The sequence below is a fragment of the Sceloporus occidentalis genome, unplaced genomic scaffold, assembly GCF_023333645.1.
Source record: "Sceloporus occidentalis isolate IW3139 unplaced genomic scaffold, rSceOcc1.0.p SCAF_358, whole genome shotgun sequence".
NCBI lineage: Eukaryota > Metazoa > Chordata > Lepidosauria > Squamata > Phrynosomatidae > Sceloporus > Sceloporus occidentalis.
The window spans coordinates 31,149-103,237 of NW_028317338.1; the positions used below are offsets into that span (position 1 = coordinate 31,149).

The 72,089-nt window shown below is 39.5% G+C and overlaps 2 protein-coding genes across 3 annotated transcripts; both read left to right on the plus strand.

Moving 5' to 3' along the window:
- Nucleotides 1–1,336: 1,336 nt before the first annotated feature.
- Nucleotides 1,337–26,022, plus strand: LOC149273811 (exocyst complex component 1-like). 2 transcript variants are annotated; one of them, XM_089505985.1, is made up of 20 exons: nucleotides 1,337–1,460; nucleotides 2,382–2,512; nucleotides 3,681–3,840; nucleotides 6,223–6,243; nucleotides 7,535–7,722; nucleotides 8,123–8,350; nucleotides 8,954–9,086; nucleotides 9,421–9,530; nucleotides 9,770–9,823; nucleotides 11,490–11,630; nucleotides 11,818–11,923; nucleotides 13,330–13,374; nucleotides 13,870–14,033; nucleotides 16,146–16,256; nucleotides 18,812–18,888; nucleotides 23,546–23,774; nucleotides 24,028–24,211; nucleotides 24,662–24,861; nucleotides 25,003–25,197; nucleotides 25,870–26,022. In XM_089505985.1, the coding sequence occupies exons 1-20, from the start codon at nucleotides 1,337–1,339 to the stop codon at nucleotides 26,020–26,022; spliced, it is 2,754 nt and encodes a 917-aa protein (XP_089362111.1). The 2 variants fall into 2 exon arrangements, with proteins under 2 accessions (XP_089362111.1, XP_089362113.1); XM_089505987.1 differs by lacking the exons at nucleotides 6,223–6,243; nucleotides 9,770–9,823.
- Nucleotides 26,023–32,257: 6,235 nt separating this feature from the next.
- On the plus strand, nucleotides 32,258–60,345 carry LOC149273812 (centrosomal protein of 135 kDa-like). Its single transcript, XM_089505988.1, has 25 exons — nucleotides 32,258–32,370; nucleotides 33,614–33,804; nucleotides 34,136–34,303; nucleotides 35,015–35,156; nucleotides 37,407–37,491; nucleotides 37,919–38,047; nucleotides 39,210–39,425; nucleotides 40,038–40,103; nucleotides 40,387–40,537; nucleotides 41,486–41,709; nucleotides 42,237–42,392; nucleotides 44,013–44,171; nucleotides 44,771–44,848; nucleotides 45,458–45,609; nucleotides 46,638–46,753; nucleotides 47,713–47,867; nucleotides 49,924–49,979; nucleotides 51,172–51,340; nucleotides 51,960–52,070; nucleotides 52,651–52,836; nucleotides 53,274–53,483; nucleotides 54,215–54,417; nucleotides 55,514–55,618; nucleotides 55,972–56,127; nucleotides 60,324–60,345. The coding sequence occupies exons 1-25, from the start codon at nucleotides 32,258–32,260 to the stop codon at nucleotides 60,343–60,345; spliced, it is 3,519 nt and encodes a 1,172-aa protein (XP_089362114.1).
- Nucleotides 60,346–72,089: the final 11,744 nt, after the last annotated feature.

Genomic DNA, 72,089 nt, shown 5'->3' on the forward strand with positions numbered 1-72,089 from the left:
TTGTGGGAAAGGGGCCGAAGTGGCAATGTTTGGGTGGATCGAATGAGATTCTAATGTTGTAATAAAAATGCTCTGGCTTCTTCAAAGGAAGTTATTTCTTTAATTGCCCTCACAGTTTCAGAAGACACTTTCGAAGTTACAAGCTGTTTTGTAAGGGCGACCGGCACTGCCGGCTTGGTGCCTACAGCGAGGGGCGATCTTTTTACCGTGATCGGTAGAGGTGGATCTTAACTAGATCCCAACTGCTTGTTTTCGCTCCCCAGTGGCAAGAGCGGTGAGAGAAGATCACTTTGTCAGCCCTGGTCTCGGCTGATTGGCTGAGCTACTCTAGTGTTCAAAAGTTTTGGATCAATAAGAAATGTCCTTGTTTTTTGAAAGACAAGCAAATTTTGTCCATTAAAAACAACATGGAGTGGATCAGAAACACAGTGCAGACGTTGTTGCAGATGACTATTGTAGCTGGAAACAGCTGTTTTTTAATAGGCATACAGAGGCCCTTTATCACTCCCATCACTCTTGTAATCCAATGGCGCGGCGCATTTGCTAATCCAATTTTAAAAGGCTGATTGATCGGTAGAAAACCCTTTTGCAATTATTTTACAGCTAGAAATGTCCTCAAAGTTTAGAACGGCAATAAATACATTCATCCATCCCTCCTTTGGCATAGCTAAGTATTTACTTCCAGCTGGGTGACCCTAAACTTTTGAACAGTGGTGTATGCGCTGGTACCATCCACATGCAGTTGCAGCCTATCATTTCAAATATACTTATTTCCCTGATTCCAACGGGAGTGAAACAAAATGTTAAATGTTTACTAGCTTTTTAATATTACGGTAAATTTATTAAAGTCTGCAAATACAGCACGCTAACACGTGATATAAATGCAACCCTTTATACAATTCCAGTGGAGTTATTAAACCACCTATAAACTCTGTTAGACTGTCACTATGCAGCTGTGTTACGATTTGTTTTTTGTTAATAAGTCCTATTTGTCCACGCATAAAATATACAGTATATGTATATATATATATATGTGTGCAATAAGGGGTTTGCAGGCTCTTTATGCTCTTGAGCATCTATATTGCATGATGGACCTTTTGGCGTTCTTTAGCAGTTAAACAATAAAAAGCAGTTCTTTATAAATGTGATTATAACAAAAAGTTTTATTACCAACGTGAAATAATTTATACAATTGTATATAAGCGTAAAACCCAGAAACTAGCGGAGGGATCACTTTTACTACTTGGAACTTCGTAGCATATAAAAGTGAACTGTGTGGCTTTGCTGTTTTCTAGACTGAAACGGATGTCTGTACAAGTATATAAGATCTAAGAAGATGACTGCCATAAAGCATGCCCTTCAGAGGGATATCTTCACCCCTAACGATGAACGTCTGCTGAGCATCGTCAATGTGTGCAAGGCTGGCAAGAAGAAGAAGAACTGTTTCTTATGTGCCACAGGTATGTAATTACATGCATCGTGGTGCGTTCACATCCAGGCTGGTTAGTGATCATCGGGCGCAGCTCCCAAGTGTCAATCTTAAGAAAAATAATCCTTTTTGTCCTTCTTTCTTCCCCTAATGCCACTCTTTGGCCAGTTTAAATGTTAGTGCAAGTGCCGTAGGGATCACCCATGTGGCCTGTGTATGCTTTTAGAATCCAGCTAGCAGATAAGTCGTACGATTATGTTGTACGCTGTCGGTTTTGTTATTTGCTGACCTGGACATTTAAATTGTAGGGACTGCTTGTTTTACATAATCACAGATGGTTGATTGGAGTCTGTACCATCAGGAGACATGGCAGTAATCTTTCACAGGGCCTTCACTTGATGTCAGGAACTTGATTCATGTGTTTTACAGCAAGAGCCGAGCATCAAACCCCCCCCCCCGTATAACACCAGAATTAACGGCTATTACAGTAGCAATCGCTGCTAATGCAGTGGCCTTCCTGCTTGAGCTGCACTTTCCATATGCTTTTTGGTTCTGTAGCACTGAAAGCACTTAGCACTATATGGTGTTCAGAGTCCATTTATTATGTGTAACCCTTTAAGTGCTGTGTATGTGGATTATAAAAATGGTAGTTCTTTATAATGTAGTTGATGCAACAAAAATGAAAAAAAATAAATGGTCCCGTTGGACATGTTATAAACCTCTCTTGTAGCGATCAAAAACCTAGTGTGTGGCCTTTTTACAGCGATAGGTAGACATGTTTCTGCAATATAAATAATCCTTTCAATTGTAACAGCCTTGTTAAAGTAGTACCACTTAGTACACTTTGGGCTCCCTTATGACCGCCATGTTTTTCACTCTACTTATTCATGTTTCAAATTCTCCTTCACTGTGTTTTTGTGAGATTGCGAGACTAAACGTATTCACTTTACAGCAACAACGGAGCGTCCTGTGAATGTGAAAGTGGTGAAAGTGAAGAAATCTGACAAGGGGGATTTCTATAAAACGCAGACCGTCTGGTTGCTTCAAGACCTCGCTGTGGTGGATGCCAAAGATGCTATCAAAGTAAGATCCGGGTTCAACGCTGTTGTCCGTTTGAAGAGAGACATATAACAATACATTACTATAAAGACTGAATAGATTAAAGATGCTGTTCTACTTAAAACATTTTTGCACATCATAAAAACACAGATACACTGTATTAAACATTGTAAGGTTTCGGGGTCTTTGGTGCCAAAAAGTTTCACCTGCTACAGTTTTCTTGGTGTGACATTGGTATTAAATCAAAACTAAAACGTAGGCTGTATGTAAAGGTGCTCTTCAAATGTTCTTCGTCTTTCAACCCCAGCGTTCCCCTGTTACATCCCTGACAGCAGATCTCCTAGAATTCATCTGACCCGCTTAAAGCGCGAGAAGATTAACCAGTAGAGATCCATGATGCTGTGTAGTTCTGATCTTTCCATTGTGCACTTTAACTAAAAGATAGAGAAAACAGGAAAGTACTTGTAAAGCTCTTTAATTATGTAAAATGTCTTTATTCACATAGAACACAGCTTCATTATCACAACAACATCTCTAATTACCTTGTGGTGTATTCCCTTTTAATTGAATGTTTTCAAACCCGTGTCCCACGTTTCAATAGCATTGCTTCTTCTATTCGGTGGTAATGAGAGGGTACATAAAAAAACAAAAACAAAAAAAAAAACAAAACCGAAAGCTCTGAAAACATGTATGGGTGCTATATTCCCTAAAGGCTGTGCTGTACAATATCTCTATATGTATGAATTTGAAAATGTGATAGTACACCAACATGTTCAAAATAGATTACTTTTTTAGTACCGTTTCCCCAAAAATGTAAATATACACGAATGCATAAAAAGAGCAATTGCATACAAAATCTAGACGTAAAGTGAAAAGGGCAAATGTATAGAGGCATCGCTCAACGTGTCAGCATATCGCCTTTGTCTTCTCAGATGTCAGAAATGGGGGAAAATTCTGGAGAAATGGGAATCGAGTGAAAGGAATGCTAACTTTTGTCTACGTAGAACAGCACTATAAAATTATAATAATATTGTGTAAAGGAAAGCCCCCGTTGGCACCTTGCCACGCTCTATTTTTAGATACTCTGAAGACCCTTTGTCAGAGATGAGACATTAAGATACCTGATTCTGTGTTAGTGATACTATAATATGTATATTATTTCTATACTTATTCTTACATGCCTTCTTTCCAGGAAACCCCAGAGTTTGATTTACATTTTGACAAAGTTTACAAGTGGGTGGCCAGCAGCACAGCCGAGAAAAATGCTTTCATCTCCTGTATCTGGAAGCTGAACCAGAGGTACCTGAGGAAGAAAATTGACTTTGCCAATGTCAGCGCCCAGCTTTTGGAAGGTATGTTTTAGGATTACGAGGTGTCGAGCGGCACGGGTTATTCAGTTACTGTATTACCACAGAGATGTACAGGACCGTATTTATGAAAGCTGTATAGTAACCGATAAGGTCATTAATAAAACTTTGCTTCAGAACCATTTTTATACACAGGCCCCAGTGACTTGTTATTGAGGAAAACTACCTTCAGAGAACTTTTGCAAACGTCTTGTCAACATCCACCATAGTATGATTGTGCCGTAAATGTATTTATTAGAAAAAAAAGCTCAGTGTTGGCATCCATCGTGTTTCCTGGTATTTCATGTCTTCCGTTGGATCTGATTATCTTGAATGGAAAAGAACATGCTGTATTCCTTTGTCTCTGCTGCTGTCTAAGGAGAGTTGTGTTTCTTCTATGTGTATTTTAGACATTGAGAAGAATTCCATATCTAGACTCATGTTACAAATTGTTACAAAGTATATTACTTTTAGTGAAATTTCTGAATATTTAAGTTGCAATGTTTTATTTCATGTTGGAGTCTATATACAAACTGGGTTGATGTATTTATATTACTAATAATGTCGTTGAAATGAAGTGTTATATTTTACTTTTCCCCCCACCCCATACATGTACATGCAGATGTACTGTTTTGTTTGTATTCTCTTAGCTCTTCTTCTACTCTTTTCATCTCTCACCTGCCCCCTGTCCCTTCTTCCTTTTTTCTGTGCACAATCCAGGAGTTCCTCATTTCCCCCTACCCAAGCACACAATACTATCTGGCACCACCAGCTACCACCACCCACACACACCGAACTGTCTGCCAGACCTTTGTCAGTGTAAGGCATACAGCAGACGTTCAAGTCATAACGCACTTCACTTTAAGCCCTGCTCAGTGTGCCTGACAATTGCCACGTTTTTTGTGCACAATACATTTTTTATGCTTTTACATATTGTGTATCTCCCATAATCTGTTATGTTGATTACTGCTTGAGTAACTTCATATGGGAGCTGGCAAATTTAGCGGTGTTTTTAAATCACATTGGGCATACGGTTGTGCATTTTGGGCCCGCAAATGAACAGTGAAATATGTAAATCAGTTCTTTAGCAGCCAATATGGTTTGTCGGCTACATTATTTTAGCACTTTGTTTTTAAAGTTACACTCCAGCCATCATATGCACTCTAGTGCATGTGATAGCTGCACGGAACCTTCACGTGGTCTGTTTTGCAAACGCATAGGACATTCTGCAGAATCATGCTGTTCATGCATTTTTTAGCGGTTTATTTTTTTTATGTAATTTATTTTTAAGTTTGTATATTTATTTGTTATAGTATTATGTATATTTATTACATTTAATAGAAATATATTTTTGACATCTTGACATCTGCTTGCATGTCCCATTTGGGACATCTGCCAAATGTCTGTGAAGCTGCCCAGTTCAATTTAGCCTCATCAAACCATAGATTTTTGCATAACACTTTCTACCACCACCCTTAGTCATCAAAGTTTGTGGTAGTATTTCTTTTTTTTTTATCCATTGGTGGTCACTCTAATAATATTTCTGATCATTATGGAATGGGATGTCCAACAAGCTCATATAGGTGTGATGGTCAGGTGTCCACATACTTTCGGTCATTTGGTATAATTGTTGATCCAAGTGTAACAGCAAAATACCCTTGGACACATGGAAGCATTTGAGGATGAGTAGGCTGCTAATAGCCTTCACACCAGCAGGGCTCTCCAACCTTTCCGTGGCATAGAGCACATGCATGAAGACAATTCTGCACTGCAAAAATCTACATTATATTGGAAACTTTGGATTATATTGATAGTGGACAATTCTCAACTTCAGATGCGTTGCTGTGGCAATTGCTTAATACTTATATCCCCATTATTATTCGGCTGTTCTCTTTCTTTGTTTCACATTAGTGTTTAGAGTCGTCCGGTTGAGAATAACCTTACAATACAAATTATGGGCAGTGGTTACTGCAGTCCAGTGGTGTTCCAGCATAACTGGAAATAGATATTTAAGAAAGAATACTCAACGATCAATGAAGAAAATTCTTGATTCTAGAGCAGCCTTTCGCAGATGATTAGCTAGTTTCTTATGTTTCATTTTGTATGACATTGATTTTCATTTAAAATGCATCCCTGTTTCTTCACTGTTGTAGGACATTAATGATAAAAAGAAATCTAAAACATCTAAGAGACTTCTAAGTCTAAGTGCTTCCAACTAATTCTATATGGATGCTATGTTAATTTAATTTTTCGTTCTTAAAGTAGGAGGTTGTGATGGATAATTGCCATGCAGTACAGCTTGTATGTATGCTATCTGTGTCTATCTTGCTCTAATACTCTCATGCTTACTGTCCTCTGCTCTTTTTTTCCATACTTGCTTCTTTCCAGAACTACCTAAAGTTGCAGAAGGTGGGTGGCATGTGTTTATTCCTTAATATTTCCATAAAATGTGCAATGACTATGTTAAATAATAACATTAAAATTAAGCTTTTTTGGATGTTGTGAGCAAATCTTAATGCATATATATATATATATATATAATATATATTATTGTATATGCGGAACATATAGTAATGAAGTATATGTGTGGCTACGGAAACATCGCTTTAATTGTCCATATTCACTTCAGTGAAGTTTGTATACCTAGCAATATTCTTATAGGTGCAAAAATAAAAATGCTTAAAAAAAGAAATCAGAGTATCCAAATACCCAACTTAATGCCTACGGACAGGGAATGACAAAGCTTTGTGACGGTCCATAGAACTGGAAAGTGACCCCAGTAAATTTTGAACAATGTTGGTGCCTACTACTGCCTATGGAGAATCTAAGAAAGATAAACCAAATGAAACGGCCTGTGAATAAACGTTGTTGCGCGTGATCCCCAGCTTTTGGATCACCTAAACAGACACATTTTTCCTGGGCCATGATTTGAATCATTGTTTATTTGGAAAGCCGTGCAGCATCACTTAGCCGTCATTAGACAAAAATTAAAGGGCGCCTATACATTTTAGTATATTCAGTTCCCACACCATGTATGGACAGGGTCTTTATTTAAGCATATTTTACTTTTAAGGAATCCTTAAAGAAATGATTTGTCTAGGATAAGAGTTTGGAAGTATGTTTTCGTTTTGGAGGGATATGAAATATTTTTTTTCTTTTTATCAGCTATTCGGGTATTCTAGGAGCATAATAACCCTGGAAAAGGGTTTCTAAAGGGTCCTGGAAAAACCTAAGGAATATTTTCCATAGGAATTCTTACGAAAATATTGTCTACCCAAGATTTTATAGTAATTCTAATACAAATGGAGTCTATTACACATCACCTTTGCACTCTAAGATCCATTAATGTCCGTCACGGGCATTAACAAAAGGAATACAGCTACTTTTTAGTGTTTTAGCTTAAAAGCTCAAGAATTGCTTTGAGGAAATTGTAATGCGATAGACGTACATATGTCAGGAATGTAAGTAATTAGGTTAGCGGCACATTGTTGGTTTCTTTCTATCTTCCCCAAAATGCTTCTGCTTAGCGTTTTGTCAGGTTCGGGTCTTTCCCTTTTTCCCCCACTTTTTATATTTTCATCTTTTTCCCTTTTGATAAAACCAGCTGGTTGATCACTTCACAGTTAAAAGAAGTAGTTTGAGTCTGATCATGCTAAAGCGTCTTACTTAATTTGATTATTTTTGTTTGCGGCTCTTGAAGAATCTGTCCCTAGTGGGGAGAATCAAAGTGTCGCCGGAGGGGATGAAGAAGCCGCGGCTGTATACCAGGAACTGAACACCAGAGAGAAGCAAGACATTGAGATTATGATGGAGGGATGTGAATACGCTATCTCCAACGCAGAAGCCTTTGCAGAAAAACTTTCACGGGAACTTCAGGTTCTGGATGGGGTAGGAAGAAATTTCTTGCTGTTTGCCAAAATGGTAACGTGAATACCTTTCACGTTAAAATGCATGGAAGAAAAAAAAACCCAACAATTTTTACGCTATACTTTGCCTTGATGAGTAACTATGTTCTCAAATCTTACTCTCTGTGGTGGTAATTGGGCTTAGGTTCCAAGAAACCGTGGAGCACTATCCATTTTTACTTCATAAGACCAATGAACCGTAGTAGCCAACTCATACACCTTGTGTACTCAACATTTTGGACATATGTATTCCATTTAAACCCACCATTACTAACACTAAGGCAGCTACTAGATGAGTTTTCCATTGTACGGTGATATAGATGAACTGGAACAATGGAAGAATGAAGGAAACTTTTCTAAATAAATAAATAAATTTTTTTTAGGCAAATATCCACTCAATCATGGCTTCAGAGAAGCAAGTCAATATCCTTATGCAGCTCCTAGATGAGGCGTTGAAGGAGGTGGATCAAATTGAAGGCAAACTGAGCAGCTATGAAGAGATGCTACAGAGTGTGAAAGAGCAAATGGATCACATTTCGGAGAGCAACCATCTTATTGAGCTCAGCAAGACAAATAGTGAGACGCTTCTTGGCGAGATTGAGTTTCTTGTTGTAAGTACAAAGGGTACATTTGCCGAGTGCCTTTATGTCATATTTAACACATAATACGTTTTACATTTCCATACACTGGATTTAGCATATGTAAGTAAGCAATGTATATGTATTAGGAACTCACATTGTGCGTATACCATGCCAGCGGCTATCTTACATTCCTCTTCGATTGGTTTGTCAAGGGTGTGGAGTAAGAGGCGAGGTAGCTTCTGGATGAAAACGTAATTAGTTTTGTCACTCTGTGCCACAGGTCTCAGGTTCCGTAAGGTACATTATGAAATTTATATCTGCATTGTTAAAAAATTAGTTATAGAGTAAGCAGGTCCAGGGTGCACGGCGGTACCAGTGGGATGCAGTGCAGTGGGTCCATTGGTGATATCTTCCTTTCGACTGAACTGTTTACTGCATAGCAGACCTCTATGGTGTTTGGCCAAGTCCAGAACCCCTTCTCTTTCATGTTCTGAATTTTTCCGTTTTACCATGGTCGTACAACTGAAGCACTCTTTTTTTTTATTTTTTTTTTTTTTTTTTTTTTTTTAAAGGTTTAATTTGTTAAATGACTGTGTGCGCAAAATTGACAAATGTACCTTGTGCTTTCCGTAGAACCATATGGACTTATCAAAGGGTCATATTAAAGCTCTCCAGGAGGCAGATCTTGCATCCTCTCGGGGGATTGAGGCCTGTACTAACGCATCCGAGGCACTTCTGCAGTGTATGAATGTTGCTTTACAACCAGGTAATTGCATTGTGGTAAACATAACAGAATTTTCGGTAGTTTCAGACACTGGCCTTTTCCTAGAAAGAGGAAAGCACTTATTTGCTTGTTTCTGTGATTTTGAAACCACATTGAGTGTCTAACTTGAGGCAAGAAGTCGTCTCTATAATCATATGGATTATTTTTGCGGGCAGCTCACAGGCAGGGGGTACTCTCTGATATTTAGATACATAACCTTGTCTTTCACTACTGATTTATTTTGGGATGTCAGAGAGAACCTTAGAAAAGCAGAGGGGACAAGGCAGGGTTTAAAAGTGTATTAGATGACCAATAAAATTCTTGATTTATTTTTTAGGACACAAAATGCTCCAGTCTGTCCAGCAGCAGCAGCAGCTGTTCATTGACCTCCGAGAGCAGTTTGCACGCAGACTTGCCAGCCACCTGAACAACGTCTTCGTCCAGCAGGTATTTCTACCCCTCGCTTATCTGATGCTAAGTTTATTTTAGTGGTCAAATTCCACTTTAAGAATGCCATTATTGGGCAAATAACAGCTAAGTTTGGTATTACTATGTTTTTTTTTCTTCTTGTACTTCAGTAGGCAAGAGCGTAGATATTTTTGGTTAATGTATCCATGGAGAGTGGGGAGGGCCCTATAAATGTAATATATTCTGTTTAAATGTTTGTGTATTTTATTTCCCGTTAGTTTACTCAGATGTTCCCCCAGTTGTATAGCAGGTCCTACTATCTGTCAATGGCTGTGAGTACCTTGGGTTCGTGTTTATGGTACTACTGATGATGGTTAAAGCCTGCTACCGCTAACACTTTGCACTGTTTCCCGATGTTATCTGCCCTCGGTTTCAACAATAAATGAACCAGTTTCTTTTCTACAGCCTGTGTATGCTTCCAATGGAGATGCGGAAATGGGTGTTTAGAAGTGCTTGTGTTTGTTATTATGACATAAGGTTAACGTGTCCCTGTCCATCAGATTAAAAGGGCAACAATACCCACATTTTCTTCCAGGTACCAGTGAGTCTAACGTTATTTGCTTCCCTGATTTCACAGTGCTTTTCCCTGTGTATATTAAATAACTGATGGAGCGGCATGTGGTATATACCGTATCTGTGTTTAATGTTTTAATAGTTCAGCCCATGTAGTCTGCCCAATAATCCTTCATGCTTGTATTTAATATATATTTGGATACACAGAATTGTCCAATGTAGGTTTTGCATGGCTTGTATGTTTCAAAGATCATTAACAACTCACAACGAGCTAAACACTTGGCCTAATTAAAACTCTGGTATGTTCGGTGGCAACACCAACGATCTCCTCATTACATGTCAGGTAAGAAAAGTTCCCATAGTGCCGCACATTTTGGCGTTTCTGTCCATTGTGTGCTACAGCCGCCATATTGGCAGTACTCGGTGTGACTCGGTGTTAAAGTTTGGTTTTCGCTTGGATTTGTTTTTTGCTGCCTGCTAATGGCCTGTGTGTGGTTTGGACTTCTAACAGAAACACAATATTCTTGCTTGCCTTGATTTTTCTGTAACCACAAAATAATTTCCATAAGTTCTCTTTTATAGTGACCTTTATGTTAATATTTTATTTCAAGTGTTACATGTAGTCAAGCACTATACCACAGACTTTGCCATTTACACGGAATCTAGTCTAAAATTATTTTGTTTTGGGTTTTTTTTGCGTTATTTTCATCCACAGACCCCATACAGCTGCTCTTGCCTTTTAGAAGCAGCATATGCATAATACCTATCATCAGATTTGGGGATTTTTTTCTTTCAAGGCCCACGTATACATCACTTGGTAAAGCGAAAAGTCATACACATTAACACACAGGAGTTTAAGATAAGGGTCACATACTGTGGATAGTTTAAATTAAATTACATCTTAACCATATGTACGGTACTTAAGATAGTATATAAACAATGAATGCCTGTGTTCAGGTAAGCATGGGCATCACTAAATAACTGGCCAGTCCCTGCTTCGCCATGTAGTCTTTTTATTTTCCTCAGATATCATGTTTGAGCTGGAAGTTGCAGATAGAGGTTCTTCCTCCGTAGTGGTCCAAAAAAATTGAGACACTTGCCATTGTCATCACATGTTGGCCATTCATAGTTGAGCCAATCTTGCGGTTATTTGTAAATGAAACTCTCCATTACATTTTGGGATATAAAGGTGGCACCAGCCTTTATACCAAAATCAATGGCTTACGTCAAAACACTTCTAATACCGCAACACAGCGGTTCACCTCACTTCTTTTATCTAAAGCCAGATCCAAGTGTGTATTGCTCCATTTTTGTAATTAAAGCGCGCATCACATCATTGAGGCTTTCTGATGTCATGGCGAGTGATATTTGCCTGAGATTGTCTCAGTACCACATGACCACTCTCTTTCTCTTGTATTCACTAAGGGGCATGATCAGAGTTCTACCCTTTCTGTTGAGATGACTTTGCCAAATCACCATCCTTTCCATCGAGATTTGCTTAGATACGCTAAGTTGATGGAGTGGCTCAAAAACACGGAATACTCGAGATATGAAGGGCTTATGAAGGTTTGTGTTTTTTAAATGAATCCTGTGCTCTGTGACTCTGGAATTTATATCTTCTGAGGTGTTAGTGAAAGTTGTTGCATATCCCATTAAGAATCATTATATTTGTAATTATTTAATTCATTTTTAGTAATATATATATATTTATAATTTAAAAGGATTAACACACACAGTTTGTTTTGCGTTGCAGAATTACATGGACTACATTGTGCGTCTTTATGACAGAGAGATCAGGGACTTTTTTGAGGTTGCCAAAAACAAGATGACCGGTGCAACTAAAGAAGGAAAGAAGTTTGGTAAGTTTGCCGAAATATTCCCCACTTTTATCTCGATATTACAGACAGTTATTTTACTTTACACACAGGGAACCTGCCATCTGCCCACTTAGTGTACACGTGGGGAACCTCTCATCGGTGAGCTGGCACCATTCCTCCAAGGAACCAATTCTACCTTTGTGGTCCAGTGGTAAAGCATCGGACTATATTTGACAGATAACACTCTCAAAGATCACTGTTCACATCAAGTTACAAGTCCAGGCATTTTCCATTTAGGCAATCATCCTTCTGATGCCTACCGCTATGCTGTCACAATTTATTATATAGTCCTGGCACATTCATAGACCATGCTGAGCGAGCCAAATGTTAGAAGCAAAATTAATTTGGCTTCTTAAACTTTTTTTCTGTGCTTAAAAATTCTTATAAAGAGGCCAGTATCCAATTCCTTTATTTGTAAAACATTATGTATTATGCATGTCTTATTCTGAAAGCTATGTAACAGTTGTTGGAACATACAAACTATTCCCTCGCCATAAGACATTAACTATTAACTAGCCATATGGCAAGAAAAGCCTTTTGAGTGTGATAATGGATTACCATTATCGGTGATCTACCTGCCAGTTTATGATGATCTCCAGCTTGTGTGCTTAAGAAGAAGAACCTTTCAGCATTTGCATTCTTGGACAGCTGATTCCAGCACTATCACATGAGATAGCGCTATGAGTGCCAACAAGAAATGCATAATCTTGGTGCCGGATTATCTTGTTTGCTATGCATCTTGGTACATGGTGTTGGCGTTCACTTCTAAGTGTATTCTTGCCACTTTGGGATTCATGCAATAGATTGCATGAATTGTGATTTCTACATCTACCAAAATATGTATTTAGTGCCCATTCTTGAAGTTTTGGATTTTATTCCTGAAAAAGCTCTGTTTCTCAGTTTATTCTTAAGTAAATACTGGAGTACAAAACCAAGTAACTACAGCAACTTAATATAGACATGTTTACTAAATAGTATTGGTCATACAGTGTACTATTTTTGAGATAGAAATACTTTACTGCATTAAATAATAGTGGTGAATGTTATTACAGAATTCCAGTGGAGTTGTGTAGCTTTGGTAATAGGATTCTCAGTATCATATAAGGAAGAACAGAGGCATTATTTCCTAGCTGCATCCATCATTAATATTTAGAATATTCTCATTTTGGGTTGTCTCTGTAGCTTCTCATATATTCCATTGCCTGTAGTACCGTTATGTTAGACAATCCATGTAACGGTTCTTTCAATAACAGTAACTGCTTATGTATCTTTCTGCATGTTTCTTTTCTGACTAGTGCCTAACTTGCCTTCTTGTGCATGGTCCATGCTAAATGCCTATTTTCTAATGCATCTTTGTCTTTGATGCTTGCAACTTAATCCAAAACCAGCTACGTTGCCTCGAAAAGAAAGTGCCGTCAAACAGGAAACCGAGAGTGAGTATGATATCGTCCTTCTGACATATCCAGCTAGACCTATTCCACTGGTGATATCTCAACTCAAATAAGATACATGACAATCTATTTCATTCACTTATAATTCAGGACAACCGGTGTGGTGGAAACCAGGACCCAATCACTTTGTTTTGTTAATCACTTTGTTAAATTGTGCTTTGATTGCATGTCTTCAATTGTGAAATATTTACTTTTTTTTTTACCTTAAATGTATTTTGCTACACACCAAATCTAACCAGGTTGATGGATTTTGTGACAACGTGACCTAACAGTAGATGTAAAGTGGAGGACCTCAAACTTTCATACCCACCACTGTACCCATAGTTTCACAGCAGTGTGAAGGAGCAGTATGATGGTGGCATATGCTTGAATGCACAGACCAAACCTCATACTCTCTTCTGCTAGGTCACCTTGTCTTTACCCTGTTAACGAGTTGACACAATGCATTGGCCCTCATACCTTTGCTGGTTGTTCAAGGTCTCCACGGAAGCTCTGGCAAGCTGACAGGGTCTACATCCAGCCTCAATAAGCTCTCTGTCCAAGGCTCCGGCAGTCGCAGGTCTCAGTCGTCATCGTTGCTGGACATGGGCAACATGTCGGCTTCTGATCTGGATGTTGCTGACAGAACAAAATTTGACAAGGTAAACACCATGCTCTTTATGTTGTTAATTTACCATAACTGTGGCCAACTATGGCTTTCCAATATTGTAATAACCTCTCCAGTCCTGCAACTCCAACTCTATATTATCTTTTTCTAATTGGTTTAATTTGGTCCTCACTCAAAACGGCCACATTTAATTTAAAGCACACCAGCAGATTTTAGAATACAAAATTCTCAATGATGTGTAAAACCGTGAGACTGGTACAGCAAAAGAAAGGGGCGCTCTGCTCTTGCAAGCTTTTAATGTATTACAAATGTGAGCATTGGATGAGCAAGAAGATGAGACCAAGAAGTTACAATGTCCGGTTTTAGCCTACGACTCCCAGCTATTTAAGCCGACACCTCGGTAAATAGCTGGATGCAAGCAATATAGTGCCATATGATTTCTACAAGGTGGGTCACTCGGCTATCATATGCCTTAGTGTAGATTAGGGCTGAAACAACGAATCGATAAAATCGATAATAATCGATAACGGAAATCATTGTCAACGATTTCCGTTATCGATTAATCGAGCGATCGATTCGTCGTTGGAGCACTCGGCTCCTTTTACTTACCTCCGCGAGCGTTGCCCCGTTTCTGCAGTCTCCGCCTTCTGCATACGTACGTGACGGATGTGACGCGCATCAAGAGTTTAATAAAGTTGTAGACTTGAAGCTTGAAAGTGGAACGAGTCCGTAGCGGAGGTAAGTATTCTTCATGTCTGTGCGAATAGAGCCACTCGCACAGAGCGAACCGCTCTGTGCGAATAGAACCGCTCTGTGCGAGTGGCTCCATTCGCACAGAGCGATTCTGGGGGTGGGGGTCCACGGCGGAGTGGGGGTCCACGGCAGGGTGGGGGTGGGGTTTCAGGGGATGCAGGGCAGGGTGAGTGTGGGTGCAGGGCAGAGTGGGGGTGGGGGGGCAGGCCAGGGTAGGAGACTGAGTGCAGGGCAGAGTGGGGGTGGGGATGCAGGGCAGGGTGGGGGTGGGGGGGCAGGAGACTGGGTGCAGGGCAGAGTGGGGGTGGGGATGCAGGGCAGGGTGTGAGTGGGGGGGCAGGGCAGAGTGGGGGGGGCAGGAGACTGGGTGCAGGGCAGAGTGGGGGTGGGGATGCAGAGTGGGAGACTGGGTGCAGGGCAGAGTGGGGGTGGGGATGCAGGGTGTGAGTGTGGGTGCAGGGCAGAGTGGGGGTGGGGATGCAGGGTGTGGGTGCAGGGCAGAGTGGGAGACTGGGTGCAGGGCAGAGTGGGGGTGGGGATGCAGGGTGTGAGTGTGGGTGCAGGGCAGAGTGGGTGCAGGGTGTGAGTGTGGGGGTAGGGTGTGAGTGTGGGGGCAGGGCAGAATGCGGGGGCAGGGCAGAGTTGGAGACTGGGTGCAGGGGCACAGTGCAAAGTGCTGGGGCAAAGTTTCTTGAACAGTAATAGTCCACCTCTTTTCAGAATGTTTGGGGTTATTTTGTTTCATAAATATTGTGTTTGGGTTTTTGTACTTTGAAAATATTGTTTTTTTATTACATCATAACAAAATAAGAATGTTAATGTAAATTTTAAGTTGTTTTTTAACATCCAGTTCATTAAATTATTTTAAATAAACTAAAAATTTGCATATTGTTTTTTTTATCCGATTAATCGATTAATCGAAAAAATAATCGGCCAACTAATCGATTATTAAAATAATCGTTAGTTGCAGCCCTAGTGTAGATGTGACGGCTGGAATGTACCTTTTGAGGTGGTCTTATCACGATAGCGACTAATGGAATGATCTTTGTAGTGGGAACATTGGTGTTGTGATGATACTGCTTTTTAAAATGTGGACCTATGGTGGTCTCCTCTATAAATTGCATTACAATAAGTAAAAGCCACTTGAGCTGGGGAGCCTAAACATCTTGAAAAAGACACAACGCTCTTTCAGATAGCAAAATAAAAAATCTGACTTTTTATTTTTTTATTTTTTTTTCTTATTTTACAATTGATACATCTTTTGAAAAAAAAAAAAGGAAAATCATTTGTTGCACATTGCTTAGTTACAGCCCTTTGTGACTTGTCGCAGGACTTCAGCTTGAACGTTCTTAAGAAGAAATGAAAGCTCAATATATTTTGACTTTATTTCCAGATCTTTGCACAGGTTCTAAGTGAACTGGAGCCTCTTTGTCTGGCGGAACAAGACTTCATCAGTAAATTCTTTAATCTCTCCCAGCATCAGAGCATTACTCGGACACCCATGGTATGGCTGGTTACTTAATTATTTACATTTTGGACTGCTTAGTTGTTTTTTTTTTGGTTTTTTTTATTATTATTATTTGTTCCATATAATTAATTGTATGCATTTGTAATATCCTATTAGTGATATTAGCTTTTATAGATGTAAAATAAATAAAGCAGGTATGCCGACACAGGTTAGTGTGTGACCATTGTAAGCAGTATTGTGGACTCGATGGCGAGAGCGGTTATTTAACAAAGTAGTTAAACAACAATAACTAACATTTTGGTTATAAAGACTTGTCTCGGATACATGCTATGATGGCTTCATATTACTCATATACATTAGCTGGTGTCCTTTGAAACACAGAAGAGTGATGTTTCCTGAATAGAAGTGAAAATGTCTTATTCAGAACGTGTTAAGAAAAGAACATATTCTTCTTTTTTTATTCTTTTCCCCATTTGTCTCTGTCAGGATATCAGAGTATTGTGATTATCATCTTCATGACATCACAACTCTTTGGCAAAATGTATGTGGCAGATGTGTGAGATTTATGGGAGATTTGTTTTATTACTGTGGCCCATACACACATGTTGGTGAAGCATGGGTGAAATGAATTTTAGAACAGAATAGGGCTCTGGTATAACACCACAATTAGTCTACGTATGTCTAATGCCATATAGAAACTCCATTCTTGGAAAGAGGAAACGTATCATGAGAATCTCATATTTTAAGTTGCAGTCCACTGAAACGTAAACTTACTTGGATTTCAGCTGCAATGTTTATGTTGACTTGTGTATTTATTTTACACAATGACAGATTGCTACGGATATTGTAAAGAACAACTAATTACTACTCACATGACCTAGATGAATTTGATCTCGGTATATCCTTCCAGCAGGTTTGGGATTGGACCCTGCAGGGACCCGTCCAGATCAATGCTGTGCTAGCCTGATGCTCAAATCACTTCTTTCATTACTGTATATATTTTGAAAATTCATGTATTTGATTATTTCTTAGATTCCTCTCATAAGCGTTTAGCTATTGTTAGACGCCTAGTCATATTTTAATATTTATATAGCTCCATTAATGAGACTGATAACATTAACCACTGAAAACAAACAAGGCTTTTATGTCAGCCTGAACAGAGGAGCAAACCACAAAATACTGTAGCAGAATGTTTTAAAGGAGGCACACAGGGATAATAGTAAGAGATTAGTAAACATCAATTATGACACCATTAATAATTAAAGTCACTCATCAGTTGTGGTTTTGTTAAAGTCAAGCCAGCTTTTATACTGTAATTCATAAAGATAATGGATCACCAATATGGAAGTATGAGGTTGGTTTTTAGCTCTTGCGCCAAAAGCAAACCATTTCACATTGTACCAAAGCTCTGTAGTTCTACTGGGCATGGTCAGTTTTGTTAAGGACTCGCATTCTCTTGGAGACTGGGAATGACTTTTTTCACTTTCAGCCCTTCAAAAAGCTACTCATGGGTCTTCGTTTTGTGCAGCAACCCTTTGCTTGTAGTCTTAGACCAACGGAGCCCTAAGCAGCTGCTTTATATGATTATATGGTAGCACAATCCCTGCCTACATTAGCAGAGAATGTCCGCGTGCGTTGTAATCTATTATAACGTCTACTGAATTCCAAAAGAATAGATACAATTTTAAGCACTGAGAGCACAATTTGGTTTCTAAAACCTGCATAAACATGTGCCAATAAAGTAAAAGAATGAAGAGTAGTATTGTTTTCCTAACAGAGTTATGTCCATTAAATAGCCTTTTAGCTTCCCACAATAGTGCTCTGCGCTGGAGTTATAGAAAAACAACCACTTAATTAACATGCGGTTGCTAATGAAGGTGAAGTCTTATACATTTTTGCTTCATCAGTATTCTTTTTTGTTAATCTGTAAACGTGGAAGATTGTTCTTACGAATAGAAAGGAACTGAGGCACAAATGCAGCCTTGGCTGTAGACAATAGAAACATGGGTACTCTTGGTGTGTGTATGTGTGTGTGCGCCCCTATTTTGGAGATTATAAGGTGTGTTTGTCATGGTAAGTAGGCTGAACAGTGCCATTCCACTGAAGCCTTTTATTATGCTGAAATAGGGTAATTTGGCTCTACAGTTTAAAGGAAAAAATTCCAGATACAAATAAGTTTGCAGAGTAAAATATTTCAGAATTGGTGAGACATTAAGGTTGGTCATGAAATCAGAGATTTCCAAAGAGGACTTGAATTTCAGCTCACCAACGTGTGAAAAAGAAAGTATACCCTCTTTTTGAATTTCATGGCTCTACATATCAGGACATAATAACAACCGTCTGTTCCTTTGATCTAAAAATTATGTAAATACAACCTCAGATGAACAACACATGGCATATTACACCGTTTCATGATTTATTCAACAAAAATAAAGCTGAAATGGAGAAGCCATGTGTGAAAAACTAAGCACTGTACCGAAGATAAAATTTGTAATGATAATGAGGTTCAGACATGGACAGAAAAAAAAAAAAAAAAAAAGAGCAAATATTAAAATGTGTTTTAATATGTATTCTTCTGTCTCTTTTCAAAGGGTGAAACAGATGATGGTGATGGAGGCATTACCTCTCGACCACTAACTACTGGAGTTCAGCCAGCAGTGCCATCAGAGTACGTCCTGACAGTTTATATTCATTTTTCATAACATGCTTGTTTTAACCGATCATTACCAACTTGCCTTTCTGGGGTCCTGCAGACTAAAGTATGTATTCACAAAGCCCTTTGCTGTGTGACCTGGTTCACTTACCAAAGTAACCTCGGAAAAACACACAGAACTATAATTGTTCTTTTGCATTTCATTTGATATTTAATGTACCGTTGTGAAATGGGAACAGTCAGAGCCGGCCTTAGGCGTTGTGGCGCCCTGTGCGGACTACTCCTCTGGCGCCCCCTTCACTACCCCCCCCCCTCTGCCCCTTCAAACTACACCCCCACACCACCACTACTTACCTTGTTGCCGGAGTCCTGCGGTGAGAGCGGGAGGCATCCGTCTTCTCGCTCTGCCGGCATTTCATGTTAAGCGCCGGAATAGTCCGGCGCTCAACATGAGTGTGGTGTTTGAACCAAATATAAAAATATATCTCACAAAGGTTCGTCTACATTAAAAGGTATTTATTATAAGGTAACAACACAGCAAACACATTTATCTCATATACACGCATAGCCAAACCCCACAGGACAACAACCCCTTTTTTTATCTCTCTCTCTATACATATAACAATTCCCTTCAACACAATTTGATCTCACCCAATGTTAAGCCTACAGATCCGATAATAGCTCACTGCCGGGAGCTCACTCTCACCACATCCACCATGGAGGAAAAGGAAAAAGAACTGAAAGAGTCCATGTGTGGTATTATATTATATACCCTTCATTTGACGTCACATCCTGTTTCATCACTTCCTTTAGTGAACTGTGGGAGGGAAGGATTCTAAGAACGCCCACCTTAACCTAATCCCTTTGTTTATGGGGACAAGACAAGTTACCACAATGAGATGCCGGCACCGCGACGGAGTCACGGAGAGTAAGGGGCGCCGAGCAGCTGCTGAGAACTTCACAAGCAACCACTCGGCGCCCCTGCCCGGGACTTTGATTAAAGCATCAGGTTTTTGTTTTTTTTTAAACTTTATTTAACATGAATGATGTTAAATAAAGTTTAAAAAAACAACAAAAAAACTATGTTTCAAGTTATGTCCCGGGCAGGTGCCCCTGCAACCATGGCGGTCGCACAGGTCGCACACCCCTAAGACCGGCCCTGGGAACAGTCACCATAGCTGCTTTAGCTTGTTCTATAGCGTGTTCTCCACTTGGTAAAGCTAGCATTATCTCTTCACCAACTCTAACAAAGACAGCCTAAACCAAACAACAGCTATCAGCAACTACAAAGTAGGGGCGAGGTGGACACTTTAACACATGGGCTGATCCTAATCTGGATCACAATAAAAGGGTGCATCAGCATAACTCGGCACACAACAGTCCTATTCTTAATACATGCAAACAATTACATCTTCATGATGCGTGAAGACTGCTCTACCCAACCCAAAAGGACTTTACATTTTATTTCACATCCACACAGTTTGTCTAAAAAGATTGATTACTTTTATTGCTCAACCCATATCTTATACCATGCTTGTTCTGCCCATATCCATAATATTGTAATTTCTTTTAGCCAAATCCTCAGACTAAAGCTTATGTGGGATGATTTTGCATCTAGCGACGACATATGCGTTTTATGTTGCAAAAAAAAAAAAAAGTCATTACAAATCTCAACAAACTTATTTCTAACCTGCCAAAGCCTCAAAAGGACTCCTATGCCACCCAGCTCCTCTATAAGCAGCGTTTTCTTTGTCAAGCTTCTGACATTATATTCTAAAGTGTCTGTTTCGAAGGACGGCATAGATAAATGTATTCCTCTTCTGGGATTCCCCTCCCTTTTGCAGAATAACAGGCAATTCTGTAGAACTCTGTCAAATAGTTGAATTTGATAGTAGAATGATACCAAATAGTTGAGAATCTTACGGATACTTTTAACAAAGCTTTCAAAGAGCCTGGAATCCCCCAAGCCAATTTTGCCATAATCGTAGTCCTACATAAGGAGGGAAGGGATCCTCAAAGTCTAGTCTTATACAAGCTGTTCCATGAGACACTGCCAGATCAACTTGTGTGTATCCTCCCATCTTTTACCCCCCTATGCAAAAAGGATTTCTAGTACATCATTATTCAGTAGTAAGAGGTAGGCAGATCATTGCAACAATGATCAATGCGAGAGATTTCCCTACAATTCCAAGCATGCTTTTAAACCTCTTTGATGAGATCTAAGGTTTTCACATTTTTAAAATGATGTTTTAAATGGGCTGCCTCTAATATCAAATATCTGTGGATCTTATTTCCCTGGGAACCAACAGGTCTATATGATCTTAACATAGCCCCCATTATTGAATGCCTCATATCAGACCTAGCACACAGTGGCACGATCCTCCTCTAAATCTTATAGGCAGAATCAGTAAGATCAAGATGGTCATATTCCCCCATTCCCCGCATGTAGACGCAGCTATTGAGGAGACTGGATCCACAAGGCGTTTACACGCTTCTTTGGGAGTGGAAAAAACACAATATTAGCTTTTTTAAAAGACTAACTCCCTGTCTGAGGGTTGCCACATTCTATTAGATTGGCAAGGAAAACACATTTTTATCCTTGTGATATACATATATTTAATTTTAATCTTTAAATGCCATTACAAAGTTATACTCCACTCAAAATAAAATTATTTTTTTATATATATTTTTTTTTAATCTAAAACAATTAAAAGGATCAATGCCGAAAAAAAAAATATGGAAACCACTGCAACTGCAAACCAAAGTAAACCACAACATAAAGAGAAATGGAAAATCATTGCATATTTGGGTTTTGGTCTCGCATCTAACCAACTAAAGGATAATAGTTGGCCTTTTGACAACAAAATTGTTCTAGTTCTAGATGCTTTTTTCAGACTTGAGTATTTGTTTTACCTTGTTTTCCCTTTCAATTTTTATTTTATTTTTTTTATTTTTGAAAGACTGGGCTTTGTCATGCTTTACATAATACTTAGCTGTAACAGGACTCTTACCTGATTAGATATGTAACTAGACGCTTATGCGAACTAGTTTTTGAAACTATTTTTTTCTATTTACTTTTTTGTTTATTGACCTATTTTGGTTCCTGTCCTTTTGGGTGTTGATCCTTTTTGTTGTTTTAATCAAAGTTTGGGTGTTATGTGGAGTGTGAATTATATTGAATAATAGCACAGTTGTAAATGTTTAGAGAGTAAATGGCTCTGAAATTACTTGCTAAATGCCACAGAAGGGTCACTAAATGCTAAGCAGTGATAAATCATATCGGGTACCGCAGTGGGCCAGGACTGCCACTATGCTTTTGCATCCAGCATTTGTCTTTTGCAAAGATCTGCATCTTACTTCCCACAGCTTTAGAGCTAACGGTGTGGTCCGTGATGAGCCTGATAAGGTCTTCTAAGGTCACGCCGTCTATTCTAGATATATTTAAGCTGATCGTGTAGTACAAGTTCTTTTTTAATTTGCTGTACATTGACCCCCTCTAGTGGTCAAATACATGTTTTGCAGGCGCTCTTTACCCTAAGTGGTACTGTGACATCGGACTCCAGACTGTAACCAGGCCAGGATCCCTCCATCTGCCTTCCTCGGCATAAGTGTGGCAATCAGAATGTGATTGTGTGCAAGCCAGAATGTATATAACGCCTGGTGTATGAGGAGATCTGCATGGTTAATGGGTGTAATGATGGGCTACAAAGTTAATGGAACACCTTAGTTTACACTATTACACTATAAAAAAGGCATTTTGGAGGGGATATGCTCATCCATTCAGACTTGAAGAAAGGGACTTTCACTTAAAATCGTGAAAAGGGTTCTTTACAGTAAGAACAATAAAGATGTGAATGTCACTTGCCACAAATGTTGTGCCATCAAATTCAACAGATGTCTTTTAAATATAGGCCAGATGATTCCGTAGCAAAGAAGAATATACAGAGTTATAATGGTTATAAGGACAGGATTAGTTAATTAGTTGTTAATCCAGTGAGAAATCGGATATTGAAGTTGCGGACACAATTGGAAATCGCTTCAGTGCGCTTTTATTATTATTATTATTATTATTATTATCTTTTATTTATATAGCACCAACAGGTTACACAGCGCTTAATACAATACATGGATGGATGTTGCTAATTCAGAACTTTATGTATATAAAAGGGGACCAACAGTCTTAACTCCGAGATGAGTGCATGATTCCCCATTAACTTCTCCTGTCTTTTTAAGTTATCTTTTTCCTTTCTTTTTGAAATCGAAGTTTGGTTCTTTCAGCTTTTGTAGATACATTGATCGTTATGCTATTTTGATACCTTTAGTGACTGGAATTCCAAATTAAGCATATAATATGGTCCCTTTTAAACACTGTTTCACTTTTCGCAGAACAAAACAAAGAATGTCAAAGTCATAGGCATGTTTTGTAGATGACAGTCCACTGGTGGCCTGATCATGGCAGCGAATTAAGCAAGCATTATTATCTGTAGGAAAGAGCCAGAGTCCGGGTTGGACAGTGTTTGGGAAGAGCACTTCCAAAATCTTAATACAAGAATAACATTTTAGGACCCAATGCAGCCTTTTTCTTTGGCATGACTAGAGCAGAGGTATCCTTTAAAATATATATTGTTCATTATTATCATACATGTTTGCCTGTTACTCGTCTTTATTGCAGGAAGGATATGATCCGGCAGATGATGACGCATATATTTCGCTGCATCGAGCCAGAACTGAACAATCTCATAGCTTTGGGAGACAAGATTGACAGCTTTAACTCTCTGTACATGCTGGTTAAGATGAGCCACCATGTCTGGACAGCAGAGAACGTAGACGCGGCTTCCTTCTTGAGCACCACGTTAGGAAATGTCCTTGTAACTGTGAAAAGAAACTTTGATAAATGCATAGTAAGTGTAACATGGCTTATATATTTTTTTATAACTGCCTGGAAGTATTTCCAGGATCCGCTCTACTTTTCGTATATATATTTATGGAGAAAAAAACGAGAATAAACGAGAAAAACGAGCGGCCGATATCTGAATATCCTGTGAATGTCAGTGGTTAACGGTTTTGTACGTCTGCATTTTTGTTTCAAAGTCGAATTTTTCCACATTATGTTCTAAAGTGTTTTTCTCATGCTTTTGCGTGTTTGACCTGAAGACCAACCAGATCAAGCAGATGGAGGAAGTGAAGATCTCAAAGAAAAGCAAAGTTGGCATCCTTCCCTTTGTGTCTGGTTTTGAAGAGTTTGCCGAACTTGCAGAATCCATCTTTCGAGTGACAGAGCGGCGAGGGGATCTGGACAAAGCTTACAGTAAACTTATCAAGGCCGTGTTTATAAATGGTGAGTTGAGTTTTAGAGGGGGTATGATAACATACATTTTTTATCTCTTGGCTGCCATTGTATTACATTTGCAGAGCATTATGAGAGTAATAATGAGAGTAATAATGAAAAAAGTACTCAATGAGAGATTTTTTTTTTGCCTTCATCTTGGAGAAAGCTGGTGATGTGCGATGAAGAGACAAGTAACACTGATTATGCACTCTTTGATTTTTACATATGAAATCAAATGAACTGAGAAATTCATGTATGAGGTCAAGTTAATGGTACCCTTGAAAAAAGTAAATAAGGACAGTTTCCGTACTTTTTACCTACATCTTTCAACATGTCTAAATGCGGCCGTTTGAATAAGCTAACCTTATGTTTACAGATATAGGTCCAGAACCGTTCTATTTTTGCCTTCATAAATATGACTGTTCCCGTTAACATTTCCATTAACCGTTTCCTCTGCAGTTGAAAAAGTAGCCAATGAAAGTCAGAAGACACCCAGAGATGTGGTGATGATGGAGAACTTCCACCACATCTTTGCCACCCTCTCCCGCCTAAAGATATCATGTCTTGAATTCGAGAAGAAAGAAGCGAAACAGAAATATGGCGACCATCTGCAGTCATATGTCATAAACTCTCTTGGACACCCCCTAGAAAAGCTAACCGTAAGTTCTTCGTTATATCTGTTCAGTAGAGGAGGACAACAAACATGTGAATTATATGATTTTTACTGTTTTCCTATATAATGGAGTGGCTGCGTGTTCACATGTACTACAGTTTTAGGACTCTCCTATTTTTTGGTTTAGATTTTCTTTGAAGGTGTGAAAGGTCGCGTTGCCCAGGGAATTGGTTATGAAGAAGTGAGCTACCAGTTAGCTTTCAGCAAGCAGGAACTACGGAAAGTTATCAAGGACTATCCCGGTAAAGAGGTGAAGAAGGGACTGGATAATCTGTACCGGAAGGTCGACAAACATCTGTGTGAGGAGGAGAACTTGTTACAGGTAACTAACAGTCATGGCGCGTTTCACAAGCTGAAGCTTCCCATTGAGCATTCAAGCTGGGTTCAAACTGCAATCGGCCAATAATGATGGAGATTAATGTCCATCCTGCTCTTCTCCCCTCCCATGCTATAAAAGTCGGTTATTTAGTCTCTCCTGATATCTTTTATCCTGCAAACCATTACCATGCTATTAAAAAGTGTAGTCTTGGGCGTCATTTGTTGTCTTGCCACCTAAAAACCACATGGATGTAATACACCAAAATAACAAATACATGTTCTATAGTTGTGATGTCAAGGGGATTATTCACTAAAGCTGGAGTTGGCTGGTGGATTTGCAAGATAGTTGCAGTTTCATATTTCACAATGCATTCAGCAAATTCCTCCAAGAATGACTGAGTTGGCCCTGGATAATAAATGATCCAATAAGTGACCTTTAAGACATCTTGTTGATTATACAAGATCAGCCAAGCCTTTTTTGCACTCATGGTGGTTGGCCCTTCATAAAGTATGTCAACGACTCTTTCACTTTAGTCAACAAACACTGTAAAAGTTGTCAATTCTGTGGAATTTATCTTTATTTAAACAAACCTTTTTGTAGATCTGAAATGGTTCAAGCGGCAGAGCTCTGTGTTTGAAATCACAACCTGTACATTTCTGTGTTCTTTTCCGGCAGGTGGTCTGGCACTCCATGCAGGATGAGTTCATTCGTCAGTACAAGCACTTTGAGGCTCTCATTGAAAAATGTTACACTGGAGCCGGGATTACGATGGAATTCACCATCCAAGATATCCTGGAGTATTTTTCTAGTATTGCACAGTCTCATTAGTGGCAAACGTAGTGCTTAACAGAAGGGACGCAGCACTTTATATATTCTATCTACTAACAAACCGTTGCCATTGAGGGCAGCATCTTGTCTTTGGCTATCTTATTTTTCCTGCTATTTTATGCAGCGTAACTTTGATAGTCAGTGTAAACCCTTGCTCCAAGCCACCGACAGGCAACAACCTTTGTTTTAACTTACTATGATGGAAAAATTATGTCTTTAATATGGAATGCTATGAATTTGCTTCTAACGAGGAAAAAAACATGACTCTAAAGCGATTGGAATCAATGAGTTGACTCATTTTTCTACATAAATGTTCTATAACTCATTTATTTACATTAATTTACGTTACGCTTCATCTCTTCTCATTTACTGGTCCAAAAAAATAGACATCCATCTCATGTCTAAAACAGCAGGGTATCTTGCTGATGGACCATCAAATCCCGGGCAAATCCCAGGAGCAAGGTGACCATAACCTTTATTGTGCGCAGCTATCTATGGTTGCCTTCCTTTTTGGTAAATAAAAGTCAAGCACGTAGATTTGGCTTGGCCCATTCCATTCCACGTGACTACTATTGTTTGGGATTTTCTGCTTGTTGTACCTGTTTAGTCCTGGATCACTGGCCTTCCCTAGATTTTGACTTTGCTACATGTGGACAAAGTACTTTTCATGTCACCTAAAATAAAAATGAGCTAATTCATCCAACATAATGTTTGGTATGGCTGATGCACGCTCCATGCTGTCTGAGAGGAGGTAATTAATTGTTTGCAGAGACCTCTGGCAGGTTACTAGATGAATTATGGCTCTGATCTGTTAAGTGTGATCTCTTCCCTGGCAGCAAACCAAATTTAGGATAGCCCGTTTGGATTACCCTGTGAACCTTGCTGAAGTTTTTCTTTCTTCTTCAACAGCAATTGAATTCAGAATAGTGCAATGAAAATAGCATTGAATGAATGTCTATAGCTGACTTTGCAGCTGTGCTGCCCCTGAGGTCGCCTGCTCTCACTCATTATGAGAAATGGCACCAGTCACAGGTTGGGGGGCACAATCGCTAGGAAGTGGGTGGAAAACTGATGAGGAGCTGCAAGAGTTAAACAACCCATGTACCATGCTGGTTTGAATTCTTGGCAGGTGGGCTAATCCATTGATTACACAGTTGTGTGTATTTTTAGTTGTATGCCCTGTAATAAAGTTGTTTATAATAACAAAAGGACTTTGTTGAGCAAAATCTAGTTTGTGTCTTGAATGTAGCAGTTACCGTAACGAACAATCAGCCAAGGCAGCGGCCATCTGATTTACAGAGAAGCTCCATGTATTGTCCATGCTGTATTCATGGCTGCGTCATGTTGTTTTATCGTCTAGCTTTGTCAAAAGATACTGATAACCGCCGCTTACCCCTCATCACATCGGCTCAATCAGGAGTATTCTCTATAATAAATTCATGATGCTCAAGGTTTAGCTACTCTTGGAATAGGGTGATTCTAATGGCTTGCTCTTTAAACATCCTCCTTTTTGGGATAGAGATCATGTGTTTGTATAAGACAATAAAATATAAAGAATGTTTATTTGTCTTTCGTGTCATCATTTGTCCTCAATGGAATATTTAGCTTTCAGTAAATGTTGTACAATGTACATAAGTATATGTACAAAAGGAATTCTCCACCCTCAACAGGTGCACTCAACCTTTAAACCTCATAAATATATATATATATAATATATATAATCACAAGCACATACATGCATATAAATATATCTTTTAAAATTAAAATAAATGGCTGATGTGGTTTTGTGGCCTAATTACCCAGAATGATGATGAAGGTCATAGTAAAGCAGGCCTGTGAAAATATGCATTTTCTGCAAATATTGTTTCTTTAGTGTAATTGTGGAATTTGACCCGCATTCTATATGTGCCCACCCTGCAGAGCTGGGGTCTGGGGGTACAGTAAAGGGTTGGAGGAAGAAGATGACCACCCGCCTGCTTACCTTCTGTGCTTTTCAGCTGTGATTGAGCTCTGTGCTAAAAATGTGCAAACCACGCTAAATGTCAGTGTGAATGGGCTTTGTGTATATATGTGTATGTGCATGTATATATACATTATATATATATATCACTTGTGCCATATGAATATTATTTTTATATAGCGCCACTATATTCCATAGCGCTGTACAATTTAATAAACTGAGTTGTCAGCTTTATACGTCACTTTGGACGTGGTGGCCCCTTTTTGTCTTTTAGGGCTTTTGTGCAAAAACCAAGCAATTATTTATTATATGGCAAGTTCTGTCACGTTCGAGAAACTGGTGTCTATTAACCATTTACACTTTGGTTCAATCAGTTTTGGGTTTTTTTTGCAGTTGGCAGCTCCGTTGTACGGACCAGATGGGCCGAATGATCTAATGCTTTTATCTTAAACCAAGAGAGCAGATCCTTATTAGACAACCTCTACGGCTGCATAGGGGACATAATATGACTCAAAGTATACGATCGCATTCCTGCTTCACATGTTTATGATGAAGTCAGAGGGTAACTTCCACGTTTGCCAGTGACTGCATTTAACACCAAATAACAAATTATGCGGGCTGCTGCTACGGGATCATACTTTCGTTTCCAAGCGTCAGTGTAGTGACGTCAGCAGTGTGCGCCGCATTAAACGTAACTGTCAGCGACGAGTTGTAAAACCTAGACTAAATAGTGCAGATGTAAAATGACCGTAATATAAAACTAGACTTGCTTGGAGAGCACAATTCTGCCACCACAAAATACACCGAATTATCCAGACTCATGACTGTCATCCTGCAGTGAGTAGTTTACAGAGCTAAAATAACTCTCTGGTGTTTAGAGCTCGGTGGTTAGGTCTCCAGGCGCAACAAGCTGGAGGCCAGCCAGGGAAGTGTTGCTATGGGAAACTGGGTTTGGGCCGCGGCGGCCCTGGCCGGGCTTCCTGCGCGCCATTTTCAAACCGCTTCTCCGCCCGCCGCTCTGCGCTTTGGTAAACAGCGCATTCAGTGGGACGTCTCGAAACGAGCACGGTTCGTCCACCTTCCCGGTGCGCTGCGGGTTAATGCGGGCATGAAGCTGTAAGCGGATACGTGGTGTCGGTGAAAAGGAACTTTAGGCCTGCAGACAGGGTAAGGTCCCGGGTGGTTGAGAGATTTACACCCCCAGCTGTCAGCTACTCTGCCTCCGCAGCCTCAGGAAACACGGAAGTTTTTAGTGGAAGTTTAAACCTTTTATTGGGTTGCATGGAAGAAGATGTAACGTCACATAAACTTCTCATCTTCAAATAGCTTATGCGGCTTTACCTCACCCTCTTGGCTCCATTTATTTTCCTATTATGGGAGGCCAGTGATGAGGTGCAAAGGACAGCGGGTATTTGAGTCCTTTTAACAGCTCTTAGCTGTTTCTTGGTGCAACGCCGTCTCCCTATAACTGATGACTTAATAAGTTAATGAAGGGGGTGATGAGGTCATCGTGCTGTAATGGGATGCAAAGTCTGTGGTAATCTTACTGCTTGTGCTGTCAATGGCAGGAGTAGTGAGCATCATCTGGGCAGAAATTATGTTAACTTGCTGTGTGAATCGGCTGCGTTTCGAATCTAAATATAATTTGAGACATTCTATACGTCACGTGTAATGGATGTAATGTCTCTAAATGTTCTGCGTGTTCCTAATGCACGGATGGCCCTCTAAGCTCATTTAAAGGATCCATCCATATAATTCTGTTCAGCTCTCGTTTTATTGATTGTTAAAGGTTTAATAGCCTACAAATCCACAAACTTTTAAGAAGTTTTTTTTATCAGCCTGAACCATCGCACGATTAAAGTGGAACTCTCACAGATTAAAAATACTGTGCTTTTTTTTATTACAAATCTTTTTTGCATTATATAATGTCTTCCAGCAGCTGCATATAGGTTGTTTTGTATTCATTCCGTTTTAGTCTATTAGACAAATGATTGCCAGTCTAATGTACTTTGGCAGCATTACATTTTGCAAATACTAGATCTATTTCTCGTACTGCCTGCGGTAAACAATACAATGAGTCGGTGTTCATCATCCAGCTGGATACTCTGACAGGATTCAATTAGCATCTCTAAAGAATCAGCTCAGTGTCCGAACATGGAAAGTCACCCAAAACATCATGTGACTGACAACATAGAACGTCTATAGATGAAGGAAGTTGTTTTTGGAACAGAATGAATTAAAATCAGCATTCTAACAGTGCATTTAGATTCTAAGGAGTACGATATATATATATATATATATATATACATACATACATACATAGATACATACATTTTTTGCATGAGCTCAATTCCTGACGTGGCACACGTATAAGACTGATGTCTGGAAGTAGCACTTGGAAAAGAGGAAAATCCAGCGATATTAGAAAGCTGTTGATTGCATGATGCGCATGTTATAATTTATAAGAATACACACAATAAGGGGGTAACACGCTATAAATCAGTGTATCGCTGATGGAGATTTATCCTGGCTACCAACCTCACCAGGGTTTAAATTTCGAGCAGTACTCGCTGGTCATCACATGTGCAATTTAGTGTCCAAGCATTTAATTATTTTGTCGTTTGTTCACTAAAGACGGCACTGTACAGCGCTACGTAATTTGATGCCGCTATATAAAACAATAAATAATAAGATAATTGAGAGAGTTGACGGGAGTGTTTTGGTTTCAACTCTCTGAATTGGCTATGTGTTATAAAGGGCGTCCCTGGCAAATCTCCTTACAAGAAGGACTGCTCTGGCCCCGTGTAATGCATAGATCATTCAGAGATAAACCTGCTAACACTCTCTGTAGTGAATAAACCATTGCATGCATCTTAAACTGATGAAAATGACTCGCTATTGAACTTTTCGGGGTCCTTGGGTGTTTTTCCCAACAAAATCAAACTCTGTCAGCGATTGATATATTCACATACCAGGAACCTCATACCAGTCTTTGGGTGTAGACATGTCCACCCCCTTTATAACACTATGGCAAACCATTCCTTTATTCATTACCCATTTAAGTATGAGGAATATTAACCATCATATCGTTTCTTAGGTGCCATTACTGATCAAGTTAATAATGATGATCTATGAACGTATATAAAGATAGCCCTAAGCATCTATGAGCTTTCCACACGTGCAGGCTAGGACTACATGGCTAATTTACCCTGAATAGCAAGTATGCACACACAAAGACCTTAAACGCTCTTGACCAAAGCTAATGACTGCACTTAAAGGGTTAAAGAGAGGAGTGACTGCAAGGGGAAAAAGCTACAGCTGGCATTAAAGTGCACTTCCTGTGAGAAAGCTTCCCGTTCATACGATGTGCTGAGTATCAGTCACATAACATTCTTTCTGCTTGGATTCAAACGCTGTAACAATGCTCAGATATTATGATTTCTCCTTGAAAAAGACAATTCCCGGCTCTGTTCTGCAGGTTCCAAACATGCAAAGGTTTGTTTTTTATTACTTGCAGTTCCCGGATAGACTATGAACAATCAATAAGTCTTTTAGAAACGGTATTGGAAACCATTTACCCTTTTCTAGTTTGAAAATAAATTGCGGTCTTGGGATATAATTTTTATTAAAATGTGAAATTGCACTAAAAAAAACGGACTTAAATGTTGGTTACTGCTTCAGGGAGAAGTGTAATAATTATTTTCCCGTTTACTCTTTGTATGCGTGTCAGCGCGTCCTTTTGAAGACACTGGGGTTTGTTCACTAAACGGAGCGTTGAAGGGGGTGGTTTGTGTGGTAGTTGTATTTCAGGTCCTTGACATCACTGCACATTATAAAGATGACATTTTGTTTATATAACGTCAGCAGAGTCTGTAGCGCTTTACAATCAGTCGGCAGGATAGATTTAAAGAAGTGATCTCTATGAGCTTCTGCAGCAGCTTGGCTGGTCCCATATAATCCAAAGTGAAATCTCCAAAATGTCTCCATTCTCCTCACATATTGAATTATGCATTATACCGGCCCGGCTCAGCCCCTCATACTGGGTGACTTGCTAGTCTTTGTAATACCGTTGGTGAGTAAATCCCGACTGTTCGTGTTTAGAGGTTAAACAGAAGAGTATCAAATCTTCTGAAACAAAACAACCTGGATGTTACTCTTGGTTATGGAAGAAATCGCACGACTGGACAGCTTACGTATTTTTAACAGATTACTGCACCTTTTTATGATTTAGGAGCTGAATCTGGACCAGAGATCATCTTTAGCTTGAGTGTCATCATGAGTACTGCCGCAGAAAGGAAATTCATTAACCTGAGGAAGCGTCTTGACCAGCTGGGTTACAAACAGCCGCTGGGCATTGAGTCCCTGCCTTTAGTAGAAAAACTCTTCAGGTACGTTTTGGGTAATTTTTTTTTATCATTACCGTATTTGCTCGATTATAAGACGACCCCCCAAAATCTGAATATTAATTTAGGAAAAAAAGAAAAGGCCTGAATATAAGACGACCCTATAGGAAAAAAGTTTTACCAGTAAATGTTAATTCATGTAAACTATTACATTTTTTAATAAAAGCTATGATTGAGAAAAATATTTTTTTGTTTTTATTTCCTTGTATTTTCCAACCTGCCCCCCAGTTACGCACATCTGCCCCCAGGCTTGCCACTCCAGTATGGCACTGTGGCCCATGATATGCCTTTTAACCCTCTATATGCCACTACGCCCCATGATATGCCTTTTAACCCCCTATATGCCACTCTGGCATTTAGGGGGTTAAAAGGCATATTATGGGGCAGAGTGGCATATAGGCAGGTATAAGGCATTTCAGGAGGCAGAGTGGCGTTCAGGGGGTTAAAAGGCATGTCATAGAGCACTCTGCCTCCAGAAATGCCCTATGCCCCCATTTAACACTCCCCCCCCCCCACACACACACACACACACACTTACCAGGGCTTCCAATTTCCTGCTGTATACCAGGGCAGCAGTCTTCCTTCTGCAGCGTAAGTTGTCTACGCGGATCGCGTGGACGTCCGCCCGCTGCCCCGGTATACAGCAGGAAATTGAAAGCACGGTAAGTTTGTGTGTGAGGTGGGGGGGGAGACAGAAGGATCCAGGTCCCCTGCAGCGGTGCGGGGGATCTGGATCTTAGTCTCATAGTCAGACCTCTATTTGAGGTCTGATTATAAGACGACCCCGATTAGAAGACGAGGGGTATTTTTCAGAGCATTTGCTCTGAAAAAAACCTTGTCTTATAATCGAACAAATACGGTACTATTTACTGTAAAAGTTATGCAGGGTAGTGATAGATCTTCTTGAAGGAAACTACTTTGTGTTGCTGCCTGGCATAGTTTGCCGAAACTGTAGGAATGGTCTGCAGAGTTTACAATAAATGAATATGTCCTGCTCGTAAATTAATGTATATATCTAAAATCCTAAGCCTTCTCTTTGTGTCATATAACGATATAGTGAGTTGTTGTATGTGGATGGTTAACTTGCACACAAGCTCAGGAGAACGTCATACAGGGGCTTCTATATGGTGTACCGGCTCTCGTTTTCCCCATAAGCCTGATTACGCTAGAGTAGATCATTGTTTTGAGCAAATACTGCCTGACGCTGCGCTTTATGTACACTTTTCAGTGATCTTGTTCACACGACGGAAAGTCTTCGCAATGTAAAGTTAACTGCTGGCAAGTCCGAAAAAGAGAACAAGAACTTTGATTCGGTGATCGAGCCTTACAAGACTGAAAATGCCAGGCTTGTCAAGGAGAACAATGAGCTGCATCTAGAACTTCTAAAAACAAAGGAAGACTCAGATCGCTTTATCAAAGGTTTGCCTTCAAGCATCAGCATTTGTTGTGTGCTTGCATACATGTTTTTTTAAAACTTAATACATTAGATTAGATTTTTTTTATGCTTCCATTACAAATGGTTTTGCCATTTTTTTTTTTTTAATAAAAAATATAGTGTAACCGCTATAGAGTACAGATGAACAGTTTGTTGGAACACTGCATGTGTTTGTTTAAAACTTAAAATATTTTTTCTTGGTATTTCCTTTTTTTTTTTTTTTTTTTATATACTTGTGGTTTTTATATTCTCATTGCATTGACCATAGTAAGTGGGTAGTTATGTCCTAACACTTAATGTGTTTCTTCCCTGAAGACTTGAAAGCTTCCCTGAGAAAACTCGAACACCAGACAGCTGACCTAAAATTTTTGAATAACCAATATGTCCATAAAATCCGATCAATAGAAAAGGACAGCAAAGCCAAGTCGGAAAAGATTCAGCAACTTCAAGAAAAGAACCTGCAGGCAGTCGTGCAAACGCCAGGTAATAACCTATTTAGTGGAAGAAACTGTGAGAAAGATTCAGTGACCTGTCTAATCTTTACTGAACCTTATTCATTGCTTTAATTTACTTTGATCTGATTTGACAAATTGGCAATAGCGTTCTTTGTGAGATGATACAAAGTAACCTTTGCTAAATGTATATGTGCATTACTTGACTCTGTGCTTTGGGAGTTAAATTGCGGAGTACTCTGCACTCTTTATTTGCCGTAGTGCAGAATCTAGTTAGACCATTGAAAGAGGCCCAATGATGTTAATCTGCTGTGGCCTTCTATGCTGTACCACATTAACTGTTGGTTCACAGCACTCTTTGCAATATATGCTTACAGAGTAATACAAAGCAACAGGAAGAAAGTAACCATTTAAAATGCAGATCAATCACTTAAATGTGTCACTCATTTAATTAAATATGTCTAAATGACGCAGGCCATTCTCCATATTTACTTTTTGTTCATCTCCCCCACTCCCCTTCCAGTCCTCCGTTATGTGACAAGTCAGTTCTCACACAGATTTGTATGCTTAGCAAGCTTTCTGGCATCTGCTTCATCTCCCACCCGACCCATATATATGTATGTATGTATATATATATATATATATATATATATATATATATATAAAATATATTTTATTTTTTTTATTTTTTTTTGAGAGGGGTTACATTTCGTAGGATGACCCATAAGTTTGTGTCTTATAGGTGGCAAGAAGAGAAACATTCCTTTCAGGCGTCAGCGCATGCAGATTGACCAGGCAGTGCCGCCATCCGGCATCAATAGTCACCCCGTGCCTCAGCCAGATGATCCTTATGTAGCAGACCTGCTCCAGGTGGCCGATGACAGGTATTTCTTTTATGTACTATTTTCCCATTGGCGATATGCTCATTGTGCAAATATTTGTGCTACAGGCCTGTGTTAACTGCAAGAAATATTATCATTGATACATTTGAGAAAATAAGTTAAATATATATGAGAATTGTTCCTCATGTATATGTAAATTTGTAAAGTACTAACTTGAGAAATCAAAGGGATGGTTTAATGTTCCTGACACTCCCTCACTAAAAATAATTCTTGATAAATCACCCTGTGAGTGTCCTTTTGAAAGCATTCCCATTGAAATCTAATTGAGTGATTGTAATTTATTCTGAGCTTATTTGTTTATACCTCTGCTAATTGTCACCCTTGGATGACAGAAACTCCACCGTCTGTTATGAGGTGAGCCATAGCATAGAAAGAAGACTTTCCAGAAAGGCCAAAGATTAGTTTAAAAAAAAGAAAATACCGTATTTGCTCGATTATAAGACGACCACAATCTAAATATTAACTTAGGAAAAAAGAAAAAGCCTGAATATAAGACGACCCTAAAGGAAAAAAGTTTTACCAATAAATGTTAATTCATGTAAACTATGATTGAGAAAAATATTTTTTTTGTTTTTATTTCCTTGTATTTTCCAACCTGCCCCCCAGTTACGCACATCTGCCCCCAGGCTTGCCACACCAATATGGCACTGTGGCCCATGATATGCCTTTTAACCCTCTATATGCCACTACGCCCCATGGTATGCCTTTTGACCCCCTATGTGCCACTCTGCCTCCAGAAATGCCTTATACCCCTATATCCCATTCTGGCATTTAGGGGGTTAAAATTCATATTATGGGGCAGAGTGGCATATAGGGAGGTATAAGGCATTCCAGGAGGCAGAGTGGAATTAAGGGAGTTAAAAGGCATTGTATAGAGCACTCTGCCTCCAGAAATGCCTTATACCCCTATATGCCACTCTGGCATTTAGGGGGTTAAAAAGCATATTATGGGGCAGAGTGGCATATAGGGAGGTATAAGGCATTTCAGGAGGCAGAGTGCTCTATTAAATGCCCCTTTAACACCACTCTGCCTCCTGAAATGCCTTATACCTCCCTATATGCCACTCTGCCCCATAATATGCCTTTTAACCCCCTAAGTGCCAGAGTGGCATATAGGGGTATAAGGCATTCCAGAAATGCCCTATGCCCCCATTTAACACACACACACACACGCACACACACTTACCGGTGCTTCCAATTTCCTGCTGTATTGCCGAGGCAGCGGGTTGACGTCTCCTTCCGCTGCAGCCGGAAGGAGGTGGAGTTGGCAGCGGGGGTTTGTCTGCGTCCGTCGCGGATACCTTCCCCGGCTGTTAGAGATCAGAGTTCCCCGCACCGGTGCGGGGAACTCTGATCTCTGACAGTCGGGGAAGGTATCCGCGACGGACGCAGACAACCCCCGCTGCTAGCCACACCTCCTTCCGGCTGCAGCGGACGTTGTCTACGCGGATCGCGTAGACGTCAACCCGCTGCCCCGGCAATACAGCAGGAAGCACCGGTAAGTGTGTGTGGGGTGGGGGGAGACAGGGGGATCCAGGTCCCCTGCAGCGCTGCGGGGGATCTGGATCTTAGTCTCATAATCAGACCTCTATTTGAGGTCTGATTAGAAGACGACCCCGATTAGAAGACGAGGGGTATTTTTCAGAGCATTTGCTCTGAAAAAAACCTCGTCTTATAATCGAGCAAATACGGTACTGTAAAATCACCGTTTATACTGCACTACACGGGCATAACTTTACACTCAATTTTGTAGGAAAAACTGAATACTTGTGTATCATATGCACCCATTTCCCATAATCTACATTCGGGACCACCTCCCAGCTTTCCTACCTTTAGTATGCTCAGGAGGACGCTGATCCCTGGTGGTCCAGCGGCTGGTGACAATCTGTTCAGATCCCTTGCAGTCCTCACACGGTGCCTGTGTCTGAGTGCCAGGAGATTGCTGTATCTCACACTCAAAGTGTCAATGGAGAGGGCTATGCCAGCCAGCATGCTTTATGTACTCACACTCTCCTTTCCTGGAAAAAGGGGTAAATTGTGTGTATTAAGCCAGAGTTTTACAGTACTGCTATACTGGTAAAATGCAGCAGTTATGTGAATGTCTTTTGACTTTACAAAAATTGCATTAATTGCTTTTTTTTTTTTTAAACTTAATTTTTCCACCCTACATAGTTTTTTCAGCAGTTCATGTTTTTTTTTTAATAGAGGTGTCTCTTATTTTGTATATTTCAGAGTTCGTGAGCTTCAGCAAGATGTGGCCACACTACAGGAAAAACTAGGGACATCAGAAAGAAGCGTTAAGAACCTGACCCAGCAGGTCGGACATCTCTGCATTTCCATTCTTTTTTACTCCTCTTATAGACTCTTTACAGTGTGACAGTTGTGGTTTGTGGCTTTGTAAGGCGGTCTAAAGAATAAACAGCTAAAAATTTTATGATAACTCTAAGAACACATTGTTCAGCGATGGAAAATGTTTAACGACTTAATTACATAATAAGAAATGGAATTTTAGCATTACATTTGCTAGGTCGGACAACTCCATTATTTTGTTTGGTTTAACAAAGATGTCTCAATGTGCTTTGTATTACTTTTATACATAAGACTACATTTCTTTCATTTTGTGTTTCAGACTAGAAATATAGTCATTTCATTAATGTTAATTCCAATGTTTTTTTGTGAAGTTTGTACACCATTATGCTCCTTTTTATGTTTAGCATTCATGTTGCGATGCTTTTTACTTGAAGGTCGAATTGAGGGACAGAGAAATAGAACGTCTGGCTCTTGCCTTGGATGGTGGGCGTTCGTATGATGTGATTTCCCTTGAAGCCAGATACAGGAGTAATGAGAAGCTTGTAGCTCATCTAAACCTGCAAGTGAGTCACTTCTTGTCTTCTTCAGTTTCATAGCACCAGCCCAGTTTAACCCTTTAATAAGTGTGGATTTTTTTACCACCATATGCTTCTCCAGTCATGAATACCTTTTTCATTTTTAGTGTACCGGCACAAGCTATGTATTGTGTTTGTTTTGTTTTTTTCCCAGACAGATAAGGCTTTCATTTAGTGCCCCACATCACGATATAATAATGTAAATGCAAAACAAACTGAGCCTCGGTATATTTATATGATATGGAGGTAATGATACACGATGTACGGCATTAAATGCCATTTAAATACTAAACAAACACATTTCCAAAAGTATGCTAGTATCTCTGTGTGCACCTCTGTTTGTGCACTATGACTCCTAATACCCACCATGCTGTGGCTTAGGTTAATGGAAATCACAGTACAGATCTTTATTTGTTGGAGTGGCAGGCGAGGTGGGCACTTGATATGTCTTATTACTGCATTATAGCAGGGATTAGGCACTTTGACAAGACGTACCATGCCCTCATCAAGGCTTTAAAGCTCCCTTTTTTGTGATGACAGTGTACCTCTGAGGATAATCTACAGTTTTTTTAATAAGCCTACCCAATAGAGTTGTAGTTATCCAAATTTTAGGTGCTGTCTTTAACAATTCAAAACTCGCTACAGTTGAAAGGTTTCAGCGAGTTTGAAGATCTAGTAGACAATCTATACACGAATCCTAATTCTTATTCCATGATATGTTATATGCCATCTTTCCAAAATATGTTGCAAACGTAGGTGGACTGAAAGGCGTTTTTTGTGCAACCAGCAGGAGCATTTTATTGGTTGCTATGTGATTGGACCACTTTTGCTCAAGATCTGCTTTATGCAAACAGATATATGTATCGTAGTGATTCCGGAATGTGCAAACACCTCATCTATAGTGAGAGAAATGTGAGAGCCTCTGAGGTGTCAAGCATTGAGGAACAAAAATGTTTGTGTAAAATAAATTCTATTAACGCCCATGAACATCTAATGAGTATATGAGTAAGGGCTCAAACCAGTCTGCTAGATTTCTTGATGGCATTGGCTTATGCAGAGGCCTTTTCTAATTAAATTTTTTTTTTTAAACTGTCCTCTAAATTGCCTTTAACCCACAATTTGTTCAATTTTTTTCCTGCTCTCCTTTTAGATTGAATATCTTCAGCAAACAAATAGAGAGCTTGAAAAACGAGTGCAGGATCTCTTAGAAACACGGAAAAATGTGAATAACGAAGTAATAAATCTCAGCACTAAGAACGAAGAACTATGTAAAGAGCTCACGGTGTTAGATCAAATGGCCCACCATATGGAGAGAGACAAGGAGATGGTGCTAGAAACAGCAGATGCAGAAATTGAAGAAGCAAAGGCAAGAAGTTCTTACCACATAGCTAAAATTACAGAATAATCAAGAATGTCAATTGGGAACGTAAACTGCTTTTTCTGACATTAAAGTAGATCTGTAGTTTTTAATAGATGATTTGTGCTAAAAGCTGTGGCGGAATGATTATACATTGCATGCTCCAGCTTGAATTAAAAAGACAAAGCTTCCATTGTTTAGGTTTCCCATTTTACATTTGCTGCCACATAGAAGCTTCAACCTATGTATTTTACAGTTTGACTGTGTTTAAAGACTGCCTTCACGTCCATATAGATGTTGCTTTTGTTCACAATTTATTTTTTTAATTTATGATGAGGCCGGTTTCAAGTTCTGTGCTACCCAAGGCTTTTTTTGTGTTTGATTAGAAACGTACCCACTGGGAGAGAAGCCCTATATCAATACTAGGTGTTGTGTTAAGGCATAGCGGATGTTTATCTTCAACTTCCAATACCATTTTATTTTACATTGACCTCCATGGATGTGGTGTTTTACTGGATCCTAAATTAATTTCAATGTAGGCTTTCTGTTGGACAGTGTTATTACAGTCTCCCTTTATATGTATAGAGCATAAAATAAAGCCAAATGCTTTTTTTCCTTTAGGATGAAATAAAAAGCCTACAAATGGAAGTTAACCAACTCGAGAATGTAATATCAAACTTGAAGTCAGTAAGTACACTGTAGTTTTGCTCCTCAAGTGCGTATGCGGCAAACTATCTTCTCGAGTATATTAAAGTAAAGGATTGCGATACAAATGCTACCACAAGAAGTAGTTGCCTTGGATCCGTTACATGTTGGTTGATGAGTAAATAGGCGTATGAGTAAGTCAGTGGCATTAAAAAATACCCTTCTACCTCTAAATCTGATAAAGTGCATCAACCAAAATAATGAAAAATAAGTTTCCTCATATTTTATAATTCTTATATGTTAAAAATGTATAACTTTCTTCTAGGATTTAAGTACATGTGAATTTGAGAAAAATAAACTCGTTGATGAAGTGGAGAAAAGAAAGGAAGAAAACCGCAAGCTAGAGTCACTGCTGAACCACATAGAACATGATAAGCAGCGGCTTTCCAATAAAGTTGAAAAGCAGATGATTACAGGTAAATCTTAGTTACATACTACTCAGTTGGACAGTATTCACTATAAAATATTGGGAAGCAGATGAGAGATCAGTGAATCTGGATATTAATGTAGCCCAAGGAGGGTTACCTATAAAGAATTAGAAGTGGGGAAACAACTGGCTACAAGGTGGCCATCAATACTATTGTGACTGCACCAAATTCTCAATTATTTGCACCAAATCTGCATATGCACTGTGAGTGTTTCTCACCGTTTGTTTCAGGACAGGAGGACGCCAAGGTAAAGTGGTTCAAATCTTTAATCCACAACTGCAATGTTATCACAGTTAGAGCTAAAAAAACACAAAACAAAATAAACAAAGCAATTGGATGGAAAGGAGTAGTTTGGGTCCAGATCTCTATATTGGGACTTAAAATAGTTTTTACAAACCACTTTATCCTCAAGAAATCCTTCTAACAAAGCATTAAAGGTGTTGGAACTGCCAAAAGATGTCTGTGCAAGTAACATGTTCACCTTTTTTAAAGCTTAGGTGAAGAAACACATAACAACCCTCTGACAACCTATGCAGAGTTCAGGAGGACCCCTGATGCTTTTGACACTCATGATAACACAGAATTTGAGATCAGTTAACCATTCGCTCCCTCTAGTCTGCCCATATTTCCTGCTGTAAAGACTCAAACCTTAATCAGTCTTTGGTCTTGTCTTAGGTTCACTTATTCCACATGTTTCATTTTCCTTACTGTATTAAGGGTGAAGAATATGTCCTTTCCCCAGAGCTTTTGCACAGGATCAGCCTGTGTAAAGCAAGAAGATGTGCAAAGCTCTTAATAGTATTTACTACAGAATTATATCCATTGCTATATGGCTTCATTATACTATAATCCTACTGTTGTGATAATATCGGTGTTGATGGTTTGATATATTATGTATGTAAAACATTCTTGTCTTATTCTAAACATTCCATCCAGAACGAGAGCTGGTCCTGGAAGTGGAGAGAATGAGGACCCAATATGGTATTTTACGCACTGATCGTTCACCTTCAAGACTGGACTCGTTTGTAAAGGCTTTAGAAGAGGAAAGGGATTACTATAGGACAGAGATGGAGAAACTGGAACGGAGTCTAAGCTTAAAATCCAGTACGCTTGGTCATTCTAGAAGGGAAAGCAACAGATCGCATTCCTCTCCTGAAAAGGTAGGTTATAGTTTCCTATGACAACTTTATGACCAATGTTAATTTCATATTTCACATTGCACATTTTTGCATGTTTAAACTTTATTTAACTGGTTTTGAAAGGAAAGGGCTTCCTTAAAATAATGATTTTAATTTATTTAGTATGGTAATTCATGGAGATTTTTTTTATTTCCAAAAAAAATTGTCTGGCCCCTCAAGGTAAATATAATGGAAAAACCACAAGCACATCCTGCAGGAAAAGTCAGTGCAGAATATGAACCCAAGATACTAAAGGATAAAATATATAGCATTGTGTGGTCCAGCTTGAGCTCTCTGATTGGTCATTTTTATATTGCAAGTATTAAAAGGAGAGCAGTAAATATTAAGCAATATGAAACGTGTGTTAGATTGATATTTAGATTTTTACATTAAAAAAAAACTTTTTAAATGTTTTCCCCTGTATAAGATCAAAAAGCAATAAAACCATGCATTACGTTTAGTGCCTGTTGAAAATTCATTTTATTTGTTTCTGCTTCATGTGTTCCTAGGGCAGTGGACAGAGTTCTGAGCTGCGGCGGGTTACCAGGGAGAGAGATGAGCTTCAGGTCATGCTCGATAGGTTTGAGAAGCACATGGTGGAAATTCAGTCCAGTGTCAAGGATCTAACAGTGGAAAGAGATAAACTCTGTCTACTCTATGACCAGGTGCGAGCTACAAATGAATAATAATCTCAAGTTATCTCCGATATGGACTGTGCATATGGCTAGTAGACTCACAACCAGTTAACGATGCCCCTTCCTCTACTATTTCCATAATGCAGATTTCTGCTAACACGATGCACCAATATGTCCTAGAATCAGGGGCGTACCTAGAGTATTTGGCACCTGGGGCGGATCCTGTATGTGCCCCCCCCCCCATACACACTTTAAAACTGCATAGCTTCTACCGTTATATACCGGCGCAGACACTGAAGGTGGTACAGCATAACACTTACTGTTATCATTATATACTGAGGCAGACATTGACGGTGGTACAGCATAACACTTATCACTACATACTGAGGCAGAAATTGACGGTGGTACAGCATAACACCTATCACTATATACTGAGGCAGACATTGACGGTTGTACAGCATAACACCTACCACTATATACTGAGGCAGACAATGACGGTGGTACAACATAACACCTATCACTATATACGGAGGCACACATTGACGGTGGTACAGCGTAATCCCTATCACTATACATTGAGCCAGACATTGACAATAGTGCAGCATAACTCCTATCACTATATACTAAGCCAAACATTGATGTGGTGGAGGCCTACCACTTCATTAGTAGTAGGGATGCACCGAAACGAATTCTGGACTGAAACCGAAAATGCAGCATTTACCTGGCCGAAACCGAATATGACCCCCCCACACACACACACCATAAAAAAAAAAAATCTAACACTTGTATTTAAAGTAAGTAACACACCAAAATAGGACAAAACATTTAAATAACAATATTAATAATTATATATATAACAGGAATCACATTCCTATCATGCCCAGGCATACCCAGATTCCAGGATGTACTCGCAGACTTGGCATGATAGGAGTATGATTGCCCTATCTACCCCTTCTCACTCCCTTTTGTCCTACCTACCCCTTCTCACTACCTATCCCCCCATCTCACTCCCTTCTCCCTATCTACCCCCTCCTAACTATCTACCCTCTCCCCCTTTGAAGTTCACTTACCTTTCAGGAGTCCTGCGGTGGGGGTGCAAGGCCTCTGTTTCCCAGCTCTGCCACTGTATGGAACAGTATAGAGTGATGGGAGTTATGATGTACTAAAGCATAATTATATAATGAAAAATACATTGGAAATGGTACAGCATAACACCCATCACTCTCACACACACACCAATCCACACACACACTAATCCACACACACCCCAATCCACTCTCACTCACTGAATGCTTTCCTACCTTTCCTCTTTTCTCCTCTTCTTCAGTTCTGTCTTCTTCCGGTTCAGTGGGCACGGCTTCAGTGTTGTGCGCCGGGATCTGACAACAAATCCCGGCGCACAGCAGCTGTGGCCGCGCGGATCGCAAGGGAGCGAACCCGGCTTAAAATCACTCAAGGGAGCCGGAGGTCTGTTAAAGACCTCCGATACCGCTCCCTTGCGAGCCTGCTCCTCCAGCGGCGGACATTACTGTCCGTCTCTGGAGGGGTGCCGGCAAGTTGGCACCCCCCTTTATGAGCGGCACCCGGTGCGGACCGCCCCCCGCTAGGTACGCTACTGCCTAGAATACAATATACATTCTGATGTTACAGTCCCAGAATGAATTGGCCATGCTAAGGAGAGAGATGTCCCTACTTCATCAGAAAGTCACTTACCGGGATGAACTGCATTCTGAAGAGGAGAGAGATCTTGCAATGTCTGATCTGCGGAGAGTCACAGCTGAAAATGAAGGCTTAAGGGAAAAGCTCATGGTAATACCTTCTCCTATTGGGATTTATCTTCTTGAAGATGTCAAATTCTCTGAATATCAAATTTAAATCACCTAGCACCCATCCAATAGCGTGGCAGTGAAAGGAAGCACATAAAATCAGCTTTACAGTGATCTGTTGTCATTTTTATTACGAGTGTGGATATACATCAAGCCCCTAAAACAGTAATAAGAATTAAAATTGGTATAAAGCTTTAAGCTGCTCCATTGCAGTCTCCAATACTTAAATTGCAGAACAATAAAATCACACTGACTCCAAACTCTATCAGCTTAGTATAATAAATATCCAGAGACATTGAGTTGTTTTGCTGAAAAATGACAGGAGGGTTAATAAGTTTATATATATATATATATATATATATATATATATATATATATATATATATATAGTGTGTTCATATTCTGTGCCTAAATTCTTTCATATGGGAGAAAACATTTGTTTTTTTGTTCTTTTTTTTTTTTTTTTGCATGATTTACATAATTATTCTATATTCTTATTACTATAATTATAATCGACCTGTAAATCGGTAACACTGAGTGTCTCTCATTCATACTTTATTCTCATTCATACGTTTGTTATAGGTCCAGCTAGAGACATCAGCCTCTGAGAAAACGAAATGGTCTAAAAAAATCGATGAACTTGAAAACACAATCTGTGAGGTAAGAAACTGATTTTAATTTAAACATTAAAATGTAAGAAACACCTAGACTCTGTGTGTGTTTAAGCACCAAGTAAACCTTAAATAGTTAATGCAAGCGTTTTCCAAATAAAAAATTGGGGGTTATAATTGAGTAAGTGGTCAAAAAAAATGTTTAAATGATGAGCTAAACAGATCTTTGGCACCCTACAGAAACTGAACTAAACTTAGACTTTATTGTAATCAACATGAGTTGTATTGGGAGGGTTGGGTCTTTCCATCTGCCTTTGTGTTTGCCAAATGCTCCATTTTGAAGGTGAGAGAAATGCTTCTATTTCCTGTATGTATCGAGACCATGATGGTTTGGAATGATTGGTTAATCACTTTAGTTGTGTTAGTTATAAAGCAGTCAAGACTGTATGTATCGAGTAATGAGGTACCGGATCCATAAATAAAGCCGTAAAAAGATTTGGTTCTGATTGTAAAAGTAATTGACGAACAAATGAATCATTTTAGGGAAGAAAAATAATGGATTTGCTTTTGATTTTTCAGTTAAAACACCTGTGTATATATAATCTTTAATATATTTTAATTGGTCAAATGCATTTTTGTCCTCTGTTTCACATTCTAGCGCGACACTGAAAGACACGAGTTAAAATCTACCATTTCTGAGCTTAAAGAAAGAATTGCTTCGTTAGAAAAAGAAGCAAGAATGCAATCTGCGAATCTGGCACAGACTCTAGATGATTCATCTCAATACAAAGTAGAGTTAAGCTCACTAAGGTTTGTCCATACATTTTGATGACTCCTTGAATCTGCCTATTTTGTAGGCAATAAAGGATGTTTATTGGGGCAATAAAAAACACAGCTTTGTTCATTGCTGCACCACTTTGTACTGTACTGCAGTATTTTACACCATAAAAAATCAAGCTTGTATGTTTAACTATTATACTTACATCATACAGTCACAGGCTAACATTCTACACTCATGTACACACATGCTAACACCATACGCTAATACACAACTATATGCTGACATACACACTCATGCTAATGCCTTACTGTAATATATACCATACACGCTAACGCTACACTCTTATACACATGCACACCCAATCCAACAACACACACACACTATACATATCTACAACAAACACTCTAGGACATACACACTCAATCTGACACTACTGTACAGTAGACATACTGACTCTGAGACTATACACTTGCACACCCACAGTGACTCCAGCACTATATATACACACTATACACATACACACTGACTGACATAACGGTATAAACACACACTCACAGACTCCAGCACTATACATATACATGCTGATCGACACTACAGTATACACTTACATACACTAGATCACACACACACACATCAATCATAGAGACCTGCTGCTCCACTACCTTCTACCATCGGGTTCCTGCAGGAAAGTGTAGGGTGCAAGCCTCACTGTGGTAGCCTTGGCCAGCTTTTATTCCCTTGTTCTGCAAAACCCTGGGCGCCAAGAAGTGGTTTCTAATCGCCATGGCGAGGATTTATTGAGCCCTGTCAGATGCATCGGTGTGTCACACTTTAGGAGACGGTCCAATTAGGGGGCAACCTACGGTCACAAAGAGCTACATTATTGGGAGGCTTCAGAGGTGACACTTAGAAGCTTGGGTCTATGGTTTGCAACAGTCACTATGTATGCTTTTAATGCGGTATAAGTAGTACCAATAAAATAAAACTTTATAATCTGTCAATCTTCTATTATCAGTGTATTATTTACCAGAAATTGAAAATTTGTCCCATGTTTTAGGTTGCTGAATGAACAGCTACAAAAGTCCCTGGAAGATCTCCAGCATCGCCTCGCTGTAAAATCCAATGAAGTGCAGTTAGCCCAAGAAGAAATTGTAACTTTAGAACAAAGAATAGGTACTTCTCATTTTTGATATATCGAATTTTGAATTTGCGCAGTTCATATTCCTGACTTGACAGATGTGTAAAATGTATCTAAAATGTCTCCTTGACGTACATGGTATATCATAAAAAAAAAAGACAAATGCCAGCCTGTTCTCCCCTTGTTCTCTGTGTGCCGCTACATTTAAAAGGGGTTTAAATGCCTAAACTAATATGATATTAAATATTTCCTGCTACTGACATCATTGTTGCCAGAGAATACCCCTCATTTTGCAGGGTCTGTCAGTCATGCCTCCTGCCATAATACCTCACTGGCTGATGGCAGAATGTGGCAGTGTGTGTGTGTATGTTGCTGTCATGGAGCTTTAAAACGGCAGTTAGAGGGCTCCCCATAGAATACAAAAATACTACTTTTTTTAAACAAATGGTTTTATGGAGGGGGGACACAATGAATATGAAGAAATTGGTGCACATGAAATGGGTTTTTGTTCTGCAGTCACCTATTTTCTGCTCAAGAGAGGGAAAGCAAAATTGCAGTGTAAATGTGAAAACTACAAAAATGTAGCTACTGTACAAGAAACTTTGGAAGAGATTGGTGATGAAATGGCTGCCTGGAAAGTGTCAGATGGTCAGATAGTTAAATATCCTGGGTGGTCTTTTCAGTAACATTTATGGGTGGTTTCAAGGTCTGTTAATACTACTGAAGTTAGAGTCCCACCATAGTAAATTTGGAAAGAAAAAGTGAGGCGTATCTTGTAATATTTGCCCTATAATGGCTGAAGTAGATGAGAATCCTGAACATATAGGGTGTTTTCCCTTTAGTGAAATGTATTTTGTTTTTGCTCTGGTCCTGAAAGGGTTAACATATTGCTTATGCTTTGTAATCAATACGAACATGCATTTATTTGTCTTATTTTATTATATTGCTGACAACCTTGCCATCTTATAACTATAGCCGCATATTTATTTATTAGATGAATTAAATCGAAGGATCTCTTATAAAGCCGAGGAAACAAACGCACTGAGAAGCACAGTGTCTGCACTGGATAAAGAAAAGGATCATCTGCAGGAAACGGTGGATGATAAAACTGAGCGAATTGCTTGCTTAGAAGATAACCTCCATAACAAGGTGCTAGTCTGGATTTGCTTCAATTTAATTTGTATATGTTTGGCAGTAATAGAGCGACTCTATTTGGGAAAAAAAAATGATTTTGAAATAGCATTATGCTACCTGTACTTATTACCCTATCTAGGGATGCACCGAAACCAAAAATTCAGGATTCACTTGCCTGAAAATGACCCCCCGCCAATATTAATATATATGTATGATTGTTAACAGCAATCACACTCGTATCATACTCAGATTCCAGCATGTACTGGTTGACTTGGTATGATAGGAGTGTGATTGCTGTTAACAATATATATATATATATACCGTATTTGCTCGATTATAAGACGACCCTGATTATAAGACGACCCCCCCAAAATCTAAATATTAATTTAGGAAAAAAACACAAAGCCTGAATATAAGACTACCCTATAGAAAAAAAGTTTTACTAGTAAATATTAATTCATGTAAGCAATTTTTTCATATTTAATAAAGCTATGATTGAGAAAAATATATATTTTTTTTATTTCCTTTTATTTGCCAACCTGCCCCCCCCCCAGTTATGCACATCTGCCCCCAGGGTTGCCACTCTGCCCCCAGAAATGCCTTATACCCCCTATTTGCCAGTCTGCCCCATGATGTGCCTTTTAACCCTCTATATGCCACTCTGCCTCCAGAAATGTCTTATACCCTCCTATATGCCACTCTGCCCCATGATATGCCTTTTAACCCCCTATGTGCCCCTCTGCCCCATGATATGCCTTATCTTATCTTATATGCCCAGAGTGGCATATAGGGGGTTAAAAGGCATATCATGGGGCAGAGTGGCATATAGCGGGTTAAAAGGCATTTCTGGAGGTATATATATATATAACTGCTAACAGCAATCACACTCCTATCAAGCCAAGGCAGCCAGTACATGCTGGAAACTGGGGATGATAGGATTGTGAGTACAGCCTCCCTATGCCATGCTACTACCACCCCCCTTACACATCCATGCTATCACACACTCATTCACAAACATTTAAATACTCATTCATTCCATTTATCACACATACTTGCTCAAAAACCCTCCCCCACCCCCTTACCTGAACTGCAGATCTCTCACTCTAAGACTTCTGCAGGGGCCCGGCTGTGCGAGCAACTTCTCTGGCCCCGCCCCCAGAGGAAGGAGGGGGGAGGCAGAGTTATGTGAGGACTGTGCTAGCTTCCTGTTCTCCTGTCGCTGGTAGAAGAGAAGCTGCTCGCGACCAAAGCACCGGTAAGCAGCCTGGCCCCAGCGGAGGTCTGATTATAAGACGACCTCGATTATAAGACAAGGGGTATTTTTCAGAGCATTTGCTCTGAAAAAAACCTCGTCTTATAATCGAGCAAATACGGTGTCTATATATATATATGTGTGTGTGTGTGTATATATATATATATATAATATAGCTATTTGAATTTGTATGTCCAATTTTGGTGTGTTACTTACTTTTAATAAAAGTGTGGTTAACACACCAAAACAGCCAGTACATGCTAGAACTTGGGCATGATAGGAGTGTGATTACAGGCTCCCTATGCCATGCTATCCCCCCCTTACACATCTCACACACAATCATTCATATACACAATCATTCACAGAACAACTTGAGTCATGTGACGTGCATATATTTCGGCCACTGATATATCGGTGCATCCCTTCCTAATAACAAGCAAAAAAAAAAACCACATAAAACCATTAGGTATTTTTAAACTCAGGACAAATAGTAGAATCAGTTTCATCAGGTGTTTTGTAGATAGGTAAAAGATCTAAAAAGAAGAAAGCCCTTCTTGTCCTGAAAATAAATAAATATATATAACTTGTGTGGGTACACTAAACAAGAGAGAAGAAAATCACAGCTAAACACGAGCAGTGAGGAAGGCATCACTTGGGTCATAACGCCAAGCAAAAAGTGCACTGATCGAAGCGCTGCTGGGTCTTTGCTAGATAATTTGGGGTTTGCATGTTTTTTTCTCTGTATACGCTATCTGGTTCAACATATTTGCACCACAGTTTACTGCTCTCTCACCCAAGACCTGTTTTCTCTCCTTAAAGGAAAAAATGATCACCGAATTAAGACTTGCTGTTTCAGACCTGGAATCCACAATTGAGTAAGTTTATGATGGCCATTTTTTTTACTTTTTCTACATTGCCTTAAAGAAAATTATGAAAACAATGAATGTCAATTTCTCTTGTGCATATTTCAGTTCTGATTTTCTGTGGATACTTTTTTCAAATACCGTATTTGCTCGATTATAAGACGACCCTGATTATAAGACGACCCCCCAAAATCTAAATATTAATTTAGGAAAAAAACAAAAAGCCTGAATATAAGACTACCCTATAGAAAAAAAGTTTTACTGGTAAATATTAATGCATGTAAACAATTTTTTCATATCTAATAAAAGCTATGATTGAGAAAAATATATATTTTTATTTCCTTTTATTTGCCAACCTGCCCCCCCAGTTATGCACATCTGCCCCCAGGGTTGCCACTCTGCCCCCAGAAATGCCTTATACCCCCTATTTGCCACTCTGCCCCATGATGTGCCTTTTAACCCTCTATATGCCAGAGTGGGGTTAAAATGCATTTCTGGAGGTGTATATATATATATATATAACTGCTAACAGCAATCACACTCCTATCAAGCCAAGGCAGCCAGTACATGCTGGAACCTGGGGATGATAGGAGTGCGAGTACAGCCTCCCTATGCCATGCTACCACCACCACCACCCACCTTACACATCCATGCTATCACACACACACACTCATTCACAAACATTTAAATACTCATTCATTCCATTAATCACACATACTTGATCAGAAATCCTCCCCTACCCCCTTACCTGAACTGCAGATCTCTCACTCGAAGACTTCTGCAGGGGCCCGGCTGTGCGAGCAACTTCTCTGGCCCCGTCACCAGAGGAAGGAGGGGGGAGGTAGAGTTATGTGACACTCTACTAGCTTCCTTCCTGTTCTGCTGCTAGAGGAAGAGACGCTGCTCCGGACCAAAGCACCGGTAAGCAGCCTGGCAACCTAATCGAGGTTTGATTAGAAGACGACCTCGATTATAAGACGAGGGCTATTTTTCAGAGCATTTGCTCTGAAAAAACCTCGTATTATAATCGAGCAAATACAGTAATCTTCCAAAAATGGTTGAGAACTAAAAATGTGACATCTTGCAGCAATGACAGGCAGAACAGCCATTCCTTAACTTCTACATCATTGCTATTTTATATTAAATCAATTATTAAAAAAACAGTATTATAGTGTTTAACAGAGCACCTTCTCTGTTTTGCCAGCCATTTGAAGGACACTTTTGGTAATAAGGAGCGAGAAGTGTCAAGTCTTCGCCGGCAGCTCGATTCCGCCAATGCCGAACTTGATGAAATCGCAAAACTGAGAGAAGTTACTCATAAAGAGAACAGAAGGCTGCAGGATGATCTGTCAACCATGACCAGGGAGAACCAGGTATAGAGAAAAAGATAATTCATCGCAGTTGCGTAGTTATTTCATATGTCTATATATAGATATACATATATATGGTGTGTGTATGTATGTGTATATATATATATATATATATATATATGTGTGTGTGTGTATATATATATATATATATATCATATATAAAATGATACACGCATTTGTTTAATAATGACGTTTTCATTACACAGTGTGAAAAAAAAATGCTAAATTATAGCACCAAATATGTGCTGAAATACCCTGCAATCTAGTAATTATTGCTCTCAATATCAGTGTGGATTTATTGAAGTGATAGAATATCTCAGAGACGGGCCGTGCTTTTCACGGTTTGTGTGCTACGGTGCTTAATCACAAGTGTTAGACCATGCAAGATATTTTATAATATATTACATTCCTTCTAGAGCATCTGTGGTGTAAAGTGGTAGGGCAATGACCATAGTAACACTTTGCCTTTACTACTCTGAACAAGAACTGCACTATATAGATCATATATAATATCATGTCATTCTTTCTTGTAGAGGATGTCTCTCTAGCTTATTATTGGTTTTTAACTACTGACTCCTTATTGGAAAATTTATTTATTTTTTATTTCCCATGGCTTAATTAGACAGTTAGCATGGAATTAGAAAATGCAATGCATGAAAAGGAGGAGTTAAAGCTGAGGATTCATGGATACATTTCAGAAGTTTCTAGGATTGAGACCATAATGGCTGCCAAGGTAAGCAATTTATTTTGCTCAGTTTAATTATAATGAACTTTTTTTTTAAACAAATTTATTATGGCACCAAGCGGTGATGAGATACTAAAGAAAGTAAAGTATGGCACGGCCCAAAACTCTTCTGTCTTTCATCCTTGTGTATGTGCCCCATGCAAACTGAGGTCTGGGGTGATATTCAGACATTGAGCCCCTTAAGTTGTTGCAGGGCTGTTCTCAGAACTCGCCAGATCAAACTACAATAACACCATGCTTTTAAGCTGAACGATACAACTTGATATGACCTATCGGTATTAACAGTGCGATGCGTTGTATGTTTTTTTCAAGCTGGTTCGCTGCGAAGTGAGTTATTAGAGGTATGGACAGGCTGTGATTGGGAACCAGGAGTCCAGGTTAGAGTCCGCCCAACCTCATGATACATTTTTGCTATATCTCTTTTAGATCACAACAGGTTTTGTTTCTCCTCTGCTCCAGCATTGTTCTGTGTTTAAATATATATGTGTGATATTTATTTGACTTTGAAGGAAAGCATGAATGTTGTGTTAGCACCAAGACTTATACTGGTCTATATTTTTTTTCCCAGGAACAAGAGAATCGCGACCTTCTAGATCAGTTCCGGATCGTGCACAACCAAGCTGAGGAATGGGAAGCCAAAGCCCAAAACGCAGAGGGGGAGAGTAGTTCAATAAGACTGGAGCTGCTGTCTGTGGATACAGATAGAAGACATCTGCGTGAGAGACTCCATCATCTGGAAAATGAAATTCAGGAGGTACGGTGTTTATTACCAGGCAGATGAGGCACACTTCATGAACTTTGCAGCAAGGTTAACACACGTTTGCCACATTTCAACCAACCAGCTCAAAGTTTATTTACAATAGAGAGAGACTTTGTCATTTTATGGCATATACAACAATTATACCTTAATTTTCTTTGAACAGTAGGATAGCGAATACCCATGTTTTTTTATGAAAATAATCTTTGCACGTTTAATTATATTTTGGCATCATAACACACTAAAACCGTTTGCTTTGGCACCTAAACTATCTTTATTGCTTTGAAAAAAGACTTCTTGGTGTTCTGGGATGGACTATGTTATCACCCTGAAGATTAAGATAAAATATAGAAAAAAAATGGATCAACAGTATCTGAAATGTCGCCAAGATGAACAATCTGCTAACTAATATTACATTGTTGGGCTTTTTACAGCACATGAATGCTCATCAGGCATATGAATCTCAGATATCATCTATGGCAAAGGCCATGTCAAAGCTAGAAGAACAGCTTCGACAAGAACAAAACGAAAAGGAATCATTGTTATCTGATTTAGCATCTGTCCGCGAGCTCTGTGTGAAGTTGGACTCTAACAAAGAGCATTTCTCTAGACAGCTGACAGCCAGAAACATGGAGAATGAAAGGGTAAGCATCAAGGGCAAGCAAAACCCTCACCGTAGTAAGAGTGTGGCCGCATGGGCCAAAAAAGCTACATTTATTAAAAGATCACATGGTTGCAATGCTATCGTGTCTGCAAATACATTAAGTAAACATCGCGTGTAATATTTCACATTATAGCCGGAGAAATCCAGCCCAAATGGATAACTGTAATGGCTCCAAAACTATGACCGTTCATCTACAGACCTCTTTAATGTTATAGGTAGTTGAGTATAATACACTGGAGTTATGTTAGACATAACGGTAGTAAACATTCATATACATATCTTGTATTAGTGTTTGTTTACTTTTACTATACCATCCTGTCTAAGTATTTTAATATAAGTAAAAATATTTCATATTAGATTTCTTAGTATTCCTGGTTTATTGTCTTAGTGACACCAATCAAGCACTCATCTTAACATATTTTTGCTCAGTTTGTAATACTGTTCATATCATGATCTATACCCATCTTGTTGCCCGGCTGGCTTTCCAAATGTAAACTAAACAATCGGTTTATAATACTGTGTATGGCAGATTGGTCGGAAGGAATAGACACATGTATTGGGAGAATGCAAACAAATGTATAAATATAAATGATTTATGGAGGGTGGGGAAGATGTTCAGGACAGAGCAGGATAAAATCCAAATGCCTGGATAGGTCCTAGGAGTCTTAATTTTCCCCAAACTATACACTTGTGTTTTTTGTTATCTTTTAGGTCCTGAATGAGGTAGAGGACATGAAGTCTGAAGTTGAGCTTCTGAAAAAACAGCTTTCTAGTGAACGCCTCACGATAAAGAACCTGGAAACCCTGCTGGCCACTAATCGGGAGAAGGAGTTTCAGAGTCACTTAGCGGCCCATGAGAAAGAATCGGAAATCCAGCTGCTAAAAGACAGGCTTACTCTTTCAGAAAGTAAACTGTAAGTTCCCGCCATTAAATGACTGCGATCCTCCTAACTCTTCTTCTTCTGATTATAAGTATTAAATGCACGCACGCAAACATTCATTCTGGATGCATTTATGGAGGCTATGTATAAACAGGAGCTCAAAATAAAATATACCAATCAATTCCAAATAAATCATCTTTATACACACGTTTTATATTCCCTGTCGAAAACAGGTAAAATTTTCACGGGCTTATTTTCACGCAAAGCCTTCTAACTTTAAGATACATTTTCATTGTAATAGAATTGTTTCTTGTTGGAACGAGTGGCGTAAATATCATTGCCTGTGGTTTTGTAAATATTTCACCAGTGCTATAAAAGCGTTGCCGCTTTTAATCTTAACATCGTCAGTGCTATTTTTTTTTTTTTACATCCCACTGAACAGTTTCCAGTTTTTGGGGGTTTTTTGTTACAGATCCTACAAAAAGATAATTTCATATTTCTTAAAGATAATCCCTTTCATTGATTTTAACTTAGACTATATTCGTCTGCTTGATACATTTGAGTACGTTAGTCTGCATTGCGGTAACGCCGTATTGTTAATGCTACTTGTTGGCGCTGTCCCTCTTATGTGACATCACCACGTGGCACCAGATGAAAATGAATTCTCCATTATAACAGGCTGTTTTTATATGATTAATCATGGGAGTAATGCCAATTTTCTCTTATCTCTCTATTTTCTGTATTTATTTGTTCACGTTGAATTTGTCACTTTATAGTTAAGGTTATGTCTGTTTTAATTTACCGTTTCCCCTAGGCCTGGATTGCTCAGATCGAAGGCCTATAGTTTCGAATGCTTCGTCTGTAAAATACAGATAGAATTTAGCGGGACTTCCACCAACACGTACTACTTCACATGCGCAAGCAGTGTACTTAACTTCAGATGAAACATGAAGAGGGGGAAGTGAGGCCAAAGTCTTGTTTTGTAAAAAAATGGCTGCACCAATACGTATGAAGTAAAATGCACTTCAGTCCATGCAAAATCAGACACTGGAGTGGACCTTTAATTTCCGTTTTCATATCTGATCGCAGGTTGCCATTTTCCTATTACTTATCATTTATTTATTTAAAGGAACAGTCAGTCTCGAGAAGCAGCCATGCTTCGAAGTAAACTTACCCAGCTACAGTCTGATTATGACATTGCCAAAAGACAGCTTACCACCGAGCGATTTGAAAGGTAAGAATATTTCCTGTGCTTTGTGCAGTTTATATTGAAGCCCGTTGAGTATTGAGGTATTGGCCCAAAAATGGTCCTGTGAGACTTCATGTTTAGGGATTTAGTTTTTTGTTCTTATTTGTACAGTTGAGAAAGCTGTCATTTTTGGAGGGTTTTTGTTTTCTGTATGTGTATTCTCTATTGGACAAGAATACGCTTGGGCAAGTCTGTATTGCAATACATATATACTAAAATTAGTGTGTGTGTATATATATGTGTGTATATATAATATATATATATATAGCACAGTGTATTTGTTTGTGAATGAGATTTTGATAGCTTTGGGATTGGTAATGAAAACTCTTTTATGACAGAGAACGTGCGGTTCAAGAGTTGCGTCGGCATGGCCTCTCTACATCATCGGTGCGTACGTCATCACCGCTTACTTCAACAATGAAATCCCCCGCGCTGTCACCAGAACGCTCCATTTTACGGTCTGTCGAGCGAGGAGCCGACAAGTCAAACGAAAAGTGAGTTTATAGTTTTGTTCAAATACACAGAACATGCAATTTTATTAGCTACATATGTACTTATCTTTAACCCCTTCGCGACCTTTGCCGGTTCAGGACCGTCATGACATGAAGGTCACTAAATGACCTTTGACGGTCCTGAACCGTCAAAAAGTAAAATAAGCTTAGAAAGTGATCAACGATCACTTTCTTAGCTTAAACGGCGTTACTGTAATGCCTCGATGTCGAGGCATTCAGCAAGGCCGAGATCGGCATCGGGGGCCATGTCTGGCCCCTCCCCGAGGCGTCAACAGCCGCCATACATTGTATGGCGGCGGACGCCCGTTTTAAAAGCGTTTAGGAGGCGATCAACGATCGCCTCCTAAACTTAAATGGTGTCGCTGGAATGCCTCGATCAGGAGGCATCCAGCGACACCAAACACTTACCTCTGGGTGGGCTGTGACCGCTCCGGAGAGCGGTCACTGCCGCCGCTGCCGGTGATCTTCGCCATCAAGCAAGATGGCGGCGGCCCGGGAAATAAAACAATAAAGACGAAAAAGTTCGCTAGAGGGTCTCCAGACCCTCTAGAGAACTGGCTCCACTTGCTGGTTGAATACAGGTACTGCATTCAACCATGCAAGTCAATGGAGCCCAGCTTTCTAATCACTATGTGATTAGTAAAATATTCAAAAAAAATAAAAATAAATAAAAAATGGAAAAAAAAATAAAAAAAAAATGTGCTAACATTTAAAAATTATTATGCAGTGATGTCACTAGATGAACCATCCAGTACCAGCAAAATGTGTAAAAAAAAATATAAAAAAAGTATTAAAAAAATAAAATAAAATAAAAAAATAAAGTTTATTATTTTGAGCAAGTGCTAAAATTTCTCAAAAATCTCAACAAAGAGTTAAAATAAAAGCACTTCAAATACCCAAGGGGTGTCTAATATATAAAAAAATGGCTGATGGGGTAAATTGGAGTGGCCTAGCTCAAAGATAGGGCATAGGTACAGACTGACCAAAATGGAGAAAAAAAGCGCACTTCCCAAATGTGGCATTTTAAATCTGAAACAACCCGACAAACCCATGCATGTCGGGTATCACTGCACTCAGGAGATGTTCCTGAACACACATTGGGGTGTTGTTTGACAGTGGCATATACCAGGACCTGTATATCTATAACTAAAGTACAATTTGTGTGGAAAAAAAAATAAAAAAAATTACTATTACAAAGTTTGACAAAGTGTAGTTCTATAATTGGTGCATGGAAAGGGTTAAAATAACAGCATTTGGAATACCCTGGGGTGTCTAGTTTTCAAAAATATATGGTTTGAATGGGTTAAATTGAGTTAACCGGCTTCAAAGATATTCCAAAGAGGAGAGGGAGGCACAATGACCAAATGACCACCTGAATTACGCATGCCCCAAAAGTAGCCTTTTACCAGCCAAACAATCTGACAAACCCATGCATGTGGGGTATCGCTGTACTCAGGAGATGTTGCTGAACACACATTGGGGTGTTGTTTGACAGTGACATATACCAGCACCTGTATATCTATAACTAAAGTACAATTTGTGTGGAAAAAAAATAAAAAAAAATTACTATTACAAAGTTTGACAAAGTGTAGTTGTATAATTGGTGCATGGAAAGGGTTAAAATAACAGCATTTGGAATACCCTGGGGTGTCTAGTTTTCAGAAATATATGGTTTGAATGGGTTAAATTGAGTTAACCGGCTTCAAAGATGTTCCAAAGAGGAGATGGAGGCAGACTGACCAGATTTGTTAAAAAAGATTTGGAAATCATAAAACGCTGCTTGTACTTATTGCCCTATAACTTACAAAAAACAGCAAAAAAACATAAAAACATTGGGTATTTCTAAACTCAGGACAAGTAGTAGAATCTATTTAGCTAGTTTTTTTACTTGCTTTTTTAGGTGAGTAAAAGATTTTTCAAATAAGTCATAAAATGTGGTTTTTTTTCAATTTTTCACCATGTTTTTTTAATTTTTTTATAGTAAATAAGATGATACGATCAAAATAATGGTATCTGAAGAAAGCCCATCTTGTCCTGAAAAAAACAATATATAACTTATGTGGGTACACTAAATGGGTGAGGAGAAAATTACAGCTGAACACAAGCACCACAAAAGTGTCAAAACAGCCTCGGTCCCACAGGGTACAAAACGAAAAATGAGCCCGGTCCTTAAGGGGTTAAAACTGTAGTCCTCGGGTAAATGGCTTTAACCCCTTCGTGACAAAGGCTGATTTTACTTTTTGTACCCTTCGTGACAATGGCCGTTTTAACATTTCTGCGCTGCTCGTGTTTAGCTGTAATTTTCTTCTTTCCCGTTTACTGAACTCACACACATTAGATATTGTTTTTTTTCAGGACAAGAAGGGCTTTCTTTAGATGACATTGTTTTGATTATCATATTATTTACTATTAAAAAAAGTATAAAATATGGTGAAAAATTTAGAAAAAAAATGACTGTTTCTAACTTTTAGTTGAAAAATCTTTTACTCATCTATAAAAGGTAATGAAAAAAACTGCTAAATAGATTCTACTATTTGTCCTGAGTTTAGAAATACCCAATGTTTTTATGTTTTTTTGCTTTTTTTCTACACATTATGGGGTAATAAGTACAGGTAGCGTTTTGCTATTTCAAAGCCATTTTTTCCGAATCTGGTAATTCTTCCCCCCATGTGCCATTTCGGGTATCTTTGAAGCCGGCCAATGCAATTTACCCCATCAAGTCATATATTTTTGAAAACTAGACAGCCCAGGGTATTCCAAATGCTAGTATTTTTTAACCCTTTCAAAGCACTAATTCTACCATCAGCCTTTGTCAAACTTTATGGTAGTAATTTTTTTTGCATTTGTTTTTCCACACACATTTTACTTCAGGTATGAATTAAAAGGTTCTCGTATATGTCACTATCACAAAACACCCCAATATGTGTTCAGCAACATCTCCTGAGTACAGCGATACCTCACATGAATGATTTTGCCTGGCTCTTTGGGGGCAAAAGGGCCACATTTGGGGCATGCGCATTTTTCAATGTTGAACTTTGGCATTTGGGGATCCACTGCCCATGCCCTATTTGGTACATCTTTGAGCCGGGCCATTTCAGTGTGCCCAACAAAACCATATATTTTTGAAAACTAGACACCCCAGGGTATTTTAAATGCTGGTATTTTAACTCTTTGTATGCACACATTTTACCACCAGAATTTTTTCTAAGTTTGCAGTAGTATTTTTTGTGTGTATTTTTCCCCCACACACCTACTTTATGTATGAATTTACAGCTCCTGGTTTATGCCGCTGTCACACGACACCCCAATATGTGTTCAACATCTCCTGAGCGCAGTGATACCCCACATGCATGGGTTTGTCATTTTTTTGGGGTAACTAAAAGGCCACATTTGGTACGTGTGCATTTTTCTAATTGGAAATTAGATGTGTGGCCATCCTTCCCCCCGTGTTATTTGGGACATTGTTGAACCTGGCCAATTCAATTTACCCCATCAAATCATAAATTTTTTAAAAGTAGACACCCCATGGGTTTAATTTGCCAGTATTTTAACTCGAGGCATTACAGCAACTCCGTTTCGGTGCAGAAAGCGAAAATAGATCGCTTTCTGCACCCGTTTAAAGAGGTGCCGGTCCTGGCACGTCATTTGTCGTTAAGGCCTTGATTTTCCGCGACGTGCCCGGACCGGCAATTGTCATCAAGGGGTTAAATTCTTTGCCCTTTCGATCTTCGACTCTGACCCAAGTTATCAGTCACTGGCTTTCAACGAATTCATGGCCCACCACTCAGCTTACCTTGTTTTTATCAGAACGAAGCTTAGAGATTTTTTTTCTTTGTGTACCCTTTACAAGCGCAAATGCAATTGAGAAGCATGTATCTGATGTACAAGTGCCTGATTGTATAACGATGCATGGAGTCAATCCCTGCCTAAAACTATTGTGTAAAATTGTTTAAAAGCCTCAGACCAGACATTAATCCTAGTGCACTCTGGGATTTTTAAAAAATGGAATAAGATAAGCGGTAACGGCTGGAATCTAAAAGGTAGGAAGGCAAATGCATGACATTGTCGCAATCTCCATGCGTAGGCTGCCCGTCACAGATTCAGTTATGTTTAGGTGGTGTACTGAAATTGCCGTTCTTAATACTTGTTCATCTAGATGTGTTCTTCTTTATTTATAGGAGCGTGAGCTTCAAGGAGTGACAATCATCTTGACCTTATGAAGAGGAAAGAAATTCTAGAAGCAAATTAATGACTTTACTAAGGAGTACCTGAAAATCTACCTCTGTCAGCTTTTTTAAAATAAATATCTGGGTCTGTTTTCAACAATTCTATTTCCTGTCCCTGAATAATTTATTAACTGAATGTAAACATACTTTTGAAAATTGCCCCCTAGTACACCCTCATCGCACGAGTATTGCGTAATAACACAGCCCTCACACTGCTGGGCGTTATGGGCTGGGGGAGGGCTGGAAAACAGCGGCCGCTTATGCTTGGAGACTGCGTGTTTTCTACGCTTTGGATGGAGAGCTCTACTGCAGTTGAACTGCGTTTCCCTTAGGCAGGCTGAGGATTATAGGAATTGTAGTCAAATGCTAGATATTTTACCTTTGTGGCCTTTACTGGAAGCCTTTGCTGGCAAGAAAGCCATCTGGAAGCAGGTATCTTCTTGATCTGTTATCTGGTACTACTTTGTGGTACAAACGCTTGTTATACTAATAAAATATTGATAATTTATTGAAAGCACTGTAACAATATTTTTATTTAAATCGTCTTTCTTTATTGTAGTACTTGTTTGTATACTATAGTCCTTTTTATAAATAAAAATAATCTGCATATTGCCAGCAAACATGCATTTGTTCCACCTTTGTGCCCACAATATATTGGCACGTGTACCTTGATAAAATGACTCCGGGCACCAATCACAAAATATTGGTATGCGCGGTTTAATGGTTAGATGGGTACACAACCTGTATCATTTTACAAAGGTCAATAAGGAAAAACTGTTACGTTGATCATCCTAACGTGGGGGTTCACGCAATTAGAGCATGTCTTTTTGTGATGGTCGGTTATAGATCACATTGAAGCGCAGTGCTGTAAACGTGGGGTATCCCTCTCTAGGACTGAAATGGCTTCATTAATATTTGGAATGGTCTGGGCTCAGTAATTTTCATACTTGAATTATGTATATATTGGCTTGTTTTAACATATTGGATGTTAAGCTTTTGGCTCACTATTATCTCCTTCATTTCAAACAAAATCCTGCATTAAACCTAGAAATAAACAAGCCGAATCTGTCTTGGCAAACTGCTAACTACACCACTGACAGTGTTTTATACATGTTTATTTTTATATACGTTTCTATTTATTGCATCCAGAATAAATAATTTTGTTTGATATCGGATTCCTTCTTTGTATTAAACTGAAAGTGAATGTTATATGTAGCGCAAGTTTGACTTCTGCTGTTTTATTGTCTACGTTCCTCAGCACAATCATTTCACTTCTGCCACCACCGTCACATTATTTCCCCCGCTTGCTTGACGTAGGAAGAGATGATTCATAGGAGATCTAGTACAGAAAGTACGCGCTCCTACAAACCCCTCGAGCCATACGTACTAAAAATACTACTCTATAGGGTACTATGTATGGGATGGATGTGGCCATAATTTGTGTGGGTACATCAAACTAGGAAAAGGGGAGTCTTGATTAAACCAACATAAAAAGATGGCAAGAAACATAAAGGACTTTTATGCACTAAAAAGCTTTGGTAAGGTAGGGGGGCTTGAATTTAGATACCTGTTAGCAATCGGTGTGGCTGAAACCCCCTCAACTCAATAATTAGATGGGTACACATAGCGGTATATGACACATACATTTGGTAATACAGGCTAAACTCTGTGACGGCCTAATGAAAGCCGAGGCTTTCTGTACGACAGTTACACTATTAATCCAGACACCCAGCGTGGGCAGACCAGGGAGGGAGGACTTGACCGGTACTCGGATACAGCTGAGTGTCCCCTTGCCCTCCAGTATCTCACACTAGCACATACTTTAAAGACTCCCTCTGAGATACATGCTCAAATATATACACACAGTCAGTGAGAGCTTACCACACACACCCTTACCTTACGGTGCCTGGAGCAGTGTTGGACCCTTCATTATATGCACACTAAAGTGTCAGGAGATACTCTGTACAGCTGTCATTAGACCTTTGTTTTCTTTATTAGAACAGCTAGACCCTTTTAGTCTATGTAGATCCTTGCACAGGGCAGATGACACCTGTGGAGACAACACACATATAGGAGGGAAAAAGACATGTATTTCTTCCTAATGAGGCGTCCTGCTTAGGCTTGGCTAAAAGATGTGGCAGGGTTCCACAAATCTAAGGAAAATATTTCTTAGGGCAAATTTTGAGACCTAGCCCTTAACCAGAAGACAGGTGAAGGCTCAGGTTGAGTAAACTACTTATTCAGGAAGTTGACAATCGCTCCATCACTGCTTCCTTTTGTATTAAAAATTTGCAAATGCCTTATTTCATAGGTGAAATATTCTCCTTACGTCAAAGAAGACATTGAAAGAAAGCTCCCACTTATTTTATGTGAAGTGATTCCTAATGTCATACTTCTCAAGAATTTTGATCCTGTCTTTGCTCTTAGCATGCCCAACTTGATCCATTCCGCAGACCTTCCCATTGGGTTCAAAGGTCTACATATGTTATATACCCCCCTTTACCCATCCGGTGTGCTGCCACAGGGGCTGAAGATACACCGGTGTGTATTCATTTTCTTAAGATACTACACAACCCAGCCAACCTAACCACTACCGTGCTGGGTGTGCTTTACTTCTGGAGACTTTTCTAGGATTTAGTAGTATCCTGGCATTTTCTATACAAAGAAACTGGCATCAGAAAATAAGTTTAGACACATTTACTTCATATTTATAGTCACACCACCCATCTGCAATAGTCTTTGTTGTTATCTTAGCATAGGTATAATTTATGTGAAGCATTGCCCAATCCTTGCCTATCCTTGCCATAGAAATGACAGGACAAAATTCTAGAGGACGCTTCACTAGCTACACACAACATATGGTTAAACTCAACCTCCTATTAGATTCTCAATGGAGGGTATTTCGTGTCCCCCCATTTCTCATTATAGCCTCAAACCTCTTTCTAACAGGAAATAAGATGTATGAAGCGTGAAGAAGTATGAAGTTCTAACTTTTCAAGCTTTTAATATTTTGCAATGTTTCATATATTTATTGCAATACCTTTTTAATTATATATAATTTGCAAAGTCGCTTTTAATTATACGGTTTTAATTTCTTTTATGAAATGAGTGTACCCACAGCTGCTTTAATAAAAAGATGGAACTGGTCTCGTTCACGGGTTTTACTTCTAACTATAAATATATATAAACGCTTTGTCTAGTTCCAGATCCACTTATGTGAACTCCCACGTTCAATATGAAAGAATGCTGGACCACTGTCAGGAAATTATAATAATGTGGGATGCTCAGAAAATAGGAAGCCATTCATAAAATATTTCAGAGCATAAACTGTATATTGTGTTTTATGCATGTGATATGAATTTTGTGTTTATATACAAAATTGTATATAATTTTTATTTTTAATATATATTTTTAATGTATATTGAAGTCCAAATTGCATGAACTTCAATGCATTTTACTGAATGCCAAATGATAAACACCTAACGCATTTCGCTAAATACTTTGCACTTAATCATAGGCATATACCGCTAGATCTCATAGATGTTACTGAATTTTGGTAAATTCTAGGATTCGCACAAAGCTCCGAAAACGAGGCCAGCCCCCAAAATTTTCGGAAGCTCCGAATATTTGTCTGACATTCGTGTGTCCACATTCACTCACATTCTTACTCGTTCACTCTCTCTCACACACCCTTTCAAGATGTTTCCTTGCCTTCTGTACAGTTTCTCCGACCACTTCCGCTTCGGCATCTTCTTCCGCATGTTATTTTTCTTCGTCTTCTATCTTCTCCTTTTTCTTCTCTATTCTATCTTCAATCTTCATTCCTTAATCTTCTTCCTTCCTCCGCATCTCCACGGACATAACCTGGCAACTTCCGCCAGGGAAGAGGGCGTCACTGAAAGCGCCAACTGAGGGAAATATGGAGGTGCTTGCTTGTTATTAAATAAATAACAAAAGATTAATTACAATTCAAAAAGCCTGAAGTCTGGCTCAACCCTTATAGTAGGTGAAGTTGAGAAAGCTGGGAGTTGAAATATTCAATAGCGTGCCAACTCAGGATTTGGTGACATTTGCTCTCTTTGTGTAATTTAGGTCTGTGTGATGGCTTGGCTTGTTTTCATTCCTTGAAAAAAATTAAAATATTTGTCTTATCCTCGGTAATCTTGATGCATTTTAAACTTTTCTATACAGCTAGTTCTCCGTTTCTGTGACACTTCCAGATGCTTACTTTCATTAGAGTAATCTGCTGTTATTAATATTCTATTGGGAAGAGTGGGGGTTTTGTTTTATGAGTAGAGTTGATTGCCATCTTGGAATTGTTTAATGATTCCTCCATTTCTGTTTGCCTGACTTAAAAATAAATCCGCCATATTAAGTTTTCAACATTACTATTTGTTAAAATGTATCATTTAAATTAGATATATGCCCCATAATTAGGAGGCTTTATATACATTTTACAGATGTGGCATATAAAACCAGATAGGAACAATGCATAGTTTCAGTTACGGATACCTTACATTGTTTGCACTTTTCAAATCAAATTGTAATGGAAATCCCATGTTTTCTATTTAAAATCTATTTCATACTGAAGTGCACAATATCACTCGTACCAGGTCACTGGAGGCAGCATCTTTCCTCACAAGCGAATCCACAAGGGTACCTAGGTATTAACAAGAGGTTTGGAGGATCCCTGTAGAGAAGAGGAGCAGACATGGCGCCCGATTATCACCTGGTGGTGGCAAGAGTGAGGCTGAAGTGGAAGAGCAGACAATCAGATAGAAGAGCGAAGTGTAACTTCAGCTTTCTGAAGGACTCCAAGACCTGGCCTACCTGGACAGCATCATTGACCAACAGGATGTCGATGATGTAGAGGTCAAGGCAAAGATTGGCCTTCTTACACCTCAAGAATATCTGGAGCTCCAGAAAGCTTTTGCAACAAAAAATTGACTGTATAACTCCAATGTGAAGTCAGTCCTACTGTATAGAGCTGAAATCTGGGGGACAGCCAAACCAACCATCGGGAAGGTCCAGACTTTCATCAGCAGCCTCCTCAGAAGGATTCTCCAGATCCACTGGCCAGAACACCAACAGCAACACCAATCTTTGGGAGAGAACTTGCCAACTCCCAGCAGAGGGAGAAATCAGGAAGAGAAGATGGGGCCGGATAGGACACACGCTACACAAGCAGCCAACAAACATTACCAGACAGACACTGAGATGGAACCCTAAAGGCAAGCGGAAAAGAAGCTGTCCAAGAAGCATCTGGTGACGTGACCTCAAGGCTGACTACAAAAAAGATGGGCTAGAGAGAATGGCCCAGAAAAGAGGACTCTGGAGTTCTGTAGTTAGTGGTCCATACCCTGGCAGGGGTGACAGGTATAAGTCAGTTAATTCTTACATATAAAGGCAAGCTGGTTTTAAGGTTCACTGTAATTGAGTTTGTTGAGATTTCCACATCTTAAGAGCGAAATGTTACATTTAATTAATTAAAAGTGTTATTTTATAAAGTTGTAGTGTAAATGATATGCTTGTATGCTAACTTTACAGATATGTAGCCAAAATACCGGTATAGTTTAGCAGCCCCATTTGTATGCTTTGCATTTCACCATGAGGGTCCATCCCCAGTGAGCTTCTGTATTGTTTTATCAGTGATTCCTGCAAAGGAACACATTCACACATTGAATTATTCATTATATGGAGTCAGCCCTTCTTGCTGTAGAGACCTATCCTGGCCTGGCCCTTCAGAATTAGTAGTTTAATAAGGGAGCCGGAACAGAACTCTCCAGCAAACTCTCCCTTTAGTGAATAAACCCCAAGTTCACCATTGGTGCAGCTGAGTTCCCATTGACTTCTCTGATATCTGGGCAATCCATCTGATGCATCTCACACTGCATCTCACACTGCATCTCACACTCCATCTCACGCTGCATCTCACGCTGCATTTCACGCTGCATCTCACGCTGCATCTCACACTCCATCTCAGCAGGGTCAGTGCAAATTAACCTTTTCATTGCCAAGTCAGAAATGGGAGCATATGGTGCACTTTTACTGAGCAGTAAATCATACCTAGAATTATAGATTACATCTGCCAAAGATAAGATACTAGAATAACTTTTATTTCCCTGTCGGAATAGACGTCACTCATGCATGTAGATTAATTTATTGCCCCAGTCATTATTACCCCCGGGGCAGATGTGGGCTGCGGCTCCTGCCCCTGTAGCCCCGGCTGGCCCGTGTGGTTGGTCGGTAGGCACGGAGGGTGTGTGCTGGAGGCAGTCATGGCTGGATGTGTAGGAGCATGTGACTGATGTTACATGGTGCGGCACTCCGGAGAGGAATGGAGGCGGCTCGATGAGCGGAGCCCGGCAGCCCGGCTCGCAGTGTGCGGAGATCCCTGCATGCAGCACGGTAAGGCTCGCTTTGTTCCCCGCCGTGCTGTCCGGGGCTCGGTCTCCCGGGTCCCCAAAGTGCTGCTTTGTTGTCTTGTCACCGTTAACCCTTTATGCGCTACCTTATCGTTCCTGTCCGATTGTTTATTACTTATTATTATGAATTACAAGCTGGATGGAGCCATTAGCTGCAGCCATTAGCCTTATATTATCGCTGCTCGGGGGGCATTTAAGCGGCCGGGTAACCGGGCATCTACCGTGTGCCGTCTGGACAATGGGTTTTGGGATGAATGGAAGACAATCGGCAGAATTAACTCCTCTGCTGCCAGCGCCGTCTGTCAATACAAACCGTCATCCACCTATCTTGGATTTCGTATTGGATCCCACGGACATCTGTGCACCTGCATGGGTTAAACCGAGCTCGGGCGGTGAATAGGTTAAATACAAGGGATGTGTGATCTACTGGTGTGGGTTAAACGGGGCAGATAGAGGGGCTGCCCCGGGGTGGGGTACATAGTAACGCATCGTGGTGTCTCAGTTGCATGTGATGGACCCGGGCACAAGCTGCCTGTAATGACTGAGCTTGCTTTGCCCATCAGACACCGAGCATCTTCTTTCCCTATCCAGCCGATAGGGCTTGGGTTGTGCATCCTTATGCCAAGTGCCATCTCTTTATTGCATGTGCAAAGAGGTCATTTGTGCATTACTTTTCTCTGATCACATGTATAATCCTTCTTGATTATGTATGTATATATACACACACATACATGTATACATATACACCATGCATGTGACATAGAAGAGGCATTGTGTTCCCAGTGCTCAGGTTACTAACAATACCAATATAACCCTAGTGATATATTGATGTACACCTGCTCTTATTACACACCATAAATCACACACTGTTTTTACACATAATACAGCACTGTGTGTGTCAGTGACCTGAACACATTTATTCCAACACATCTGTTCACAGAGCATCATCAGTTAGGGACCTGGATCAATTCTTTTTGCCTTCAGAGTTGTCACTGCAGATCCATTGATTGATACAAGATTGTAACATTTAACAAAAACAATATACAGTTCTCTAATTAATATGAAATTCACAATGTTACCATGTCTGCATTCCTGCCAAGAGGAAGGTTTGATGAATTGCTATTACATATATCATTCCTGCACACAGAAAACAAAACCAGGGTAATTTAAGTCGGATGTATCGAAAGAGTTAAAAGAAACCCAGTAGCAGCCTCCATGCTTTGTGAAAATTTAATGCCTTCTCAATACAGTTGAGGAATCTGATCTGCTGGTAGGAGTGTAAGAGGGGTGGACACACAGAAAGGGTAAGTGCTGTTTATGGCTGAAAACATCTCTTTACTAATTTTCAATTCATTAACTTATCAGCTAGATCTCTGTGCCCTCTATAAACCGCAATAAAGAGTGCTGTTTAAATAAACCTTTATCATCTTCCCTACAGAAAATGCTCAAGGGCAATCCTCACTGTGCTATAAGCAGCTAGTTATATCATGGAAAGCCATTAGTTTTATAAAGTGAATCCAGAATTATTATTATTCTTTTATTATTTTTTATTATCTTTTATGTTAATTATCTTTTATTTTTATAGCACAGACAGACTAAGACAACCCGATACATTATGGAAAGAATCCATAATACACATTTATAAGTGTATCCACCATTTAAAGTATCTCAATCCAGTAAGAATTAATTCTGCTAGTGTTTCACGCTACACTAAACACACATCGTGAAGCAAAGTGAACCAAGTCATCAAAACTAAGGAAAACACCCTTTTCTGTTAATCCAATGAGCATTCTATTTTGTTAAGAGTTTTATAAAAGGGCATATTTTTATTAATAATAGTAGTTAAGGAAACCAAAATGCTTATAGCATTTAGGAAAAAGCTTTTTTGATACAAAAAAGAAACAGTCAACATACAGGGGCATGATGGGAAATATTACTATTATTATTATTAGTTTTAGCGACAACAAGTTACACAGTGCTTCTTCCAATACAAGTATTCAAAAAAAAATAATTTACAGACTAATTATCTCTAATAAGACATAATATTAAAGAGTAAAATGTGTTATTATATTACAATATATAGAGAGAGCGAGAGGGCAAGAGAGCGAGAGAGAGATATGGCAATGCGTTTTATTTGGTGTCTTGAAGAAAAGAAAGACAAATCTATTGTTTTATGTAGAAAAACTTTACATGGAATTAAACAGGCTATTGCCCTTAAATCTAGATCAGGTATTTGCATGTTTTATTAGTCCTGCTGACATTTTAGGAAGACGCACCTAAACCTTTCTAAAGTGTTATTATTGAGTGTTAATGTAACTTCATGAGAAAATAATACATCATCATATCCTATATCTATGGACACATTTAGTTTTTACATGTTCCTGACTGACACCTATAAGGTGCTCCCCAAGCCATTGGCGTAAGGAAGGTCCTGCAAGCCTCTGGTTTACGGGGGGCCCTTATCCAAGGGGCCCCAATGCAGCGCAGCCCACCAGACTCCTCTCCACCCCAGGCTTTGCGTACCATTGGGCCGGAGAGCCCTGTTCACTGTCCCCACACTGAGTCTGAGCACTGGATATGGGATAATTTCCCAGAGCTAAGATATAGGCAGCATGTGAGGACTACCAATGGTACGAGGGTGGGGGCAGAGCCGGCCTTAGGTGTTCTGGCGCCCTGTGCAGACTACTCCTCTGGCGCCCCCCCATCCCAAAAAAAGAAAGGAATAAAAACTTGTAACAAAACTTGTAACAAAACCCCAATCACTATATACTACGCCAAACATTGATGTTGTGTAGGCCTACCACTTCATTGTCTGGCTTAGTAGTAGGGATGCACCGTAACGAATTCTGGACTGAAACCGAAAGTGCAGCATTTACCTGGCCAAAACCGAATATGACCCCCCCACACCATAAAAAAATCTAACACTTTTATTTAAAGTAAGTAACACACCAAAATAGGAGAAAACAATTAAATAATATTATATATATATATATATATATATATATATATATATATATATATTTACTCACAGAGTCCATTGCACACCATTCCAAATATTCCAAGCCCGGTGCTAGTAACCAGCAGTTTCCATGTAAAACACTTTCAAAAAGATGGTCAGCACTCCAGGTCTTTAAATAGACAATTTCATTTTATTCAAAGTCAACGTTTCAGTCATTACTGACTTTCATCAGGACATCATGTCCTGATGAAAGTCAGTAATGACTGAAACGTTGACTTTGAATAAAATGAAATTGTCTATTTAAAGACCTGGAGTGCTGACCATCTTTTTGAAAGTGTTTTATATATATATATATATATATAATTAACAGCAATCACATTCCTATCATGCCCAGGCATACCCAGATTCCAGGATTTACTCGCAGACTTGGCATGATAGGAGTATGATTGCCCTATCTACCCCTTCTCACTCCCTTCTGCCCTATCCACCCCTTCTCACTCCCTTCTCCGTATCTACCCCCTTTCCCCCGTCTCACTCCCTTCTCCCTATCTACCCCCTCCTAACTATCTACCCTCTCTATCTTTGAAGTTCACTTACCTTTCAGGAGTCCTGCGGTGGGGGTGCAAGGCCTCTGCCTCCCAGCTCTGTATGGAACAGTATAGAATGATGGGAGTTATGATGTACTTTTAGAGCATAATTAGATCATGAAAAAGACATTGGAAATGCTACAGCATAACACCCATCACTCTCACACACTTACAAATCCACACATATACTAATCCACACATATACCAATCCACACGCATACCAATCCACACGCATACCAATCCACACGCATACCAATCCACACGCATACCAATCCACACACGCATACCAATCCACACACGCATACCAATCCACACTTACCAATCCACACTTACCAATCCACACACATACCAATCCACACGTATACCAATCCACACGTATACCAATCCACATGTATACCAATCCACACGTATACCAATCCACACGTATACCAATCCACACATACCAATCCACACATACCAATCCACACACATACCAATCCACACGTATACCAATCCACACGTATACCAATCCACATGTATACCAATCCACACATATATACCAATCCACACATATATACCAATCCACACATATATACCAATCCACACATATACACTAATCCACACATATACACTAATCCACACATATATACCAATCCACACTTACCAATACACACACATATACCAATCCACACATACATACCAATCCACACATATATACCAATCCACACATATATACCAATCCACAAACATACCAATCCACACACATACCAATCCACACACATACCAATCCACACACACACTAATCCACACATATACCAATCCACTCTCACTCTCACTGAATGCTTTCCTACCTTTCCTCTTTTCTCCTTAAAGCTCCTTTTCCTTCTCTTCGTTCCTCTTCTTCAGTTCTTCTGTCTTCTTCCGGGTCAGAGGGCACGGACAGCGGTGGGCGCGGCTTCAGTGTTGTGCGCCGGGATCTGACAACAAACCCCGGCGCACAGCAGCTGTTGCCGCGCGGATCACAAGGGAGCGGTATGGGAGGTCTTTAACAGACCTCCGGCTCCCTTGAGTGATTTTAAGCCGGGTTCAAGGGAGATCCTTGAACCGGATTAAAATCACTCAAGGGAGCCGGAGGTCTGTTAAAGACCTCCCATACCGCTCCCTTGCGAGCCTGCTCCTCCAGCGGCGGACATTACTGTCCGTCTCTGGAGGGGTGCCGAGTGCCCCCCTGATGAGCGGCACCCGGTGCGGACCGCCCCCCCCCCCGGCAGGTACGCTGCTGACGGCAGCGGTACGCTACGGTGGCGTCGGACCCCGCAGCGGCGGCGCCCCCTGGAGTGTGGCGCCCTGTGCAGTCGCACAGGTCGCACACCCCAAAGGCCGGCCCTGGGTGGGGGTTTAAATATGTTAGTGTGTGTCTGTGTAAGTATATTATTTTGTATGTTAGTGTGTGTCTGGGTAAGTATATTACTGTGTATGTTAGTGTGTATGTGTGCATGGCTGTGAGTTGGTGTATATATTACTGTGTATTTTTTGTGTTTAAGTATGTTAGCATGGGTGTATGTATGTTACTGTGTATGTTAACATTGTTTGTAAATATGTAAGTATGTTACTGTATCTGTTTAAATATGTTACTGTTTGTGTAAGTGTATGTGTTATGTTAGTGTGTGTAAGTATGTTAGGATGTTGTTGTTTGTGTAATATATATATAGTACATTACTGTGTGTAAGTATGTTAGTGTGTGTTAGTATGTGTATAGGGTTTAAGT

Excerpts from the sequence above, each read along its gene's own strand:
- LOC149273811 (XM_089505985.1), top strand. The coding sequence starts at position 1,337 with ATGACTGCCATAAAGCATGCCCTTCAGAGGGATATCTTCACCCCTAAC. Across the intron at positions 6,244-7,534 it reads ACTACCTAAAGTTGCAGAAG|AATCTGTCCCTAGTGGGGAG; the intron begins GTGGGTGGCATG and ends CGGCTCTTGAAG. Across the intron at positions 16,257-18,811 it reads GCATTACTCGGACACCCATG|GGTGAAACAGATGATGGTGA; the intron begins GTATGGCTGGTT and ends CTCTTTTCAAAG.
- LOC149273812 (XM_089505988.1), top strand. The coding sequence starts at position 32,258 with ATGAGTACTGCCGCAGAAAGGAAATTCATTAACCTGAGGAAGCGTCTT. Across the intron at positions 38,048-39,209 it reads TAGCTCATCTAAACCTGCAA|ATTGAATATCTTCAGCAAAC; the intron begins GTGAGTCACTTC and ends CTCTCCTTTTAG. Across the intron at positions 52,071-52,650 it reads AGACCATAATGGCTGCCAAG|GAACAAGAGAATCGCGACCT; the intron begins GTAAGCAATTTA and ends TTTTTTTCCCAG.